The sequence below is a fragment of the Epinephelus lanceolatus genome, chromosome 18, assembly GCF_041903045.1.
Source record: "Epinephelus lanceolatus isolate andai-2023 chromosome 18, ASM4190304v1, whole genome shotgun sequence".
NCBI classification, from domain to species: Eukaryota; Metazoa; Chordata; class Actinopteri; order Perciformes; family Serranidae; genus Epinephelus; species Epinephelus lanceolatus.
In genome coordinates this window covers 20,356,441-20,425,826 of record NC_135751.1, presented here as the reverse complement: position 1 = coordinate 20,425,826, position 69,386 = coordinate 20,356,441, and the positions used below count along the sequence as shown (strand labels likewise).

Below are 69,386 nucleotides of genomic sequence, written 5' to 3'. Positions count from 1 at the left end.
TGTTCTCCTCTCCTGCATTTCCTTCTCTTGTTCTCTCCCTGTGTAAACACATGAGCTTATAATGTGAATTGATGTGCTTGTTGGCTGGCTGTGTCAGAGATGCAGCGATGGAAGAAATATTCAGGTCCTTTAGTAACACCACAGTATGAAAAATACTTTATTAAAAGTAAAAGTCCTGCATCTAAACTATACTTTTGTAAAAGTACAGAAATATTATGAGCTAAATCAAAAGTAAAAGTACTCATTGTAGATACACAAAGGGCCCTTTCAGACTGTTTTAACATACTACTGGGTTATTATCACCTATATATTAAAATAAACGGCATTTTAATGTTACTGCTGGAAAAAGTGGAGCAGATTATAACTACTTAATATGATGATCATGCCATGCTTTGCACTGTAAAATAAAAGTTTGTAGGTTAAAGTCACAAAAAGTAATGCATCAGAAATTGTATATAACCCACATAACCATGAGCCAGAAAGTTGCGCAAAACCCACAAAATTGGTAAGGCTGTGATCAAGTGACCAATGCGCTGATGAGAGTAAAGAAGGAAGTAGTGTTAAGAGTAAAAGTCCGAGTAACAAGGCAGTTTGAGGTGGTGGATGGGTCAAACAAACACAGGACTTTCCCCAGTGGACCAGTGTTTGTGTCCCATGTGAAACCAGGTCAACTTTTGAGTTTTTTTAAGGGTACAACCTCACCATGTTTCTTTTTCCTAAACCCAACCTATGTAACTTTACTTGTCTAAACCTAACCTACCTAACTTTGTGTTGAGTATAATGTTGAAATGTTGAAAACCCCATCTTACTCTTACTGACAGCATTCTCCACTAATATGTAGAAAATGCACCACTGACGCTGTGTGTCCACTGAGAATGTATCTATATGTCTTTGTTTTACTAATATATGCCTTCAAAAAGTAGACCAACAAGTGTGTGCATAGGTAAGTGTTACTTGCTCACTTTTCAACCCTGAAAACCACACGGGAAGAGAGCTAGGAGATATCTCCTCAAAGATCTCCTCCTCTAAGTATAAAGACTGAGAATGCCCAGGGAGTTTGACTCAACCTCATCAGCACTGGCAGATCATTGCATCTCTGATTGAAGACAGACGACATCTCCTGCAGTGTTGAACTCTGTAACAATCTGTTTTGCTTTGTTTTACAGAGACACAGAGATCGGCAAGGCCTATATGAAATCAATATTATTTGGATAGTCAAATGTTTAAATGTTCTCCTGCAACGTTCGAGAGAGTTACAGAGCCAGAGTGTTGCACAGGAATGATGCCAGAGTCTTTGAGTAGATAGAAGGAGCTCACTGTGTGAGCCAGAGAACTTGGGCATTAACAAAGGAAGGCACTCCTGCTTCTTTCCTCCCACCCCCCACAGTCTCTGAGTCTACCATGGCTGTCACCCAGCATCAGGGAGCCTAATGGCTGAAGCTTTTTGTGTACAGCATCCTGGACTGATCGAGTGAATCGAAGAATGAGTGTACCCATCTCATGTCACAGGCCCAAGGAGAAAAAAGGAGGGACGTGGGCCAGAGCTCTTTCTCCACAGGAAGCCATGAGAATCAGATCAGCGAGGCTAATCTGGAGAGCGGAAGTCGTCCTGGAGAAAGTGGTGCTCTAAAGATACACTTTTTCTTCGTGAGGCAGATTTTACCTTCAATACTGGTCCCTGTCTCTCTAGCTACCCCTGCAATGGTATATTCATCTTTGATCGCCTGGTTGGCTAATCCTCGAGCCTCAGAGCCACCTGGACCTGCAGGACTAATCCATATCTGAGCTCTGTGAAATTCAAAAGCAAAGCGGAGTTCACTTTTATTATATTGCTTTCATAAGAGTTGCCCACCTGCCCTGTCCAAATGAGCTCTGACCCAAATTCCTCTTATGAGCGCTCAGCGCTGTAGTTCCTCAGGTTTCTGTGTGCTGCTGAGAGAGGGATATGAAGGAGCTGATAACATGGTGTTGGGAACAGCTTGAAGGCATCAAGAGCTAATTCAGCATGGACTTGAGCATGTCACTGTGCTCAGGCCTTGGCAACATCTAATCTCTCCTGCCATCCTTTACATAGCTTGCAATAGATAGAACACAAGGAACATGGGGACTGCCCTTTGTTCTAAACCCTTTCTGTCCGAAAAATGTTCCACTGGACCACAAGCCCATTTCAAATGCCTGTTGCTCTGAAGTCCTGTTTCTCTGAAAATACACACTTCCTGCAGTTAGATAACCCAACAATGCTGTGGTGAATGTGTGGCTAGGTTTAGGCACAAAACAAACAAACAAAACAAAACTCATGTTTCAGAAAAACATCATATTTTGGCATAAAACACCCAGGTTTGGTGACACAAAATTCACTGGTAAAACAGGGACGGGTCAGTGAAAAACACCTGGGTTTAGTAGTTCAAACGCTGCTGGGAAATGCCGTGAAGGATAGGTAAAAACACCCTAGATTGGTGGCTCAAATGCAGCTGAGAAACGCTGCAAACGCCCGAACGCCGGCTTGAAATGCTGCAAAGGATTGGAAAAAACATACACAGGAGTGGTGGATCTAACGTCATTGGGAAATGCAGCGAAGGGTTGGTAGAAACCCCTAGGATCGGTTGCTCCAACGTTGCTAGGAAACGTAGCGAAGGGTTGATAGAAACACATGGGATGGGTGGCTCAAACACAGTGAAAGGTCAGTAAAACACCCAGGGTTGGTGCCTCAAATGTTGCTTGGAAATGCTGCGAAGGGTGGTAAAAACACCTGGGATCGGTGGCTCAAACGCTGCTAAAACTAACTGCAGGGAATGTGTATTTTTGGAGAAATGGGACTTTGGAGCAATGGGCATTTGTTTTTGGAATAACAGCCTGTTGAAGATATAAGCGTTTGGTCCAATGGGACATTTTTTGGACTAGTGAGGGTTCGGAATTTTGGACACCGGTACCATGGCTTGGCACCAGGAACACAACCGTGACATTTTTGGGGCTTTCTCCCCTTTGGCCTCCTTATTTCAGTGTGTCTTTTTTTTTTCCTTCCCACAAGCACATACACATTCAGTAAGCAATATATCACCATTAGGGCTCAAACAAAAGACAGGCTTTGTCTTCCCATGGCTTGCAAAAACTTCAGGGAATTTTGAGTGAGATGCGCCAGTTGCTGCATACTTCAAATATATCACTTCCTCCCACATATTTTCACACTGACTGGATGTATGGACTTTACTACCAGCAGTACAGCCACTGACCATGCTGCTGATTGAGACACTGGGGGCTGCAGAGCTGGAATGTCCACTATGTTCATCGCCATGATGTTTAAGCAAGACTGACAAAGTCATGCAAGGTGTTGGAGGAGATACAAACGCCATGTCTGTCTTCAGATACGACAGGCACTTCATAATGACAGGGTTCTTGTTTACTAAGAGAGAAATACCCGTGCAGGTTGAAGCTCAGCTGCATTTCTGACAGTCTGGAAAGGAGCCAGAGAGGGATGATGACAGGCAGACGGCCTCTTGATGATATCAGTATGTGCCTTTGCATACCACAAGATATCGGACATGCTTGTGTGACTGCAGTTTACAGTTTATCTACCCAAGATAGCGGACTTAAAGAAACAGGTTGAGACTAGCTTTGGAGAAGAGCAGCAGTGTAGGTATTCTCAGAGCAGGAGTTTTAACACGAGGGCAAGCTCTCAGTCCTAAACTGTCTTTTAAAACCAGTGCAAACAATGGGTTTGTTCACTGTCCACTGTTTTACATAACACAGTTCTCTCAACAAGGGTTTGTGTAATCATGACAAGCCTGGTTTCTTGTTATCCCACAGTGGAACAATCAAAGAAAAAACAGAGTAGTTAAGGAAAGAGGGGACAGTGAAGACAAACACGCAGACACATAAAAATCACATCCTGTCAGCAGCCTAATCTACTTTATGACTGCTTTTTCACCTGGAGGCGAGCTCCAGGCATAAAAGTGAGTCACACTCAGCGAGAGTTTGGGACAACAGGCCTGACAAAGAAAACAATCCTGCCCTTCCCCCTCAAACTCCTGCCGCCTCCCCCTCCTTGACTCCCTAAACTCCTCTATCCCAGGCTACATAACACATATTTACCACCTAATCCCCTAATTCAAACTGCTCCTCTGTTGAACGTCATGGTTCCTCTGCCAAGTTTCAACCTACAACCAAAGCACACCGTGTGATTAACTGCCTGTTTCTCGGTCTCCTGCTATCTGTCAACAATTTGTCTTTTTCCCATCGCTGTGCCCCACGTTCCACTCCTACCACCAGTGAAACTTCTGACAGGTGGAGGGTGAGAGCTAAACCTGCGTCCTTTGAGCTGCAGTGTGAGAGGACAGCAAGCGATCAAGCAACTGGAAAAACAAGAAGAGGGCAGAAACACCCTCTTCTTAGAAGAGATTAATGTAGGAACCTAATAGAGATTAAGTCCTAGTTGTGTAATATATAGTCATTATAACCAGGCTTTGAGCAGGGCTGCAATTAGATGTTATTTCCATGTTAGTCTTATCTGTTTGTTATATGTGTCGGTTAATCATTTAGTCTATAAAGTGTCAGAAAAATGCTCAAGGTTTTTAAATGGCTTGTTTTGTCTGGCCGACACCTCAAAAATCAAAATATTCCCTTTACAATGTTCTGAAACAGAGACTCTAGTAACTCTGGATTCAACAATTAGTTAACTTTACAATATTTAGGACACAGTGATTTGAATAAGGGTTTCATAGCAATGACTGTATCTAACGATGGACAGCGCACCTCCACTGTACAAAACTGTCTTGTGCTGGTGACTTCATTTGGAGCCAGAGTCTGTGCGGTAATCTCCATGACATCGAGTTCTTGTCGTCTGACCCATCGTTAGCAGCGCCACGGATTGGGAGCATTTCTGATGTCACACTCCCATTTTATAGCATCAAATAACTTCAAACCAAAAAACACTTGTGTAACCGGTGGACTTGTCTGCATTGTGTTGATATGAAGAGGCCCAGACAGTGGATATCTTTGGAGGCCATCTCCGTTTATTCCTGACAACTCTGACAGCAAGAGGTTACAACAAATTCCTCCGTCAGTTACAACCATATAACTCGAGCCCCTCTCCCATAGAGTACAACAGCAAAAGGGGTGGCCATGTTACATTCAATTCACTACAATAAAACACAGAAAAATACCCGACAGCAAGAGGTAAAAACAAAATCCTCCTTCAGGTATGACCATATAACTCGAGCCCCTCTCCCATAGAGTTCAACAGCAAAGGGGCGCCCATGTTACATTCAATTTACTACAATAAAACACAGAAAAATACCCGACAGCAAGAGGTAAAAACAAAATCCTCCGTTATTTACGACAATATAACTCGAGCCCCTACACAAATTAGGTGGCACAGGAATATGTTAGCATGTTATACAATAAGTTTAGGCTGAAAAATGACCTTATAAACAGCTTAACAGCACTTAAGTACGGACTAAAGTACTACGAGAGCAATGTGGCTTACCTCTCCCATTGAGTGCAACAGCAAAAGGGGAGAGGTAAGGTGGGAGACACCCCTTTATAGTTGAGGTACCCCCAAAGGTGAACGTAGGGGTACAGAAACTGAGTATCAGCTGTTCCATGTATTGACAATGGAGGCCTAAGTGTGTCAGGTAATAACTTTGTTACACATATAACTGCTGTATAATTGACCCTGTTACACTTGGACATACATCAGCATGATGAGAACTACCTAAAATTAAAGAAGCCATCATTTGTAAAAATTGATATGACATGTAGCCTACTTGTAAGTCTGGCCTTTGTCCCATACTAAAATGGAGTGGGCGGGGTTTACAACCTACACTGCAACCAGCCAGTGGGTTGTTTTGGTTTCACTTCTTGAGAACTGTCATGTCGTTTGTCTTTACATATTGCGGTGCCACAGACACCTTTATACAACTTTTGCCCTCTAATTAAGAGTTCCCTTATAATTACGAATACAACAAGGTAGCTGTGTAACTCACAGACATAATGGAGAAAATCTTACAGGTGTAGCTTAGGTGTAACACTGCAGGTGTCATTGTTAAGGCTCCTCAGACACCGTGTTGAGACACGCCTGTTACCTTATCGGGGTGTAACTGCCAGCCAGCCCGCAACACTACAAGGGCTGCACAGAAACCAGACTTCTAATACCCTGACTAGATTGCACAAACAATACCAAAAAGTTGCTCAATGTGATGTCTGGGAGACAGCTGAGATTTTCAGCAATTTTATTAGAGAGGGAGAATCATATTAGAAATATACTTGCACATGCATCTGAGGTTTGTGGGGCTCCTTGGTGGCATGTGGCCCAGGTTAGGACATGTACCCTACATATCAGGTCAGTGAGACTGACATGTCAATCACCAAGCAGCCACAACCAATTTGGGGTCCTAAGAAATCAGAGAGGAAAAGTAGCAGTTAGAAACGGCTCTGGTTTTCCTTGTCAGACAGGTTTCTTGCCCAAGCCAAACACCATCCGCACATAAAATATCTTGTTTCGTAAGGAAACGTATGGCCCAGGATCCACAGCTTGAGTGATGAGTAGTTTATGTTTACAGATGCACACGGTGGTTAACGGATCTTGCCACTCTGCAAGTCCCTGCAGCTTTTGTTGCACTTGAAAACAGAGCTGAACTATAAAGCTCCGGAGTGTGGTTGGGACTTGTGTGTCATTAAGTTACAGATCAAATGTCAAAGGATTAATAGTGATTATTATTTTCATTGGATGTTCTGAAATGACTCTTTGACCTGAGAGCTGTCTGGTATGCATGATGTGGTTTTCCTGGCATGTGGTTTTCTGATTCATACATTTAAATCCCGGAGCCACTGTGACATTATTCAGATTTCAGGCATAGAAGCACCATTATTTCACCTAAAACAACATGGGAAGTTTATTTTACCAGTACTTAGGACTTTCATTCATTTATTCCTTGATGTGGCAAATATTTGCAGATGTTTGCGGGGCCAGATGACCAGAGCACGAAACCATGATTTTCAATTTCAGCTGGTTCTTCTTTCCAGCCGAGAAATCCTCTGGACATAAATAAAACAGCAAATATGCTCCAAGATGGTGAGTAAACTTTCCACAGTGTCTGTGGACCCTTTCACCCCATGTTTCTCACACATCATTTAAACATAACAAATACCTGAATCACCAACTAACCAAATCTGTGGTGGTCATTAGGGTAACTGCTAATATACTGTTAATAACACACCATAGTTCCCACACATTGTTACCAATGAATTTTCAACACTTTCCCATAACTTTTCCACAATATTTTACCCAATTTCCATGACTAGGTAGGCCAATATAGCAATCATAGGACGCTGTAGTAAGGCTCTTACTCCAGTGTGCTATCCCCCATGAAAGGCATTGCTGCAAAAATGCATGGAATATAGTATGCCTTTGTGTCTACACATACAAGAGATACTAAGTGATAACGTTATCTGGCCTGGCTATGGCAGGCGTGAAATATATGCCTACACTAGCAATATGTTGAGCAACCTTTTGGTAGTCTTGATGCTTTTTCCCTTCAGTATTGCTGACATGAGCTGTTTCCTCCATGTTGCCATGTCAAGTGTTTGGTGCAGAGCCTACATCCTGTGCAGTTAGCTTCAGCCTTTGTCAAGCTACGTTTTAGACTTGATGTTTGAAATCCATACATCATTAAACATGCACTTCCCAAGCGTTTGCAGGTAGGCAAACTGCTAGCGCTTGCCAATTATAATCGCTTGTTAGACATTCCCACTGCCGACTAGCTGCACACCCCATTTCAATCCTCACACAGCACAGCACTATATTTTTAAATTATTACATCTTTCGAATTTCGCATAACGTGCATGTTTGGGATTTTCATGAACATATTTTAAACATATCCAAAACATTCTGTTGGAAATGTAGTCAAACTGAGCAGTAATACAGTTGGGTTGCTGTAAGGCTGCAGTTAAACTAAACATGACTTTATTCTGGTGGCAGTTTATGACAATTTTAATCAGATCTTGCTTAATTTGCTTGCTGCTTAATAGGAAGCTTGCTGTTGTAATGATAGCTACTTAATTCAATCCATGTACCAAAAATAAACTGCTTTTGGCAAGTTTTGTTTGCAGATGCATCACACAGTTTCCATGTTATTTGCTCCCATGTAGCCTGACTTAACTAATGACTTCAGGAAAGACTGACTGGGTAAAAATGTTCTTGGTTGAGAGTGGAGGGAGGCTCAGAGGAATCCCAGAAGGTCAATCTAATATGGCCAGTATTTATGAGGGAATAATGCTACTAATTTCAAATGTAAAAGTGACATTTTTCAGTTTCCATTAGAGTAGAAAAGGTGAACATGGCCTGTTGTTACCCTTCGCAAACAAAACTCTTGACTTGTATGCTTACTTCACGTGCCGTCGGAACTTTCCACACTTGTTATCGGCTTGAATTATCTCAACGCGTTTAAATGAAGCATTAAATAAATAAATAAATAATGGAAAGGTGGGAATTTTCTATCAGGATTTAATTACTCAATTACTTCAGTGGAATCATATTAGCCTATATCTGTTCTCACATTTTTATATTTTTGGTTGTTATAAAATAATTAGTCTACACGCTGTTCATAAAAAAAAGAGCTTTGTTTTCTTGTGATGATGTAATCACAAAATAACTATTCTTCTGGTATAAAAATGAGAAAAAAAGACAATATACAAATGCCACTGTTGGTATATAAATAACTGTCACGGTTACAAAGGCAAAACAAACAAACAAACAAACAAAATCAACCACAAAAACAAATCTCTACCCATGTACTCTGTTGATAATTACTGATCTGTTAGGCATCTTTTGTGTCTAATCTCATGCATGTTACATATATGTATTTTGAATAAATTCATTATAAATAATAAAATAATTTTTTACTTGATGGCTTAAGGCTCAAATTGACAAAATCAAAAAAGACTTACAACTCCACTTGGACTTTAATGCCAATGACTCGTAACTTGAAAATGAAAAGTGTTTTAAAAAGTGTGGCATGACACAATTAATTTCTCTTCATTTCCTGAATCTACTCACGTAACCACAGTCCTCTCCCAGCAAGTGGACAATTAATTCTCCAGAACCATGTTGTTTGAACCAGCAGCAGCCAATGAAACTGCAGGACAGAACCATGAAGAAGTTTTGTTATAGTACCAAACCCCAGTAAGTAAAAATAATACCAAAGATAATTTAGTTTGTAGCCTACATAAACTAGGTAGGGGCCAGCGGAAATCTGTATCAGTATCAGTAAATCAATCATTGCAGTATTCGAAAAGTGTGGGCCAAAAATGACAGACAGAGATGCAACAACTACCAAATTTGTTCAAGATTTGAAGTTGCAAAGAACGGTTAGTCAAGGCTAATAATGCATAGTTACCAAGCTAAAGTTTAGCTAACATTATTACTGTTAAACTTCAATTAGTAACCCGGGCTATTATTTGCTTAAATCAGTGAAATCAACAGGCCTATATTTGGGACAGGCCTTTATTTTCTTTCACACAAAACTGTCGCTCAGCAAAGATCAGGAAATACAATCAAATTGTGTATTTAAACCAGTATGAATATTACTTGTGGAAAAATGAAGCTTCAGATAATTTATCAATTATAGATTAATCATTTAATCTAGCGCCAACAGACAGCGCATCAGAGAGAGAGAGAGAGAGAGTTATGGCACTTGAGGATTACGGCACCCGGAATTCCGACACAACACCACTTTATCCTGTTAAATCAATATCCATAACTTGGATTCATTTTTATAAAAAACCCTTTTGATTTTGTTGATCTGAGAAATCCTATGGACTAAAGAAATATGAATAACTTACAGAATATTTAAGGAATGGACACATAATTTGAGGTAGCCAACAACCCGCTTTTATACATCCGAACAACTTCTATTAAAAAAACAAACAAAACAAAACAATTTGGCAACCAGACCAGGCCTCTAATTGAGACAGGCTTTTATTCATAAAAATGTGTAGCCACACCGGGCCAGTAAATGGGACTGGCTGTTTAATCGGGACTAGGCTTTTCATTGAAGTTTTACGGTACTTTGTTGTTAAAATGGACTTACATTTGGTGAAGAGTGCGTCATGATTTGTTTTTGTTGATTAGTCTTGACTTGGGACTTGATTGCAAAGACTTGTGACTTACTTGTGACTAGAGAAACAATGACTTGCTCCCACCTCTGGCTAAAAGCAATTTAACACTGCACAAGTACGTTTTCACACTATGAAGCTCTGGGGTCGGAGCCTCGGCTGAGCACGTGAACGCACCATACGTGATAAACTGCTGTGGATGGGGTGTGACGTGGAGAGCAACCAGGGCTGCGGGTACACAGTCGGACCTGAACTCACTCCACAGTTTTAACGGAGGGCAGCCAGTCGGCACCGGGACCGGGCGCGACGGAGTTTGAACAGGCGCCTTTTATTAAACTGAACCTCCCGAGAAGCAGAGGAGAGACCCCGGGGAGCAGCACGGAGCGGACCGGGGGCACATGGAAACGCTATGTCGCTGGGAAAACGGCGGCGGACTTCTTCATAGTTTCACTCGAGAGGAGGCGAAGTGAGCTGCGAGATAAACATGCTCACCCCGATGCTGGCCTCCCTGCTGCTGCCTCTGACCCTCCTCTGTCGGATCTCTTTCTGCCAGTATTCAAGCGACCAGTGCAGCTGGAAGGGCAGGTGAGCTTCACGGTCCTGTTTAATACCAGGTTAAATCATAATAATAATAATAATAATAATAATAATAATAAAGTTTAAAGTGAGCTGCAGCGCCCTGAGGTGACTGAGACCGAAACTCAGACTTGGGCTGCGGTGATGTGAATCAGCCTGCAGGGGTAAATGAAATAGAGACATAAATTAAGACAGAAAAATATGCCCTTACTTTATTAAGAAGTATAATATTTTTGTGATATACAAGCAAGTAAAAAGTGCAACAGTCTAAAAGACACGTGAGATTTGCTCTGGGGGGTGCTGGATTTATGAATGACTAATTGACAATGTTATCACAATAAGATTTGACTCACTATCTCATGTTATTACATTTATATTCACTATTATGAACTTGGGAGTGTAACAATAAAGCAACATGACACACTGACTTATTATCCTGTTGTTGCTAACTTAGTTTAAGGGTTAAAATCCCCCACTAAAAATACTTAAGTATTGTCAGGATTACATGCACAGATTCCCAAGAGCTTTTAAGTATTTTTGGTTTTTCAGATTCTCAAACCTCAGGCAGCATATACTGGAAAATTTCACCTCCCATCAAACATCTGCTGAAATCTGTTTTGCACTTGAGAGGCTGTGCCTCAAATAGTGCGGTTTTGTTTTTCATCCTCCAGTCAGGAGGGGTAGGCGAAATTCAGCACTTTGAGCCCTCAACCAATAATCTGTTGTTCATTAGGGAGACTCTTGACTAATCTCCTTTAATTGCATGCAGAAGTGATGAAGTTCGAAAGGACTTAATTAGAGGCATGCTGAGGAGAGCCTGGTTATGGGGCTTCAGCTGCATATGCTCAGCATGTGCCATGGGTTACTTTAGATCTATGGCAAATTTGAATTTCAGCATCTCATTTTCAGGAAACTGGGCGTTTCTCCCCCAGAGTCAAACCGCTAGCTTGGCATACGCATGCTGGTGGACTGCTGATGGCTTCCTGCCTCTGGCTTTGCCACAGAATGACTGACAGACTGGAGTTTTCAAACCCTGACCAGGCATTAAGTTCTGGAGGGAGTCATTTGGTCATGCTGGCGCCAGAGTCCGAAGTGCTGCCCGGACAAGTCTCTTCCAGTCTCTTTGGTGGCTTGAAAGCAAGGGGAGGTTCGGTGCGTGACCTGCATTTGCACTTGCATGCAGCAGGCCCGGCTACTGTTGCTGCCGTTGTCTGCCCAGAAGCCCCTGTGTCCCTCCATTCATCCATTTCTGCCTCCAAACTCTTCCCAAAGGCAGCCTGCCAGCCGTGCATTTTGCCAAAGCTCTGTGAGGAACAATGTGGTATGGGGAGAGTGTGTGTTGGAGCTGAGGTCATTTTGGCTGCTCCGGCTCGTGACTGGTCATGCAGCCAGTCTTGCGCACAGACGGCCATTAATGCTGCAGGAGGAATGTGGTCTAATGTCCTTACAGTCTGCCAGAGGTCTTCACCTCGGTCGGTTAACTCAGGCTATAAATGACCAGAAATCATTTTAAGATTACAGAATAATCCCTTTCTGCGGAATTAAATAGAAACAGCTCGAAAAACACACAAAGAAAGCTTTCACATTCTTGGGTTTCTGTAATTGTACACTTTTTCAGACATTCTTGACAATGCCTGCCTGTTTGAGTTTCAAGTGGTCGATATCCGCTGACGTCTTTCCCTTTCCTTTCCTCCAGCGGTCTCACTCACGAAGGCCACGCCAGGGACGTGGAGCAGGTGTACCTACGTTGCTCTCAAGGCTCTCTGGAGTGGCTGTACCCCACGGGGGCCATCATCGTCAACCTACGACCCAACACGGTCTCCCCCGCTGCCGCCCGCCTCTCCGTCTGCATCAAACCCTACACGGACTCCAGCGGCACCAACATCTACCTGGATCGTAATGGCAAGCTGCGGTTGCTGCTGCGCGAGCAGGACCAAGGTCAGGGCAAGGTGCAGTGCTTTAATATCCAGGAGGGGGCGCTTTTCATCGAGGCCGTCCCGCACATGGACATCAGCCGGCGGATCACGGCGTTCCAGTACGAGCTGGTCAACGACAGGCTGGGACCAGAGGTGCACTCACTGGGCGGTAAGATGCTTCTTTGTTATGATGCTTTTACGGCACAATATTAGCAGCAAACCTGAAATTTTATGACATTTTTGATAAATAATCATCAGTAAAGTGAGTATGAATGACTAAGTGAGTAAAAGTAACAGTCTGGTAAGTTTAGAAAATTACATTATTTTACTGTAATTCAGCCTTTAAAACCAGGAAAAAACACACATCCGATACCCAAACTCCAAGACGATATCTAGTCCCATGACGACATTGATGTAATCTCAATATATTGCCCAGGCCTTATGATAAAGGTCTGCAGACTTGATTGATTCCCTCTAGGTCTGGTTTCCTTTGTGCTTTGTCCCTGTGGTGTGTGCTGTGCACTAAATGCAGCCATCTACTGGTGGAAACTTTTATTAAGTTGGACTCTAATAGCTGGAAACTCAACATTTGCTTCCAGGACTCTGCTAATTCTGAAGCCAAAATCCATTTCTCTGGTAGCATTGTCTGTACATTTTGGTTTTGGGGGGAATATATTTCTTGTCAAAATCAAACTCTCGCTGCGAGTATCAAGACATCAAAATTTAAAGCCTTTAAGTCTTTATGGAGCTTTTTTAAGGATAAAATGTTCAGCTCATTTCACAAGCATTCACGCTTGATTTGACTTTGGCTCTAAACTGTTATTGTTTTTTTTTATTAGTGTGTGTGTGTGTGTAGAGGCGCAGCCAAACAGGGGGCCTCCACTGAAAAACAGCCGCCTGTTTTCACGCCATGTACCTGCCAAACCTGCACAGTTTCAAGCTGCGCAACTGTGCGAGCAACCGTGTTGTTGTTTTTTCTGCCTAAAGCAAAATATGAGCGATATCAGGCCCACATCTGTTTTTACAGCTCTCTGTGTTCACATGTCCACATCCTGCGTCATTATCTGGCACGGCGGAGGGAGAGGGAGAGGGTTAAAGGCAGAGAGCACCGAGCGTGGAGTTGTTTTGGCCACATTCGTGTTCTGCGCTGGGCTCTGCAGTGTAATCTGCTCGTGTGATGTGGCCTGAGATAGCACTGGGATGATTCACAAAGACAGTGGTCTCGTGTCATCTGAAGCCCGGACGGGTGGATTGATTACTGCTTCACTTCTTCTCATCTTCTTCTTCTTTTTTTTTTTCCTCTGCCTCTTGCCTTCTTTCCTCTTCTCTCTGACCCGCTGTGCTGGGATTGAGTTGCTCACCGTCAGGCTGGAATGTATCTCCAACCAGATGTTGGGAGGACCTTCTCGGAGCATATAGGCTTATTCCCCCCCACTCCTCCTTTTCTTGCTGTCACTCCCTTTCAGCTCACTTAAATTATTCCCTTTCCCTCTATTTCCTACCTCCTTAATTTCTTTCTTGTCTATTTATCATTCTAGTATTTTCCTTCTTCATTCCTCTCCCCTTCATATATCTTCTCTCTCTCTTCCCAGCCGTTTGAAGTGGTTTTCGTCTGTGCCGAGTGGTATTAGCGAGTTGTGCTCCATTACAGTGGAATGCGTCGGGGCCCAGATGTTGCAGGGACACCATATTGTGCCCCTCCACCCCTCCTTCACCACTCGTCCCATCCCTCATCCCTCTCTGCTCCTGTGAAGTGGTTCGGATCAGAGTGGCGCTGCATGTGCACAGGCCAGAGAGAGATGCTGACTCGGCTCTTAGCCCATTCCTGTGGTTCTGTTTCATGTCTGACATGTGAGCCCTGCTCGGCTCTGCTTTGGAGGAAAGAGAGAAAAAAAACACGCCTGGGTTTCGGCCTCGGCTCTGGGCTGCTCCATCTGATGCTATGGCAGCACGCAGGCTAACTTCAAAGGGCCTTTGCACTCTGCTCTGGGCGAGGTCGGTCGCTCTGAAGTCTTCCCGGCTCTCCAGCTGTTCTTCAGCCGTCCGAGCTTGTGGCTGTTTGACCTCTGATCCCGCTGGTGATGCGGCAGCGCCTCATGTTGCTACACACGCTGACCTAAGACATGCTCACCCTTCACCCCTATACTCTCAACTTCTGACACGCCAGCTAAAAATAAGCTCTTAAAGATGACACACACACATCTCTGGTTTAGAACTTAATTCGGGGTAAAGGTCTGTGTATTCTCCTCCAGAATGCATCACTCCTGAAACCAGATTTTTCAGATTTATGACCAGTCTGTGGCTGTGTTTCCATTGCGCTAAATCCACCTGAGTTAACTGTTTTAATCATTCTGTCTCTAATTTAATGGATGAACACCCACTGCCACCCCACCCTCAGCCCGCTGCTGACTCAACACCCCTCCCTGTGCCCCCCACTCCTCCTCTCCCCACCTGCCCTTGTGTGCCACTCTGCCGCAATGGCAAACCACAGCAGATCTAGGGCTAATAAAGGCGTTCTGGTCAGGCCAGCCCTCAGGACCACCTGAGTCAACTAATCACTGACTTGACTGCTCTTATTTAGGGCCCTTTCTCCTGCTATAAAACACTCTGAAGGCGGGCTGGCTGAGTTGCTGCTCTACAGCCATCAGTCAGAGGTGAACTGTAGCCTGGGGCGGGCTTTTAAAGCGCTGGTTATTTCACTGTTTTAGACCCAATTATTTGCCCTCCAGTTATGAGAGCATGCCCGCTCATGGCTTTCCTTTATTGGTCAAGAAAAGATATGGTGATGTGAGGGGTTTGTCCTTCTTATCTGCCTCCCTTCTGAGGTGATTTCTACTTCTAAGGCTGTTAAAAACTCTATTTGATGTTACAGTCGAGCTAGAATCGCTGTGCTCACTGTTTCAGTCCCAGCAGGCCTGCTGAAGTGCTAACAGAGCTCAGGTCAGAGAGTTGGCCTCTCCTCATGCCTGCGCGCTCCTTATCCTTTTCATCTGGTCCTTGTTTGTCATGGGGTGTCAAGGGGTTCCTCTCGTGGCGGGAAGCAAACAGAACAGCCCCCACGAGTATTAAACTCTCAGCAGCATTTTTATTGATCACATTTTTTTTTACCATCGGCAGCATTCCCAGCTCTGTTTGGTGTAAAAACAAGGAGCTCATGACAGCTGAATCCTGCTCTGCCGTCTTTGTAAATAAATAATCATCCATCAACTGTGTGTGCGTGCATGTGTGTGTGTGAGGAACACGCAGTCCTACGTGGCTGGCCCAACCGCAGTTGTGTGTTTGTGTAAGAGGTACTTAACTGGGAAATTTGTGGACCCGTTAGAGATTTTTATCACGCTGCAAGACCAGTAGTGCCAAAGAAATCTTGAATTTTTCCTGTTTCTGTTGCTCCGCCAAACTCATCCACCTTCTCTCTTTATTTCCATTCAGCACCCTGTCAGCCCTGCAGTGACGCTGAGATGCTTCTAGCAGTCTGCACCAATGACTTTGGTGAGTTAAAAACGCAGTTTGGGAGAATTATAGCCTTCCCGCTGCTGTATGGTGTGCAGAAAGGTCCAACGAAAACACCATTATGTGTAGCATGAAATATAGCCATTACCAGTATCTAAATCTTGTCTTCCTGCTTTGTGTTTTCAGTGGCACGAGGCAGTATTAAAAAAGTGGAGCAGGAGGAGGAGCACTCGTCTGTCAGCGTGGAGATCAGCCGCCTCTACAGACAGAAGACCCAGGTTTTCGTATCTGGGGGTGTGAGGGTACGGAGGTGGACTGGTCACATTAAGATGCCCCTTCAGTGCGGGGTGAGGTCTGGAGAGGGCGAGTTCCTCTTCACCGGGACAGTGAGGTTTGGGGAGGCCTGGATGGGTTGTGCCCCACGCTACAAAGACTTCTTGCGGCTTTATCACGAGGCGCAGCAGCAGGGGACCAACCCCTGTCACGTGGACACTGACTGAGTGTGTTGACTGCCCATGCTTGGAATTATGACAAGTCCTCACTGGGTGGGGAGGAGAGCTGAACCAAGAGTTCATGCTCAGGAGAGACAGAGGCTGACAGACTGGCCCAGAGCCTCTCTCCTCTCCTGCTGTCTCGTGACTCTTTGGAGACAAAGACTGGAGCTCCTGAATGTTGCCAAGCAGCATGCTGGATCGACTCGACGCTCAAAGTCAAACGTGATGAAACGTGGAATGTGTTCGGACTGCCTTTCTCGCAGACGGGGAACTCCCAGATTTTAAATGTAGCAAAACCCCCATTTGGTTTTTATGTGTATAAAATGTGAATGAACATTGTATATTTTGAAGCTCTGCCTGCTTTGTAAAAACAAACAAAAAAGTTTGATGTACAGTTTTGAAGTTATTTCTTACGACAGAAATGTATAAAGTGAAAGCCTCTTATTTTTATTTTGTTAAAAAATGATTTGCAATTTTAATGCCTGGATTCATGTGTTCTTTTCAGGCTGTACAATTGTTTAAAAAAAAAAAAACAAGCCAAAAAATTTGAGAATAAAAGCTTTTTGTCCCTGGATAAGCGTTAATGTTTGTGGTGTTTACATGTCTAATAAATAATTGACGAAATCTACAGTGGGCACAGTCTAACTTTATCAGACTGTTGACTTGTGATGCAGTGTGCTGCAACAATCAATTGATTAGCTGTTATCTATTAAATGAATTGCCAACTTACCTGACAATCCATTAATCAGTTTAAGTCATTTTAATGAAAAAAAAAAGTCAAATTCTTTGATTCTAGCTTCTTTAATGTGAATATTTTCCAGTTTCTGCACTTTTCTGTGACACTAAGCTGAATGTTGGGTTGTTGACAAGACAAGACATTGGAGGGCGTCATCTCAGGCTTTGGGAAACATTGTCATTTTTCACCATTTTCTGACATCTTAAAGACCAAATAACTAATCGCTTAATCGAAAAAATAATCAACAGATTTATCTACGGTAAAAATAATCGTTAGCCGCATCCAAATAGACAAGGGATTTTATCTGGAATGATGAGTCTATCAATTGATCAATGGAAAATTAATTAATAATTAAGCCTAAAAGTACTTTTTTCTGTTTTATATCAATGCAAACTAAATAGTTTTTGGTTTGGGACTGCTGGCCGGACATAACCACACTTAAATACATCTCCTTGGGGCTGTGGGAAACTGATGGATGTTTCCTACAATTTTTTTTGACATTTTACTCCAAATAATCAGTTAATTTACAATCTAATCAGCAAATTAACCAATACTTAAAATAGTTTAATTGCAGCCTTACTAATATTGAAGCTAATTTATTTTGATTTTAATTTACACTATTAACCTGTATTAACTTGTTTTAAATTTGGCTGTCGATGGATACTGTGGGTAATTTCAGATCAGATATAATATTCTTAGTGGTGCTAACAGGTAATCTTATTTTCCGCATTCCCCGTTGGAATGAGAACACACTCATATGATGTGCATTAGCCTCCTCTCCGAGGTTCATCTCAGCCTTGAGCCCGGACCGTCTGCCAGGGGTACAGAGAGATTGATATCAGAGAGTTGGAGTGGATTCCTCTGCGTTGGTTCCTGTGGTGATGGGGGTGGCCGTGTGTCAAGGTCAATGTGAAAGGCCTCTTTGTTCCAGCGCAGCAGCCTGGTATGAGAGAGAGGACTGAAGACAGACCTGAATACAGCCCTGTGACTGGGCATGCAGCAGAAAGCAGCACTCTCCAACCACACTCCAAATTTTGATTGGCATGTACAGTCCTGCTCAGGCTCCCTGTTTTAAATGAAGGCTTTTCATTTTCATCACCTCAAATCAAACTCAAGGAACCAATAAGGTTATTGGTGCCACACCAGTGGATGGAACCTGTGAGCCAGGCCTGTCAGGATGGCGTTCAGTTCATGGTCAAGGCTCCTTTTGTCCGCCCTTTCACTTAAAACGGAAACGCACCTAGAATGTCTTTCAATAAGTTGCCCCACATGGACAATTGTGCATTGAATTGAATGTCTGAATTCCAGCTGAAAGCCAGCCGTCCCTGAATTGCTCACTGGGAAATGCAAACAGAGTTTCTATGGTAACGATGCCTTACTGTGAACCTTCTCGCTCTGGCTTTAAGACCAGGAGCCTTGGAGGAGGAGGAGGAAGAGGAAGAGGAGGGTCAGTGGGTACTTGGCTGCTGGGTCTTTTGCTGGTCCAGCTGTCCTGGTTGTCAGACCTCCCTTTCTCCTTCCTCTTTGGACAGGAAGACTTGCTTTGCTCGTACCATGTGTCCACCGGCAGCTGCTGGTGACAGATGCACAAAGTCTTTAGGTGATTCCTGCAACATCATCAGTATCTGCATCACTGCCCAAAGTGTTGACGGTGTGTCCATCTTATCCTGTGCATATCAACTCTTTCCAACCCTGAGCTGTACACAACAGAGGCAGCATGTGTCGTCCAGCTCTCATAAGGATTTATTTTCACTAGACTTCAGCAACATCAATCAACGGGCAAATATTTTGGTAATCAATTAATTATTTTCAGTTACTTTCAAGCAGGAATGTGGAACATTTGTTCCAGCTTCTCAAATGGAACAGTTTGCACAACATTTGATAACATCTCCTTGAGCTTTAGAAAACCATGATGCACATTTTTCGCTGTCTTCTGATGTGAATTAGCTATTGTCACTAATGCGGCACTGACTCCATCTGCGTTCTTTTCTGTCTTTTTAATGGACGCACTCACTCAGCCATAAGCAGAAAGCAGTGACCTAACTTAGAGCCATGATTATAATCATAATAACTGAAAAGGTTAGGTTGGAATTTTTGAAGTAGGGTTATACACAGTACTTATTCATAGTCAGTGTACAGTAGTTGTCTGTCGGCAAACCCCCAGTTTGGGGCGGGGCGTCGGTGGCTTAGTGGTAGAGCAGGCACCCTATGTACAATGCTGTTGCCACAGCGGCCCGGGTTCAGCTCCAGCCTGTGGCCCTTTGCTGCATGTCACTCCCTCTCTCTCTACCCCCTTCACGCTCATCTGTCCTATCAATTAAAGGCTTAAAATGCCCAAAAAAATATCTTAAAAAAAAAAAGCAGACTGGAGTACCAGCACAAAAACAAAGCAATATACTGTTGTGGGTGGAGGAGAGCAGCAAATCATATTTTAGCCTTCTAAAAAAAAGGCCCACCAAAAGAAAAAAAACTGTTTAAGTTTAAGTGTATGCTATATTTAGTATATTTTCTCTACTTTACTTTGCTGTCAGACAGCCCTTCCCAATGGGAAGCTATCACAAATGGGTCTGGACACGGACTGTACATTTCCTCTATTCCCGAGGGGCGGTATCAACGGCTGTCACTCAAAGTGCTCCTTCACGCAATTGGAAAGACGGAAAACCAATCAGAGTAAACAAAACTTGTGACGTGGGCTAGCACAACGCCACTGTAAACAGACCAGCAAGCAAGTGTAGCGTGCAGCGGAGATGAGCTGTGATGATATCTAGGAAAGAGTGTTGCCGTCTTTGCCAAAAAATTATGTCACTAAAAGGTGTTATTACAAACAGTGCTCTAATATTTGACAAAAGAGGGAAGGACAAATCCATTTTCGACCAACTTGTTGACATAGGAGTGACTTTGAAAGAAAGTCCCGAAAAATCTACACGAACATGTCGTTTTTTTCCCGATCAACGGAGCCAGTTGGTAAATTAAACTTTTACCAAACCCTGTAGGAAGGATGGCAAACACTTCAATAATAAGCTTTCAGTGCAGCCGTTTGTTCTGCTTTTAAAGAAAATGTACATTCCAGTTCGTTCAGCACATTTACCATCGCAGTTTCAAAATCAGTAGCCATGTTGGTTGTTTACGAAATGCATTCACTCCGCTCCTTGTCCCCCCTATAACCCACCCCAAAGTAATAAACAGTTGTGATTGGCCCGGTAAGCCAAAACCAATGCCAGAATTCGCGTTTATGATTCCATGGCCAGACTGATCTGCGGAGCGAAATGGAAGATGAGCTCGCAAGATCAGGATGGTTTCACCAGGCTACCACACTCCTCTGACAAAAACACTCATTTTACCACTGCTGCTACCTTGATTGGTTACTTTATTTGTATTTTTGTGTCACTTTTGGATCCAAATTAAGGTGGTGTCCACAGCAGTACATTGCTTAACCTCCTGCTGGTTAGAGGGCTAAACACACAATTCTCAAATAAGGCTTGGCTCTGTCAAGAAGATGCACCTTAGGCGGGCTAGGGGGTTTATGTGTAGTGACATCATTGTGCAAAAACCTACTTCAGTGACTCTAAAACATTTGTACTTAGACCAAAATCTGAATGTTCAGGTTTGAATACAGAAGGAGCACTCTTTGGAAGCTACAGAATGTTATCAAAATCTAAAAAAAGAAACCTGACCTTTAACTTGCTTTATAAGTAGGAAAAAAGATCCAAAATAAAATAAAATCTAATTTTAGAGAATGCTTATAAATCACATTTCATTAGCTCTGCTTCTAAAAGATTTAATGTCACTGGGTGGAGCTCATTCAAATAATCTGACTAATCTGTTTTATATGCACATGCAGTCTGTTGCAACTTTATGGGTAGGGTCAGATTTCATTGTAATACCAGTTTTAAAGGACCAGTTGAAACCAGACATGAATATGTGGAGCCTTTGTGCTGTCAGTGTGATTCAGCCAGAAGTCACTGCATGGTCATCTCGTGGGTGGAATTAAACAAGAGAAAGAAAAAAAGTACTGTTGAAAACTACAGTGACATCGCAGAAAGAAGGGCAGCGGCGTTAAAGAGCAGGAGGTCCCCAGCAGTGTGAGGAGGCCTGCGAGCTCAGTGCAGTGGCTAATATTTTATGCCTCTTTGGGAAGTGCTGGAATGTAGGGAATGTGTTGACTTCACACACACGCGTGCACAGCTTCCCCCAGCGCTGCTGCCTTGATTAGCTGGAATCAATAGCGTCTCTGTGGTTTTTCTGTGTGTGTGTGCATGTGTGTGTGTTAGGGTGTGTGCCTGCACTGTGCGCGTGGCCCTAACCCCAGCACACATAAACACACCGCCTCAGCAGTGAGATAGCCGCCACCCACACTCAGCCACAACTGCAGCTGCAGTCCTAACACCTCCGATCTGACACAATGCTGCCCTGACACTTCTGTGAAGCAGCCCTGGTTTAAAATCTGACCTTTTCCACCTTAATAATCTCGTGGAATAGGCCTAATGCCCTTTTTTTCTTATAATTTTATTTATTCTATTTAACAACAACCCACTTCAACTTAGGATATCAGGCTTCTCTCCACTGGTGCAATTTCGCTAAATAGAAATGGTTTCGTCAAATCGCACTACTAGGGAGACTAGGTCATAAAATTATACAGTAATTTCTAATTACTTGAATTCTCACTGGTTAAATAAGTCCAGTTACACAGCATAGATGTATAAAGAGACCTGGATACAGCATTGGAAGGGGGACCCCAATCATTCCTATGAAAGTTGCTCAGTGGCACATGAAGCCAAAAGGTTTGACTTCCTGGATATAAAATTACCCAGATCTTTTGGATCCATGGGTCCATAGAGCACTCAAGACTTTGCTTGTCCAGTTGCTAACTTTTGCTGTCTGAGTGGCTCACATCCGGTTTAGCATTCCGCTAACTTGAGTGGAGATACAATTATTTAATGTGGATTTATGAAATATTATTGGACCAAATGTATCAAATCCCCATAGTGATGCAAGTCCTCAGCAGGGGGGTTAAGATGCTATGATGATTTATAGACATCTCTCACAATGTGAGTCTTTTTGGGGCGATTGGCGCCACATGATGGACCTGAAGTCAAATTTCACGGTTTGGTGACTATGTCAAATTGGCTTCAAAGCCCGGCTTATTACACACAGGCAGAAAGAGGTACTTTATCAACCAAAAAAAAACACACTAAGCTAAGAATCTGCAGCCATGTTAGCAGCTCTGTGTAGCTGTACTTAGGCAAAGCAACACTTTGAGCTAATGTTAACATGCTCACAGGGACAGCGCTAACATGCTGATGTTTGCAGGTCATATTTACAATGTTCACTGTTTTAATTTAGCCTGTTAGCAGCTAATGTTTGGTAATTGTTACCAAACACAAAGGGGTTGAAGGGAACATCAGTTAAGTATCTGATAATTGACCAAAGCATTGGCCAAATTCGCATTTTGACTTGATAGTGGGGCACCAAAGTCATTAAAATGTATCCCTTAGAGATGTTAAAGAGGAACACCACCTACAGTATGTTATTTCCATGGCCTAGGAAAGTTCAGTCAATGTTAATGAACATGAGCTACTCTCTCTTAAAGCCAGAAACCAAAGAGTATGTCTCAAACTTGTGATATCATAGAGTATAAAGTCTGGAGCTACCCCATAGACAATAAATGGGAGACTGATTTTGTGGACCCACAGAATGTTTGTTTTCTTTTTTATACCCAAATTAGATTTATTCTATTGTAGTGTTCTCAGCTCAAATTAAACGCCATTCTGTCTAATGGTTTTTGAGATATTTTAGTCAGTATCAAAGTGGTGCAGTGAGTGACTGACTCACTGACTGAGATTTCCATATCTTAGTGTGGCTAAAAATCCATAGCTTTGCCTAAAACAGTATTGTATTTGATTGAACATTAAATGCCACAATCCCATGTATGTGATTCCCACATAGCGCTGAACACATCAGAGCGCGAGGGTCGACAAGCCAATAAGGCCCCTCACAGAATGCTCATTAATCCCCAGTGGGTCATGAGTTTCCCAGTCTTGAAATGCCTCGCAGCCGCCTCCAGCACCCTGCCTCTTCCACTGCAGCAGTATGGCAGGATTAAGGACTCGGGTGTTGGGTGTCTCCAGCAAAAAGTGATTGCGGGGTCACAGCATGGGCTTGCATGTCTAAATATCAGGTATCAAAGGGGATCTGGGAATTGTGTGCTCCGACTGAGTAAATGTGTAGTGTGCATGAAGCAGACCAGGCGCTGTCTTCATCGGGTGGTTTGGAGATCAGGGTTGCTTAATTTTGGCAGAGACCAGTGGGATCACATCCAGTCAAAAACCTACAGTAGCAACAGCCAAAGTGTTGATGAAACTGCCAGCCATGCATGTGATAGAGAGCTCCACACTGCTAAGCTTTATCATGTAAATTCCTCTCTCTTGGCTGATGTCTGTATTATAACTAATTATTTCTGTTGGTGAATGGTGATTTGCTGCTCAAGTCTGCTCCTACAAGACTGTCTCCTTCTCCCTTTTGTCCCTCATCGTCCTCTTTTCTTCATGGGTGAATGTGCGCGGCTGCTGTCAGCTCACATGGCTCCCAGAGGCCGTGTCGGGGTGCCCTGTTCGTTCAGCAAACATGCCAATGTCCTCCAGAGTGGGGGGTCCTGCCGCACAGAGCCGCTGGGAGCCCCCCGATGCTCAGCAGCCCAATAACGGAGCAGAATTTGGCTCGGTGGACGTCAAGCAAACACACTGCAAATGGCACTTTTATTTACTTGCCTTCACGTCCCCGCCCCCAACAGCCTTCATTTACTGGGATCCACAGTGCCATTTCCAGGAGCCCCATGGCAACAGTCGGCCTTGTCAACGGGGGGACAACTTTCTCATGATGTCACCACGTCATGGTGATCGGCGGTCTGCTGCAAAGAGATGGAGCTCGCTCTGAGATGACAGAATTTCAATGGACCTGATATTTCTTTATACTAACACACAAAATTTTGATCTCAACAATAAAGCTCGACCTTGATCTGTGATAGTAAAGTCACATTTCTTTCAGAAGGATCAGGTTTAGTATGTTGTAATCTCATGACTGTGTTTGCTCCCTTGTTGTCTAGTTTTTCTCACTATCACAATAGTAAAGGCACCAGTATACTCCATCAGAATGACTTGTTAGACCATTGAATAGCTTCAGTACAACCCCTCCCCCCAGACCTTCCGATGTTGGATTTAAGGGAGGGCGTTGTCCAGCAATCCATAACTTTCTGAAAATGACAAAAATCTCAAAGATGCGTGCAGTAATCCCCACAGATATCCCAATAAACTATTATCCTGTCTCTTAAGGATGACTATGTCTTCACCCCACCTTCAAGTCTGGCAGCTATAAACACTTTTGTAAACATGTTGTTTGAACTTATTTTCTAGCACGACCCAACCCAAAGTGATTCAATGCATTGTGGATCGACCATCACGAAAACTTCCACTGTTCACAATAACAAAAGCTTGTTCCATCACCGGAGTTCTCTTGACTTAATCTTGGCTTTGCATGAGCATGTTGTTGTGTGCTCCATACAACTTTTCACTCATCAACCTTTGTTTCTTGTCTGGTTGTGATAATGCGATCTGCTCCAGCTCCTCTGCTCTCAGGCCTGTCAGACTCAGCAGATCTGCTGTTTGCACAGTCCAATGAGCACCGGTGGCTTTGCCCCGTCAGTGGACTCCTCCTTGGCAACCAGGCCAACCCCCTCTGACCTTCGGCCTGGGTTTGGCCTTTGGATGAGGAGAGAAAAAAAAAGGTTCCTGTCTAAATTCAGCCATTAGAATCTGGAGGAGACGGGGGCGTGCCCTCTAGCCTCTAAAGGAAACACACATCTTGGGGCATTGTGGGGTGACAAAGATCATCAGCCAATGGAGGGGCAAGTGCAGAGCGTGATGAATTGTGTAATGGAACATGTGACGTTTGATGGATGTCTAAATGAGGAGCATAATAGCTTGTGTGATGGATAGGTAGGAAGCGAACACTTAGATTTTCACACAGGAGCGGATGTGAGCTGTTAGTCTTTGGGACGGAGGATGATGGATCGATTCCTGAGGGAGGAGGACTCGGCAAACGAGGAAATAAATGCATCATACTGCTGTTTCGTTTTTAGATTATTTCTGATTTTATTTACAACTGGATGGTTTCATGAATAACACAGTTTGAGCCACGAGCCCATCACGACCCAAAACAAATATTCAAAACGTGTGTTACACTGTTACTGTCAATGATGTAGACACTGGTTAAACACCGCAAGCATACAACACACATTATAATCTCTCTTTATGTGTAAATTTGACTAATAATCACACACTCAAGTCCTCATTCCAACTTGTGAAATACTGCTGCTTTGTCAGTGGACCTACTCAGTTTTGGACGTACAGGGAAGGCGTATCAATTTACACTCATTACATGCATTGTCTCCTTTTAAAATACATGTCTATTTTTAAAGCAAATGTATAGTTTCTGCTTATTAAATTCTAAATAAATTTACAGTGCAGGTTAAACACTTTGTTTTTAGGTTTACTTCCCGAAAATAAAATGCGGTTGTTACTAATGTCATGTAACCTCACATGACATACATCTTGTTACTAAAGAAACTCAACAGACTCCTGGTTTCACACGAGAAATGAATGGCAGGGACCCAGGTGAAAGTTTGACATTTATTCAATCCACCCACCCTATGCAGACTTTCTTGCTCTCTATATTATGGTAGTTGCCCGTGGTGTCAAAGCAGCTGACACCTGGTCTGTGGGTCGATGTCTGCTGCCGAGATCCTGTGACAAAGCGGTGGTATTTGATGAACTGGGAGTGAGAAATATTTTTTCACTTGTGCCATACTTTTGCACTAGTGAAAGACTATGTTGAAGTGGATAATTGAAATTTCTGACACTGACATTTTTTCACCCTGCATCAAATGAGAAGCATGTAATTAAATCAGCCCTAGTATGATTTTGCAATTTAAAATAAATTAAATTACATATAGTATGATCGATGTGAATTCCTGTTTTAAAAATCCAACATTTTGTGGGTGATCTTTGCCCAAAAAAATCCATCATCCAAGATCAAATAAAGCTGTAAAATTATTCGAGCGTGCTTCTTCAACATTGTGAGCACATGTTAAATGAAAACCCAACCCAACAACAACACTGCCTAATTCAGGATAGCATCGGAGGAATTTAGGGCCTGTCACACACAACACAGCTCAGCACACACTCCAGTGTCAAACTCTTATAAAACAGACTTTTTTTTACTGCTGCAAATGTTTGCTTGGATTACAAACACTTTAAATTTCCCTCTGTACAACCCTCAAAATAAGATATTACGTTGAATGATAGAGTCTGGGTTCCATGTCACAGAGGGGTTTCATTAAAATCATTACTGGTTGTAAACCAGCGTGCTGAGCTCTGAGTTACAGCAACAGTTATCAAGCGGAAAAGTGTTGGCAACAGCTGAACAGTCAGCTGGGAAAAGAATGGCTGAGCCCAGGGAAAGTAGAGCTGTAGGGGGTTACACACACACACACACACACACACACACACACACACACACACATGCAAACATAGTTGTGTGCACATGCATGAAGTCGTTTCATGTAGAAGCTTGGCACAGGTGAGTCAGTGACCCTTAATCAGAGTTCAGGACCCTGTTACGTTGCTAGGGACCTGCAGGAACTCCCAAAGGTCAAAGGTCAACCTGATTGATTAGCACTGAACATATAATCCAACACTTGGCAATGGCAGGACAGAAAGAGAACAAAAAGAAGCCAGTTTTGCATGAGAAATCACTTAAATTCACGTGCAGTTTATTAATCTCACTCTCGTCTTGAGGAAGCTGCTGCAGAGCTGCGTGCTCATGTTACACCACAGTCAAGTTTATCCAGTTGCAAACCAAAGACACAAGCTCTAGCTGGCATGACATAATGTGTCGATTTTGGGGGGATTATCACCGCTTTACTGTGGAATGCATAACATGTCTGAGTAGGGAAATCAGGGCGCAGGAGCCTCACCATGTGCTGACAGTTAAAATTTTGCATCTAAAAAACTGTGAGACTGCTGAAAGAAATATTGTACACTCCTCCACTGCTATGACTGTGGAAACCGTTGTATTATGTCTCCTGTGGTTCTGGAGGACCTTTGCAATGTCTGAAGAAATATCCGTGATGATGCCACCAGAGTCATCGAGGTTTAGGCCCGGAGGGCTGCAAATTATTTTGTTATAAACTGGGAACGTACAGATTTAAAGACATGAGCAATCAGCGGCAGAGGAGGGTCTAATGAAATGCACTGTCAAGTTGCATTATGAAAACTGTGAGATCCAGTGTTTCTTGGAGCTTGAACCGGGATATCTCAACATCTGCTGCTTTGATTTCAACCACTATTTATTTTTTAAAGATGTCTCTAGCAAATCGCCAAACTTTGTGGAAGTGCAGTGCTAGTGTACCAGTTTCATCCAAGATTGGAATAAGTAAAACATGAGAAACCACAGCCTTTTTTTTTTCTCAAATACTGTCGATTGAATTTCACACACATATGTGCATCAGTTGTCGAGTCCCATTTTATTGTTTTCCTTCAGTATTTTGGAAATAGAGTTGGGTTATTTTGTTTTTATAATCCAGTCATTGTCTTAAATGTTAGACTGCATTATAGGAATCTAAAGTTTTGCAAGTTTGAAAAAGAAAACATTTAAAGTAACAATATATACGTTATTTTTCTTCATCCTTTATCCATCTGAAACTAATATGTGCTGCAAATATAAAACATGACCATTTCTGGCTAATTTCCCCTTAAAAATAAAGTGAACACTTACATTTTCACACAGTCTGCTCAGAAAGACACTGTCCTTAATAAATGGATTATTAAAAATGACTTGATGGCAGTGACATTTGGTTAACACCCCATGCAGGCTGGATACACACAGGTCACACATCCTTCTCAATAGGTCAGATGCTGCCCCCTAGAGGAAGACAGTCTCTTGCCACTGCTGTATCCTGGGACAATGACAACGTTGAGGCCAGAGCACATCCCTCCACTTCATCATCATCATGTCTGCACCGATGTACGGAGTTATGTACAGTATTAGCCCACAAACCGAACCCATAATAACAGTGTAATAAGAGCACAGAAAGTAGGCTTTATGTTTAAAGTCTCTCTCCAATCCCAGAGAGACAGCTCGTATTACTAGCCGTGGTGAAATGTAGATTTATGCTGTAGTCATAACAAAGCTCGTACAAGACTGACACTGCATAATAAAAGGGCTGCAGCGATGATCATTTGTACTGCAGACAAGCCGTCCACACGCTGATGGATGGCTTGATTCTGTCTAAAGTAACCCAGGATGTGTCCAACGCAATGAGACTGTGCCTACCTGCAGACATGAGTAAATATACAAAGAAAAGAGTGCTGCTGCCCTGCTGATGCAGAAAACTGACAACTACAAGTCACTGTCCCAAAGACAACAGTGACCCCACTGGGGAAGGAAACCGTACTCTGCTTTCAGCTGAGAGTGATTTGGCCGAGTGTGTACTTAAAAAGTCATCAGTGTATCCACAAGGGTTGGATTTTCAGTGAGTGTTGGAAGATATTTCATACCAAATTTAGAAAGAAAACAAAGTCCAACAGATCAAGTTCAGTTCATGACGCCTGGGAAGAAATTCAGTAATAAAATAATAGTTGTTTGCCTGCGAGGGGTCTGTGGGGTTGTTTATAATGGGCCTGTGAACACTGAAGACCTTTTATTGAATTTGTTTAAGTGATCACGAAAAGCAAGAAAGTTGTACTATAGTTTCATAATTTACTTCCAGGAATCATTTAAAGTCATCAATTACTTGGAGTAATTTGTTTCATTTATGTTTTTTCCCCACTCATAAAGGTCTTACAGCAGAAAAAAGGAACATTTCAGTCCTTTTTTTTTTTTTTACTTCTGAAAGAATGAAGCAAGACTTTTATACACATACTGAACAGATTTTCCTCAGTGGAAGATACATTATATATAGAATATGGTTGGGGGGTTACATTTGTCTAACTTTGTCTCTGAAAAAGTGTTGTTCAAGTCTTTGGTGGTCATCTCGTCGAAGGAATCCATGTTCCTGAGTTTGTCCAGCTGGGGAAGGAAGAGCACAGGAAGTTTCCATGGTGTTTTTTTGTTTGTTTGCTTGTGATGTCTGCTTTCATCTCACCAAGTTGGCTTGTAGTTTGTTCATTCAGTTCTGTAACAGCTTATCCTCTTGGGGGTCGCCAGACTATCACAGCTCTGACACATAGAGACAGACAGCCATTCACACTCAAATTCAACTGACATAAGGGCTGGGGAGATTGTCCCTCTGGGGGCCTCAGGAGAGCTGATGATCAGAGGCAGCTGTGTGATGCATGGATACTGGGACGATCCTGAGAAGACCAGAGAGGTTATCTCCCAAGACCGCTGGTACAGGACTGGGTAAGAGCTGCTGAAGGACGCATAAAGGACATGATCATCCGAGGAGGGGAGAACATCTACCCTGCTGAGATGGAACAGTTTCTCTATACACATCCCAAGTACAGGAGGTGCAGGTGAGACTTGGAACCACTAGATGGCAGCAAAGATCAGATACATTGCTTCCAGTCACAGCAAATATACACCTTGCTGCACTACATTAAATCTACATTCTAGTCATTTTCTCTGTTTCCCAGGTGGTTGGAGTGAAAGATGAGAGGCTGGGTGAGCAGGTGTGTGCCTGCATCAGGCTGAAGGAGGGCCAGACCTCCAGTGCAGAGGAGATAAAAGCATTCTGCAAAGGCCAGGTGAGAGTAGGTTATGTTAAAAATAAAATATCTCGACATTCTCATAATCAAAGCACATGAATGCAGTTTGTGTTGTTTAATATGGCACAAGGCCTGTGTCTAGTTGACATGGGTTAGTCATTATGTTGCTCAACGCTTAGGCATTTTGTGTCCACTTGTCAGACATATGATTAAGATGTTTCAATAAAGCAAGTGTAATGCCAGTTTGTCTCTCTCCTGGTGGCTCACGTTTTTTTAAAGCAGCTCCTTGTCTTTTGCTTTTCTGGGGCAGACAGTCTACAAATCTTTTGAAATGGTCGACTTTTTGCCAGTGAGAATGACTCAAAGTTAACAATTACACATGAGAGGTCAATTTTGACCTGTGTCAACATAGGCAGGTAAGAATCAGATTATTTGTTGTTTGGACCCAGTATCTTCTCACCAGACAGTGTTTAGATCCAGTTGTAACAGACTGTGTGACACTAAATAATGTCAGCACTGTTAAGATCCTGTGCTCACAGTCTCAGATCTGTGGATGGACTCAAACACAGCAAAGCTTGGAAATTACCCAGCACAGGTCTGCTCCAGTGGTGTCGGTGAGTTCAGTGTTTTTTTAAGGGGTGTCCCTTTGCATGATGTAATTGAGCCAAATGGGACATGCTCCTGGATCAACATTCCACATTGTGTTCCTGGACCAGCATTGCAATGAACCAATCACAGCCCTCTGACATCATCACTGCACTGCTCCTTTGTATTTCTTCTGAGCTGAACCAAGTTTTCCAAGATTACATTTGTTCAATTGAAAAATAAATCCCCAGTAACATTGAACAAACACCTTATAAGCTACTGCAGGGTTAGTGAGTTAGCTTGCTAACTAGGTAGGCTATGCTAACGAGTTAGCTTGCCAATAGGTTAGAATTTTTTCACTAACATTAGGACTAAAGATAATATCATTTTGTGGTTGCAAAGAGTTGCAGTGGACATATTATTTATTTTATTTTGATATTTCAATAAATATACTGATGTGTAGTGCCAGCCTCTTTCTGTCCTGGTGGCTAATGTTTGTTATCAGCTCCTTGTCTTTGGCTTTTTAAGTGTGAACAGTATAAATCTTTTTATATTGACAACTGGCTTGTAGCCAGTGAGAATGAGTGGAAGTTAAAGATTACACATGGGTGGTAAATTTCAACTCAAGATAGGCAGGTAAGACTGAGCTTATTAGTTATTAGGACCAAGTATCTTCTCACCAGAGAGTGTTTAGATCCAGCTGTAACAGGCTGTTTGATACCTAGGAGCAATGTCAGCACTGTTAAGATCCTGTGCTCACAGTCTCAGATCTGTGGATGGACTCAAACACAGCAAGGCTTGGAAATTATGCAGCACAGGTCTGCTCCAGTGGGGTCGGTGAGTTCAATGCTTTTTATGTTCAGTGGTCAAATGGCAACATGGTTTTACTCAAATACTTATTGAAGATGCTTTGAAATCAAGTGACAAAGATCTAAATGTAGAATTGGTTATCAGTCAATAATTTAAAAAACATAACAACAGTATTACAGACAATACTAATCTCACTGGGTCCATCACTTTTAGCCAGGAGGAGGTCAAATTGAACAGCTGGTTGTCATTTAACATTTTAACATTCAGTGTGCCCCTGACTGTATTTCTCATTTGCTGACTGTTGACATGTTGATATTAACATATTATAAGCACAAATTTGTGTTAAGACCATCTTCCACAACCAAGTATTTTGAACTGGCTTTGCACAGAGACAATGCACTTTAATTAATGGCCAGGGAATTGAACAATTGTGTTCTATAACACTGTCTGTCTTTATGCCTCCGTGTTGGCGACAGCTGTTGCCAGAGGCATTATGTCATTTTTTATCTAAAAGGTCATAATGTTCTGCAGAAACACTTTTCTGGCCATTATTCAGCACCATAACTCAAGAACAGAAGGAGAGACATCCACGTGTTAAAAGGTTTTAGCTCCTTCACAGCAACATCCATATTTATATGAGTCTGGACAGACATGGACGCAAACTGTAACTGTAACCTGACTGGTTAGCGGAGGCGTACAACCACAAAGCTGTAGCCTAATTCTAGGGTTTTCCCTTTTGTTTTGTTTTTACAAAAACAGCACAGCAGAACCAGAGATACCAATATCTTCCTTTTTACTCTAAGCATTCTTCTTCCATGTCAAAACCTGGTGTCGACCCATTTCGCATCTCCTCACCTTCTGGATTTACTTCTGGGTTTGCAGCCCGCTAATCATGCACTGTAGTTTGCTGCAATATCGGTATAAAAAGTGTGTCCAGATTAGGCCAGAGACTGTCACTGAAACCTGCCTCTGGTTCTTTTAGGTTTAAGGGTCATTATCAGTGCACTGAAAAAATGGCTCCTCAAAGTTGTGTCTTTTTGCATTAATCCACTGATGTTTTGATGTTCCTTAGCCATGAAGACTAAGCCTGATGTTCTTGATGTGAAACACCTGTGCTTTCCTAATTCTATGTATGCCAGGTCCCTCCATGTGGACACTCCTCCCAACAAACCCTCTCTGACTACCAGCTATGTCCATGGCACCTCCACCATCCCTCTGCTCCCCCTGACTGTAGGCCAGTGCCTGGACTCCACAGTGCAGTGCTGGCCTGACCGTGAAGCTGTGGCCTTCCTGCAGGACGGCATCCGGAAAACCTTTGCACAATTTCAGCAAGATGTGAGTTTTAGACTTTGTGCCTTTATGCATGTTTCAACACTTAAAACAGCTATTAATGATGTACCAATGAGTCTCTGCAACAACTATTGAGATATTTGTACATTTTATTGCAGTTTCAACATGATAGAATAGCCATTTGAACTTTAGTACGCCTAATAAAATCACGTGTGGCCATCCTGATGCACAGAATGTGCCTTCTTAAAACTATTAAGCCTGTTTTGTCAATGACTCTATGTGAAGTAGCACCCATTGGTTTGATGGTGTGCATTGGTGCTCTTCCTTTGGGGAAATCATCACCAAACTTCTGTAAATTACAAAAAACTTAGAAAGCTAACGAACTAACTAACTGTTGGTGAAGAATTATCTACTATTGTTGTGACGCTTGTTGGTGCAGGTTGACAAGGCGGCTGCAGGTCTGCTTGCTTTGGGCCTGAAGAGAGGCGACAGACTGGGAGGTTGGGGACCTAACACGTATGAATGGATCCTTTTCCAGTTTGCTTCAGCCAAAGCTGGAATTATACTGGTCAGTCTGGGAATTGTTTGCAGCTTTAACAAGTGTCAAGTGTCATTGAGTAGGACATTAACCCCTTTCAGGGGCCCTGGAGAGCTATTCTGTTGTTGTACCATAATACTGTAAGTATTCATTTCTTAACACACTATGATATAATATGACATTCAGCCATGCAGTGCAGAATATATTATGTGTACAATATGGTATCTATGATAAAGCCCTCTGGAAAATGTGGGTTGAAGGGCTGGAAATGTACACTTGACAACTGTTGTTATATGTGCAGGTGTCATTGAACCCGGCCTATCAGGTGAAGGAAGTGGAGTTTACTCTAAAGAAGGTAGTAACTAAGTACATTCACTCCAGGTACTCTTGCTGTACCTAAGTATTTAAATTTTTTGGCTACTTACACTTCTACTACATTATAATTCAGAGGCAAATATTGCACTGTTGACTCCACTGCATTTATTTTATACCTTTAGTTTCCAGTTACTTTGCAGGTTCAGATTAATAATACAAAATATAGATATGTATTATGGAAAAAAGATAAGACTTTATTGGTCCCTTGGCAAAATTCGCAAACTATGTGGCAGTATATACAGAGAAAACACAAGCGCCCTTATACCAGTTGCAACATTGAAGTAATGTACAATTATAGTTCACTAATATGATGGGTCACACAATGTAAGAATTTTTACATTTGTAAAATTTATAGATTTTCTACACTTCATTTCACTGTGATATTGCTATTTATACTTAAGGAAAAGATAGGAGTATTTCTGCCACCAGTGAGAACCACATGTATTTCATAGAAAAAATAATTCTTACACACAATTATGTAAATACAGAAATGCAACAGACTTGATTTGTCACATGCAGGTCCAGTGTAAAGCTGTGGTGTGCCCGACCCGCTTTAAAACCCAAAATTTCTGTGAGATGCTGAGGGAGCTCTGCCCAGAGATCGACACAGCTCCAACAGGCACGATCAAAAGCTCCAGGTTTGACAGACCCAATGAGAAATGTCACATCTAACACATGTTCTTCCTCTGTTGTCATTTCGGTAGCAAGAGACTGTAAATACTTTTAAATTACAATATGTGAGTAATAGTTTTGTGGATGTGACCTAAGAATCCTGTTTTGGGTCTGCCAGGTTGCCAGACTTGCGTATGGTGATTGTGACAGATAGCAGACAGCCAGGGATGCTCAACGTAGAGGATGTGATGCAAGCAGGAGAGAGTCGACACCACAAAGAGCTGATGGATCTGCAGAGTAAACTGTCCTTCGATGAGCCCATCAACATCCAGTTCACATCAGTAACCTTCAGCATCTTTCACACTATCACACATGTACTGTATAACTTGGGCTGACATTATGATCTTACAGTGATTCAAAACAAATCATGTTGCTTGTTTATTTGTTCCAGGGGTCTACAGGGAGTCCAAAGGGAGCATGTCTTTCCCACCACAACATTGTAAACAATGCTTATTTTTTGGGTCTTCGACTTGGTTATGGATGCAGAGTAAGTCTATACTTGTCTCTTCTTATTTTAGGAAAACGCAGGTAGTGAAAGTGTAATTAATCTTAAAGGCCATATTTCTATCAGCCTCAGGTGCGAGTGTGTGTGCCTGTACCCATGTACCACTGCTTTGGCTCTGTGGCTGGAGGGATTTGTATGGCAGTACATGGCATCACACTGGTCTTCCCTTCCCCTGGCTACAACAGCCGAGCCAACCTAGAGGCCATTCAGAGTGAAAAGTATGGCATGCTGCTCATCACCTAAATGACTATCAAATAAACAACATTATGCAACTTAATTGATTCTTACTTTTCTCACTGAAGGTGCAATTTTGTCTATGGCACTCCCACAATGTACACTGACATGCTCAGCCAACCAGATTTACACAAGTACGATTTGTCATCAGTTGAAGCTGGTGAGTGATTTGAAGACTGTGTTGTATTTAGATTGGTGTTTAGCAAGCTTTTCAATAAGTGCTGCTGTGTTTTAGGTCTCATGGGAGGTTCTCCATGCCCTCCTCAGATTGTGAGAAGACTGAGAACAGACATGAACATGAAAGAAATAACGGTGAGAGGTTACATGTCCAATATAAAACTTATACGAGTATATTTTCTCATATGAGAACATGTGTGCATCATGTTTTAATAGTTAGCTTATGGAACCACTGAGAACAGCCCCGTTACATTTCTGGGATTCCCACAAGACAACGAGGACCTGAAGATAAATACTGTTGGATGTATCATGCACCACACTGAGGTATGACCCATTTTTTGGACAAACCTTTATCTACCCATCACCATAACTATACCGTGATTTAGTGTGCTGGTGTGTCTTCATTATAGGCCAAAGTGGTGGACCCTACTACTGGGGAGATTGTCCCTCTGGGGGCCTCAGGAGAGCTGATGATCAGAGGCAGCTGTGTGATGCATGGATACTGGGACGATCCGGAGAAGACCAGAGAGGTTATCTCCCAAGACCGCTGGTACAGGACTGGGTAAGATCCTACATGTACCATGTGCGCTGATGGGTATTAAAAAAGTAAATACAAGGATTCATGCTCAGGTGGGAAATATTGTATGTTACATGTGACAGAGTGTGAAATTTAGAAATTCAGTTACAATTATCTGATACAGTACAGGCCAAAAGTTTGGACACACCTTCTCATTCAATGCGTTTTCTTTATTTTCATGACTATTTACATTGTAGATTCTCACTGAAGGCATCAAAACTATGAATGAACACATGTGGAGTTATGTACTTAACAAAAAAAGGTGAAATAACTGAAAACATGTTTTATATTCTAGTTTCTTCAAAATAGCCACCCTTTGCTCTGATTACTGCTTTGCACACTCTTGGCATTCTCTCCATGAGCTTCAAGAGGTAGTCACCTGAAATGGTTTCCACTTCACAGGTGTGCCTTATCAGGGTTAATTAGTGGAATTTCTTGCTTTATCAATGGGGTTGGGACCATCAGTTGTGTTGTGCAGAAGTCAGGTTAATACACAGCCGACAGCCCTATTGGACAACTGTTAAAATTCATATTATGGCAAGAACCAATCAGCTAACTAAAGAAAAACGAGTGGCCATCATTACTTTAAGAAATGAAGGTCAGTCAGTCCGGAAAATTGCAAAAACTTTAAATGTGTCCCCAAGTGGAGTCGCAAAAACCATCAAGCGCTACAACGAAACTGGCACACATGAGGACCGACCCAGGAAAGGAAGACCAAGAGTCACCTCTGCTTCTGAGGATAAGTTCATCCGAGTCACCAGCCTCAGAAATGGCAAGTTAACAGCAGCTCAGATCAGAGACCAGATGAATGCCACACAGAGTTCTAGCAGCAGACCCATCTCTAGAACAACTGTTAAGAGGAGACTGCGCCAATCAGGCCTTCATGGTCAAATAGCTGCTAGGAAACCACTGCTAAGGAGAGGCAACAAGCAGAAGAGATTTGTTTGGGCCAAGAAACACAAGGAATGGACATTAGACCAGTGGAAATCTGTGCTTTGGTCTGATGAGTCCAAATTTGAGATCTTTGGTTCCAACCGCCGTGTCTTTGTGAGACGCAGAAAAGGTGAACGGATGGATTCCACATGCCTGGTTCCCACTGTGAAGCATGGAGGAGGAGGTGTGATGGTGTGGGGGTGTTTTGCTGGTGACACTGTTGGGGATTTATTCAAAATTGAAGGCACACTGAACCAGCATGGCTACCACAGCATCCTGCAGCGACATGCCATCCCATCCGGTTTGCGTTTAGTTGGACCATCATTTATTTTTCAACAGGACAATGACCCCAAACACACCTCCAGGCTGTGTAAAGGCTATTTGACCAAGAAGGAGAGTGATGGAGTGCTGCGGCAGATGACCTGGCCTCCACAGTCACCGGACCTGAACCCAATCGAGATGGTTTGGGGTGAGCTGGACCGCAGAGTGAAGGCAAAGGGGCCAACAAGTGCTGAACACCTCTGGGAACTCCTTCAAGACTGTTGGAAAACCATTTCAGGTGACTACCTCTTGAAGCTCATGGAGAGAATGCCAAGAGTGTGCAAAGCAGTAATCAGAGCAAAGGGTGGCTATTTTGAAGAAACTAGAATATAAAACATGTTTTCAGTTATTTCACCTTTTTTTGTTAAGTACATAACTCCACATGTGTTCATTCATAGTTTTGATGCCTTCAGTGAGAATCTACAATGTAAATAGTCATGAAAATAAAGAAAACGCACTGAATGAGAAGGTGTGTCCAAACTTTTGGCCTGTACTGTATATTTCTAATCTTAAGCTCACTCATCTCACATTTAGCTGATTTTTCCTGATTCAACTTTCCTTGGCCATGGAAATAACATACTGGAATTCATTCTTTGGGTGGTGTTCCCCTTGAAGATTTCACATTTAGAATTACATTTAATATTTAGATTTGTCAATTATTTTTTTTTTACATAAACACATTGTTAACAGTTAATGTAACCTACTTTTTTCATTCAGCACTCCATTATACGTTGTGTTTTGTTTTTTTTCTTCTTCTACACAGTGACACGGCCAGTCTGAACAGTCTGGGATACTGCCGCATTGAAGGACGCATAAAGGACACGATCATCCGAGGAGGGGAGAACATCTACCCTGCTGAGATAGAGCAGTTCCTTGCTACACATCCCAAAGTTCAGGAGGTGCAGGTGAGACCTAATAGCACTAGAGGGCAGCAAAGATATACATGGCCTCCACACAGCTGACAGCAAAGATACACCTTGAAGTCATAATCGCTTTTGCTTAATGTGAATACAGTTGTAGATGTTCTTTTTATTGTTCATTTCATCATTTAATGAGAATAAATTCGATGTTTTACAATGAGCCGAGACGCTAATTCTACACTCTAGTCATTTTCCCTGCTTCCCAGGTGGTTGGAGTGAAAGATGAGAGGCTGGGTGAGCAGGTGTGTGCCTGCATCAGGCTGAAGGAGGGCCAGACCTCCAGTGCAGAGGAGATAAAAGCATTCTGCAAAGGCCAGGTGAGAGTAGGTTATGTTAAAAATAAAATATCTCAACATACTTATAATCAAAGCACAGCTGTTCAGTTTGTGTTGTTTCTTCCTAGATTTCTCACTTCAAGATCCCACACTATGTGATGTTCGTAGACAGCTACCCTCTGACAGCTATAGGAAAGGTACAATCAGAGTGCTACAATTCTTCTACTGTACGATCAAGATGGCAGTGCAGATTATGGTTGACTGAAAAGACTGCTGCTTTTTGTTTTTACAGATCAAGAAGAACATATTAAGGGAAGAAATGGACAAGAAGTTATTCCATCAGTTTTATTAAGTGAAGGACTGTTAATAATATTAATAAGGGGTGTCTTTTTGCATGATGTAAGTGAGCCAAGTAGGACATGCTCCTGGATCAACATTATGTTCCTGGACCAGCATTGCAATGAACCAATCACAGCCCTCTAACATCATCACTGCACTGCTCCTTTGTATTTCTTCTGAGCTAAATCAAGTTTTCCAAGATTACATTTGTTCAATTGAAAAATAAATCCCCAGTATCATTGAACAAACACCCTATAAGCTACTGCAAGGTTAGTGAGTTAGCTTGCTAACTAGGTAGGCTATGCTAACGAGTTAGCTTGCCAATAAGCTAGACGATTTTTCACTAACATTAGGACTAAAGATAATATCATTTTGTGGTTGCAAAGAGTCGCAGTGGACATATTTTATTATTTATTTTATTTCGTTTCAATAAATATACTGATGATGTGTAGTGCCAGCCAGGGCTGGACTGGGACAAAAATTTGGCCCTGGACTTTTTGGTCCAGACTGGTCCACCACTACAATCCGCATTCAGATACTGTGCCAACTCGCCCCCCGTTGAAGTACATAAACAGACAAGCCCTTAATAACACTAGGCTACTATACTGAACAATATCCCTTTATATTCTGGAGCCTTGAATAAAATAAATCATGACTACACAGTATGTTGCTCACTTGGTCTTAAGAAGGATACTGGAGAAAGGATTTAAGATTCAAGAGTGTTTATTTATCACTCACTCATAGGCGGTGAAACTGTCATGGCATTGGCAGGCTGGCAGCAAGGTACTGTAGGTCACTCACAATCACACAAATAGAGAGCCCTGTGAAAGACAGACAACAAAAGATGTATACATTATTTAAGTGATAACTGAACAATATCCATGCAAGTTATCAAGTCTTGACTAAAATACATGTATAATAGATAGCCAAGAAAAGAGGAAAGTAATTGTATTGCTCTTACAAGGAGGATGCTGGCTAAAGCACATCAGGACACTGGCAACAAGGAAGACAACTGTAAGTCCCTCACAAAGCACACACTGGAACAAATATAAAGCCCTCCTCAGCCCTGTGAAAGACAGATAACATTATTAAAGTGATTACAAATTGTAAAAAAGACGTTCATTGCATGAACGTCTTGGTCCAAGGCTAAACCTTTATATGAATGAGTGTTTATCCACACCATGCTGGCACACACCTACTATCACCACCACCACCAATCTCCTCCTGCTCCTGTACCACCTCCATGGCAGCGGCAACCTCACTTCCACTTTTCACTGTCCGACACCGACACCACCTGCTGCTGAGAGGGACCCGCAGGCGCAGCTGAAGCCAGGCCGGCCCCCGCTAACATATCTGAAACTTTTCTGCTCTTAGCAGCACCAGTCGCGAGAGCTTTTTTTTTCCGCCCCTGGTGCCAGTGTCTTTCTGTCCTGGTGGCTCATATTTGTTATCAGCTCCTTGTCTTTGGTATTTTATGTGCAGACCATATAAATCTTTTTATTGCCAACAGGCTTTTAGCCAGTGAGAATGAGTGGAAGTTAAAGATTAACGTTACACATGGATGATAAATTTCAACTTAGGTCAAGAAAGGCAGGTAAAACTGAGCATATTTGTTGTTAGGACCCAGTATCTGCTCACCAGAGAGTGTTTAGATCCAGCTGTAACAGACTGTTTGATACTTAGGAGCAATGTCAGCACTGTTAAGATCCTGTGCTCACAGTCTGAGATCCGTGGATGGACTCAAACACAGCAAGGCTTGGAAATTATGCAGCACAGGTCTGCTCCAGTGGGGTCGGTGAGTTCAATGCATTTTATGTTTAGTGGTCAAATGGCAACATGGTTGTACTCAAGTATTTATTGAAGATGCTTTGAAACCAAGTGACAAGGATCATTGTGAGATATCTAAATAGCCTATAGGATTGGTTGTTCATCGATTTAAAAAAGCACAAATTCAACTATCTATCTGATTCAGAATGGACAGGTTTTAGGCCTCTGCTCCGATGACAGGTGTGGCTATATGTTTTTGTCTGTCCCATTGCTGTGAACACAATATCTCAACAACACCTTGCGGGAATTTCCTCAACTTTGGCACAAACGTCCACTTGAACTTGATGAACTGATCAGATTTCCTTGGTTTAAGGTCACATTGCAATATCTCAAAAATCTCAAGAATGCCTTTCTTCAGTTTTGGCACCAACCTCAACTTGGACTCAAAGAAAAACTGATCAGATTTTGGTAGTTAAAGGTCAAGGGTCAAAGGTCACTGTGTCACTGTAAATTACCCATAATGCATCTCAACCAACTACAGTTTAATCAGAAGATATTTGGGTTTGTTATTCTAGTACCGGCTAATGTAGTCTTGCTAGCCTAAAGCAGAAGAGGACTGAGCTTACGGAGGGCTGGGAGATCACTTGCCAAGTTGTAGCCCATGGATGTATTACTAGATCTGAAAACCCGAGCCCAAGATGGTGCCTATTCAGTCCAGTGAGAAATGCTCACCAAAAAAGTTAAAAGCTTCTGGGTTACCTTCAGGGTATGCTACTCACTGAACATGCGCAGTAGTTGACTGCAGTATTGATATGAGCATTGTGGCCAATTTGGTCCAAGGACTGTCACTGGAAGATGCCTTTTGTTTTGGTAGGCTACACTTAAAAAGAGGAACATGAAAATTACTTGTTACTTAAACTGACTGCTGTGCTTTTCCTCATTCTTTGTTTGCCAGGTCCCTCCATGTGGACACTCCTCCCAACAAACCCTCTCTGACTACCAGCTATGTCCATGGCACCTCCACCATCCCTCTGCTCCCCCTGACTGTAGGCCAGAGCCTGGACTCCACAGTTCAGCGCTGGCCTGACCGTGAAGCTGTGGTCTTCCTGCAGGATGGCATCCGGAAAACCTTTGCACAGTTTCAACAAGATGTGATTCATTTCAATGTTTACTCAATAAAATAGCTGTTAGAACTTTTTACACCTGACAAAATCACATGTGTTAATCCTAAAGCACAGAATGTGCCTTTTTAAAATGACTGTCTGGTGTGTCAGTGACTTAAAATGATGCAGCAACCATGAAATTTAGTTTCACAATGTGAATTTGTTCTTTTCTTCTTAAGGAAATCATCACATCCTCTGAATTACAGGAATACCTTCATTGCATGCAGTAAAAAAAAAAATCATTAAACGCTAACAAAGGCAGGAAAGCTAAATTGTAAAATGTCAGAATTCTACTGTCAGTGGTGACAACATACCTGCTATTGTTGTGACATTTGTTGGTGCAGGTTGACAAGGCGGCTGCAGGTCTGCTTGCTTTGGGCCTGAAGAGAGGCGACAGACTGGGAGTTTGGGGACCTAACACGTATGAATGGATCCTTTTCCAGTTTGCTTCAGCCAAAGCTGGAATTATACTGGTCAGTATGGGAGGTGTTTACAGATTTACAGTTTAATCTTGTGGTTAAAGAGTGTGCTCTGTGTTCCCAAACACCCTGCTGTAAAGTGTCAGTGAGCAGGACATTGACCCCTATCAGAGGCCCTGGAGAGCTACTCTGTTGTTGTAAAAGAAATAAGTATTTATATCTATATACAGTATGACACTAAAGGAACTCTTAAATCACACATCAGATATTGATCAATACATTATTTAAGTTGAAAATCTTTACTGATGTGCATTGTATGATTTGTTGAGAACAAAATGGCATAACACCAGTCATTGAAAACCAAAATCATTAACCAACTGATGGCTGGATTCAAAATCCCACTAAAAGTAGAAAGTACACTTTGAAATCACAGGCTGATCCTTTATGCAACCTGATCTCACAGAAATACGTGAAATGAGCACGACCTCTTAACACCGCATTCTGTGGTGGCAGCACGTAATGGGTTGAAATTACGTGCTGCCACCACGGAAACAATGCCAATGTAAAGTCAATTAGGATCCTTTTTCGTGGTGTCCACACGGATTCCCTGATTCAACAACGTCCTGTATACACAAAACATGAAAGTGTTCTTGATATTAAAATGGCAAATATATTCCTCTGTTATAATTTCCCACCAATAATAATAATAATAATAATACTACAGTTTAATCATGTAGTGCAGAATATATCATGTGTAAGGTATGGCATGTACTATAACGTCCTTTGAAAAATGTGTTGAGGGGTTGTATACATAGACTTGACGTGAAACTGTGAAAAATGTATGTTGAAGGGTTGCATGTACTGTAAATTTGCCGTGAAACTGTTGTTATATGTGCAGGTAACATTGAACCAGGCCTATCAGGTGAAGGAAGTGGAGTTTACTCTAAAGAAGGTAGTAACTAAGTACAGTCTAGTCTGGGATACTGCCGCATTGACGGACGCATAAAGGACATGATCATCAGAGGAGGGGAGAACATCTACCCTGCTGAGATAGAGCAGTTTCTCTATACACATCCCAAAGTACAGGACGTGCAGGTGAGACTTGGAACCACTAGAGTGCAGCAAAGATCAGAGACATTGTCTCTGAACAGCTGACAGCAAAGATACACCTAGAAGCCAAACTTTCGATTGTAGACGTTCTTTTCATCGTTAATTTCACAAGAATATAATCATTGTTTTACTAAAGAGCTGAGACATTAAATCTACATTTTAGTTGTTGTATTTCTCTGTCTGTTTCCCAGGTGGTTGGAGTGAAAGATGAGAGGCTGGGTGAGCAGGTGTGTGCCTGCATCAGGCTGAAGGAAGGCCAGACCTCCAGTGCAGAGGAGATAAGAGCATTCTGCAAAGGCCAGGTGAGAGCAGATGATATAATACATAAAATATCCCAGCATACACATAATCAAAGTACAGCTGTTCAGTTTGTGTTGTTTCTTCCTAGATTTCTCACTTCAAGATCCCACACTATGTGATGTTCGTAGACAGTTACCCTCTGACAGCTATAAGAAAGGTACACACTTTTGATTTGACACCAACAACCTAACTATTAAGATGGCAGCGGTAAGATATGGTTGATTACTACAGTGAGACTGAAATGGCTGCTGCTTTTTGTCTTCTTAGGTCAAGAAGAACATACTGAAGGAAGAAATGGAAAATAAATTATTCCATTGATGTTGTTTTAGTGGAAAAACTGTTAATTATATTAACAAGGGGTGTCCTTTTGCATGATGTGATTGAACCAAGTAGGACATGCTCCTAGATCAACATCTCACAGTGCGTTCCTGGACCAACACTGCAACTACCCATAAACAGCCCTCTGACATCATTACTGTGCTGCTCCGAGCTCAACCAAGTTTTCCAAGATTAAGTTTGTCCAATTGAACAAAATTCTCAGTAACACCGGACAAAAACCTCATAAACTACTGCAGGATTAGCAAGTTAGCTTGCTAACTAGGTAGGCTATGCTAACGACTAAGCTTAAAACAATATTCTAGCTTATTGGGAAGCTTACTTGTTAGCATAGCCTCCCTTGTTAGCAAGCTAACTCATCTAGCTAATCCTCATAAGGATTTTTTTCATTTGTCCTAACTTCTACTTTGTTAACGTAGCTTAGCTCTGAAGAAGCTCAAAGAATTTTAAAAGAAGCACGGGCGCAGCACACTGATGATTTTAGAGGGCCGTGACTGGTTGATAGCAATGTTGGTCCTGGATTGCACTGTGGGATGCTTGATCCATGTCCTACTTGGCATGGATCTGCGTGTTCACAGGAAAAAGTATCCCATGGCCTGTAGGTGGCACTGCAGGCTCCATCATGTGAAGCTGTAATCATTCAAACCAACATTTTGTTCAGTTTGTGATTATCAACCTTTTGAATAAAAAAATGTCATCACTTTATCATTTTATCCTGTCAGACATTTGTAGCATAACACAACATGTTTTAGCCATATCTCAAGAATGTATATGTAATTATGACAAAATGTCACACATATGTCTAATAGCATAAAATAATGAAGTGATGACATTCTATATCCAAAGGTCAAAGGTCAGCTTCACTGTGGCATCATAATGTAACTTTTCTGGCCATTATTTAGCACCATAACTCAGGAACAGATGCAATGTGCAATACAATTTCTGTGCTACCAAGTCAAGTTGACAAGGGTTAGGCATTATATTGTTCATCTCTGAAATATTTCTGTGTCAATTTGTTAGACAAAATGATAAAGATGTTTCAATAAATTTCCACTTTGTATTTACGCTTTACGCTGCTGCAACTCTTTTAGAATCTTACTGGATTTTATGATTTATAGTTTTACAAATCTATGATTTTATGAATCAGTCAATCCATGTTTTAAACTGTTTTTAAATGTCCTTTAATATTAAATTGCCTTGTCTGTTTTATGTCCACTATGTCTATTTTCATGTGAAGCACTCAGTGCTTATAATGCACTCATTGTAGAGAACTCTGTGCTGCATTTATTGTATGTAAGGTGCATATCAGTTTATTATTATTATTATTGTTATTATTAAATATACTGATGTGTAGTGCCAGCCTCTTTCTGTCCTGGTGGCTCATGTTTGTTATCAGCTCCTTGTCTTTGGCTTTTTTAGTGCAGACAGTATACATCTTTCTAAATTGACAACTGGCTTGTAGCCAGTGAGAATGAGTGGAAGTTAAAGATTACACATGAGAGGTAAATTTCAACTCAAGAAAGGCAGGAAAAAAAGAGCATATTTGTTGTTAGGACCAAGTATCTTCTCACCAGAGAGTGTTTAGATCCAGCTGTAACAGACTGTTTGATACTTAGGAGCAATGTCAGCACTGTTAAGATCCTGTGCTCACAGTCTCAGATCTGTGGATGGACTCAAACACAGCAAAGCTTGGAAATTATGCAGCACAGGTCTGCTCCAGTGGTGTCGGTGAGTTCAAAGCTTTTTATGTTTAGTGGTCAAATGGCAACATGGTTTTACTCAAATACTTATTGAAGATGCATTGAAACCAAGTGACAAAGATCAGAACATAGAATTGGTTGTCGGTCAGTGATTTTAAAAACAGTATTACAGACACTGGAAGATGCTTCTTGTTCTGGTGGGCTACAGTTCAAAAAAGGAACATGAAAATTACTCATTTCTTAGAAAAACATATTCTTTTACTCGTATGCTGTACTTGTAGGTTATGCCACCTCTGCTACGAATTCAACTGAATATTTCTGAGTTCACGGTGACCCAACGTACTGGAAAGTTTGGAGAATAATTTTGTTTTACAAAAGAGAAAACTCAATGGTCATGACTATAATAAGCACAGACTGATTTTCTATATAATGTATTGTCAGCTTTAAGGGTTATTATCAGTGCACTGAAACAGTGGCTCCTACTTGGTGTGATACACTTGTGCTTTCCTAATTCTTTGTATGCCAGGTCCCTCCATGTGGACACTCCTCCCAACAAACCCTCTCTGACTACCAGCTATGTCCATGGCACCTCCACCATCCCTCTGCTCCCCCTGACTGTAGGCCAGTGCCTGGACTCCACAGTGCAGCGCTGGCCTGACCGTGAATCTGTGGTCTTCCTGCAGGACGGCATCCGGAAAACCTTTGCACAGTTTCAACAAGATGTCTGTTTGATATTTTGTGACTTTATGCATGTATTAACCCCTAAAAACTATCCATGATTTAAAGAATGATTACTGTGGTGACAAAATATCTGCTGTTGTGATGCAGGTTGACAAAGCAGCTGCAGGTCTGCTTGCTTTGGGCCTGAAGAGAGGCGACAGACTGGGAGTTTGGGGACCTAACACGTATGAATGGATCCTTTTCCAGTTTGCTTCAGCCAAAGCTGGAATTATACTGGTCAGTATGGGAGGTGTTTACAGATTTACAGTTTAATCTCTTGGTTAAAGTTTGTGCTCTGTGTTCCCAAACACCCTGCTGTCAAGTGTCAGTGAGCAAGACATTGACCCCTATCAGAGGCCCTGGAGAGCTACTCTGTTGTTGTAAAAGAATTAAGTATTTATATCTATGTACAGTATGACACTAAGGGAACTCTTAAATCACACATCAGATGAATCTTGATGAATGTATTATTTAAGTTGAAAATCTTTACTGATGTGCATTGTATGATTTGTTGAGAACAAAATTACACAACAACAGTCAGTGAAAACCAAAATCATTAACCACCTGATGGCTGGATTCAAAATCCCACTAAAAGTAGAAAGTACACTTTGAAATCACAGGCTGATCCTTTATGCAACCTGATCTCACAGAAATACGTGAAATGAGCACGACCTCTTAACACTGCATTCCGTGGTGGCAGCACGTAATGGGTTGAAATTACGTGCTGCCACCACGGAAACAATGCCAATGTAAAGTCAATTAGGATCCTTTTTCGTGGTGTCCACACGGATTCCCTGATTCAACAACGTCCTGTATACACAAAACATGAAAGTGTTCTTGATATTAAAATGGCAAATATATTCCTCTGTTATAATTTCCCACCAATAATAATAATAATAATACTACAGTTTAATCATGTAGTGCAGAATATATCATGTGTAAGGTATGGCATGTACTATAACATCCTTTGAAAAATGTGTTGAGGGGTTGTATACATAGACTTGACGTGAAACTGTGAAAAATGTATGTTGAAGGGTTGCATGTACCGTAAATTTGCCGTGAAACTGTTGTTATATGTGCAGGTGCCATTGAACCAGGCCTATCAGGTGAAGGAAGTGGAGTTTACTCTAAAGAAGGTAGTAACTAAGTACATTCATTTGAGGAACTTGTACCGTCCTGTATTTCAGTTTTTTGCTACTTTACACTTACTCCACTACATTTATTTTATACCTGCAGTTTCAAGTTATTTTTCAGGTTCATATTAATAATACAAAATATAAATAGACAATACATGTTTCTCTGAAATGAGTCATACAGCATCTAAGTTTTTGCTTTAGTATTTTGAATGAAATACTATTGTGTAGTATTTCTACACTGCGGTATTGCTACATTTACTACATTTTACTTAAGTAAAAGACCTGAGACTTCCACCACATGAGAGAACTACATGTATTTTCATAGAAAAAAACTATACTTATATATAACTCTGCAAGAATATAAATTCAACAGACTTGATTTGTCACATGCAGGTCCAGTGTAAAGCTGTGGTCTGCCCAACTCACTTTAAAACCCAAAGTTTCTGTGAGATGCTGAGGGAGCTCTGCCCAGAGATCGACACAGCTCCAACAGGCGCAATCAAAAGCTCCAGGTTTGACTGAGCCAATGAGAAATGTCACATGTAACGCATATTCTTCCTGTATTCTCGTTTTGGGAGCAAGAATCTGTAAATATTTAACACACAATCTACAGTTAATGGTACAGTGGATATCCTGTTTTGGGTCTGCCAGGTTGCCAGACTTGCGTATGGTGATTGTGACAGATAGCAGACAGCCAGGGATGCTCCACGTAGAGGATGTGATGCAAGCAGGAGAGAGTCGACACCACAAAGAGCTGATGGATCTGCAGAGTAAACTGTCCTTCGATGAGCCCATCAACATCCAGTTCACATCAGTAACCTTCAGCATCTTTCACACTGTTACACATGCACTGTATACCTTGTATAACTTGACTGGAAAATGATGCTTGTTTATTTGTTCCAGGGGACTACAGGGAGTCCAAAGGCAGCATGTCTTTCCCACCACAACATTGTAAACAATGCTTATTTTTTGGGCCTTCGAATGGGTTATGACTGGAGAGTAAGACCATATTTGTCTTTTGACTTAAAGAAAACGCAGGTAGTGAAAGTGTAATTAATCTTAAAGGCCATATTTCTATCAGCCTCAGGTGCGAGTGTGTGTGCCTGTACCCATGTACCACTGCTTTGGCTCTGTGGCTGGAGGGATGAGTATGGCAGTACATGGCATCACACTGGTCTTCCCTTCCCCTGGCTACAACAGCCGAGCCAACCTAGAGGCCATTCAGAGTGAAAAGTATGGCATGCTGCTCATCACCTAAATGACTATCAAATAAACAACATTATGCAACTTAATTGATTCTTACTTTTCTCACTGAAGGTGCAATTTTGTCTATGGCACTCCCACAATGTACACTGACATGCTCAGCCAACCAGATTTACACAAGTACGATTTGTCATCAGTTGAAGCTGGTGAGTGATTTGAAGACTGTGTTGTATTTAGATTGGTGTTTAGCAAGCTTTTCAATAAGTGCTGCTGTGTTTTAGGTCTCATGGGAGGTTCTCCATGCCCTCCTCAGATTGTGAGAAGACTGAGAACAGACATGAACATGAAAGAAATAACGGTGAGAGGTTTTATGTCCCATATAAAACTTATACGAGTATATCTTCTCATATGAGAACATGTGTGCATCATGTTTTAACAGTTAGGTTATGGAACCACTGAGAACGGTCCCTTAACATTTCTGGGATTCCCAGTAAGTGGTTGTACGTCCTGTATTAAACTAATGTCAGTATAGCTTTTCCAGCATGTGTGAACATGTGTGCATCATGTTTTAATAGTGTATTTATGGAACCACTGAGAACAGCCCCGTTACATTTCTGGGATTCCCACAAGACAACGAGGACCTGAAGATAAATACTGTTGGATGCATCATGAACCACACTGAGGTACACCCCATTTTATGAGCTATTATCTACACGTCACCATAACACATCACTGTGACTCATACCTGTGTGTCTTCACTACAGGCCAAAGTGGTGGACCCTACTACTGGGGAGATTGTCCCTCTGGGGGCCTCAGGAGAGCTGATGATCAGAGGCAGCTGTGTGATGCATGGATACTGGGACGATCCTGAGAGGACCAGAGAGGTTATCTCCCAAGACCGCTGGTACAGGACTGGGTAAGATCCTATACAGTGATCAGCTACAATGGAACCAGTGACAGGTGAAGGGTCTGCATTGGTGTTTGTGAGGGTGGTGCTTTGTCAAGTGGCATCCACATTAATGTCAAGACCCAGGGCTTTGCCAGCAGAACACTGCATTATAACATGATAATCAATGTTATTCAATTCACCTGTCACCTGATTGATGTACATACCATGTACACTGAATGTCTCAGAGAGAAAATACAGAGTCATGTTAAAGGAACAGGGGTTGATGCTGACATGTTATATCTGTGATTTTTCTTTTACACAGTGACACGGCCAGTCTGAACAGTCTGGGATACTGCCGCATTGAAGGACGCATAAAGGACATGATCATCAGAGGAGGGGAGAACATCTACCCTGCTGAGATAGAGCAGTTTCTCTATACACATCCCAAAGTACAGGACGTGCAGGTGAGACTTGGAACCACTAGAGGGCAGCAAAGATCAGAGACATTGTCTCTGAACAGCTGACAGCAAAGATACACCTAGAAGCCAAACTTTCAATTGTAGACGTTCTTTTCATTGTTAATTTCACAAGAATATAATCATTGTTTTACTAAAGAGCTACATTCTAGTTGTTGTATTTCTCTGTCTGTTTCCCAGGTGGTTGGAGTGAAAGATGAGAGGCTGGGTGAGCAGGTGTGTGCCTGCATCAGGCTGAAGGAGGGCCAGACCTCCAGTGCAGAGGAGATAAGAGCATTCTGCAAAGGCCAGGTGAGAGCAGATGATATAATACACAAAATATCCCAGCATACACATAATCAAAGTACAGCTGTTCAGTTTGTGTTGTTTCTTCCTAGATTTCTCACTTCAAGATCCCACACTATGTGATGTTCGTAGACAGCTACCCTCTGACAGCTTTAAGAAAGGTACGACACTTTTGATTTGACACCAGCAACCTAACTATTAAGATGGCAGCGCTGAAATGTGGTTGATTACTACAGTGAGACTGAAATGGCTGCTGCTTTTTGTTTTAACAGGTGAAGAAGAATGTATTAAAGGAGGAAATTGAGAAGAAATTAAGCCTTTAATTTTGTCTGAGTAACTCCTTGCCTGTAGGTGGCACTGCAGGCTCCATCATGTCAAGCTGTAATAATTCAAACCAACTATTTGTTCAGTATGTAAATATTTGCGCATTTTATCATGATGTTTTTATTAAAATTGTTAAAATCAGTTTGACTTCAAACAGAATTTCTACAAGCAAGATTTAAACAGAGTCACACAGTATTTTAAAATACTACAGCAAATTTTCTGCCTCTGCATTTAAACATAAATGAGTATTATGGGATATTTCTGCTATTTTCTCCCTAGCCTATAAATTTGGGACAATGTTTCCGTACTACTGTCCAAGACGGTGTTAACAGGTTAAGTGTGAGTGTGATGGTTTAATAAATATAAGCATATGTTTGTATAAACGGAGTGTAATGCCTGCTTTTTTTCTTTCTTAGTGGCTCAGGTTTGTTGACAGCTCTTTGTCTCTTGCTTTTTGAGTGCAGACATTATAAATCTCTTGCTGCTCACGCTACTAGTGTGTCAGGAGGATGAATGGTGTGAAACCTTGTTGGAGCCCTTTCTGTCTGTCCTTCTCAGTACTGGTTAATGATTGATATGGGTTATTTATAGTTAACGCTTTCTTAGAGTGTGCGGAAATGTGTTTGACATGGCCAATTGGCTTTCAGCCAATGAGGATGAGTGAAAGTTAACAGTAACATGTGCTTTAGATAGGCAGGTAAGGCCAGTATAACCAGTGTTTAGGTCCAGTTGAAACAGACTGTCAGAGCAATGTCAGCACTGCTAAGATCCTGTGCTCACAGTCTCAGACGCGTGGATGGACTCAAACATGGCAAGGCTTGGAAATTATGCAGCACAAGTTTGCTCCAGTGGTGTCGGTGAGTTTATGTTCCTCAGTGGTCAAATGGCAACATGGTGTCACTTTACAATGTTTGTGTTCCATGTAAGTCTATAATAGTTAAAGCATAAAGATCATGGTGAGATATACATCAATCTGGTTTTCAGTTAATGACTGAAAGACAAACAGTAGGGTGTTAGACACAGTCTGTGCCTTATTGAGTTCTTCACATTTAGCCTGAAGGATCAAATTAAACAGCTGGTTACCTAAGACTTTAACCCTGTAACCTTCAGTGTGCCCTTGTCTGCCTGTATTTCTCATTTGCTGACTGTTGGTATGTTAATATTCATATCTTATACATAAGAATTTCTCAATTCAAGAGCAAAGGCCTTTGACTTTTTTTCTAATAGAGACAATCCATATTAGTAAAGGAGCTGTATAGACATTCAGAGCATTGATATTGCAGCAAACCACTGTTTGCCATAGTGGAGTATGCAGAGTAGAGAATGTAGTCACGCTCCCTCTCTGTGTTTTAATCTGAGCTTCTCTTATAATTTTTGTGGAAGATGGTCCAGCTGCACATGCATGTTAGCATTTGTATGTTTGTAAGTGCATATGAGTCCCTGTGTTTGTGTCCCGCTGGCTAGCTAATCAGTGCCACTCCTCATTGTGCTCATACAGTGGTTACAAGCGGTTAGCGCTGACAAAAGCAACAGCAGCATTGCAAAAGCATAGCAACCACTCTCCAGTGTTGTTACCATTGTTAGCACTGTATCACTCATCACGTTATCCTTACTGATGAGCTTCATGTCGTAGAGGAAGGTGGAAAATGCTGCCTCTACTGGTTCGTTTTTAGACACATAAAAAAGGCCCACTTAAAAAATGAAATATCAGTTTAAATGTATGCTATAATAAGAATTTTTAAACCGCCTTACCTTGCTGTCTGTCAGTCTGTTCTGAAGGGGAAGCCGTTATCTTGGAGCCTTCAGACTCCATTGACAAAAACAGTAATTTTACTTAGCAGAACACTGGAGTTGCTGTTCTCCTACAGCATCTAAGGTAAAGCAGAGAAAATATTCAAATAAAGCATACACTTATTTTCATATTGGTTTTTTCAGGTGGCTAAAATATGTTTCACTGCGGCAGTACATTGCTAAGCTTCCGAGTCAACAGCGATGAAATACATAAAATAAACACAGCAGAAACCAGAGTTTTTTTTATGCATTATTTTTCCTTGTCATGACGCGGTGCCGACATTACCCATAATGCAATAAGACTGGTGTTGTGTCAAGTCCTACATGCCTGCAAATATTTGCATGCACCGCGCAGAAAGGTGCACAGTGTAAAAGAGAAACTACCATATGTTGTAATTATTTTTACAGCAAAGTACTGTTTAAAAATGATGTAATCGTCATTGTGGAGTTCATCAGTGATGATAAATGAGCAGAAATTATGAGTGTATAGTGTCATCAGCATTTTGGTTCTGGTCTGAAATTTTCAAGGTCTCCATGATCTCTCAATATTTCTGAGGGTGAACTATCAAAATATCAACTAGCAACACTGTTTAATCTCAAAGTGTCTGAAAATGAATTTTAGAGCTTGATTATTGATATTAATTGTGATGCTCAGATTAAAGTCCATGCACGATAATAGACTGCTGTTCTTTTCCTAATTCTTTGTTTGCCAGGTCCCTCCACGTGGACAGTCTTCCTCATAAACCCTCTCTGACTACCAGCTATGTCCACGGCACCTCCACCATCCCTCTGCTCCCCCTGACTGTAGGCCAGAGCCTGGGCTCCACAGTTCAGCGCTGGCCTGACCGTGAAGCAGTGGTCTTCCTGCAGGATGGCATCCGGAAAACCTTTGCACAGTTTCAACAAGACGTGAGTTTTAGATTTTGTGCCTTTAGCTTCTTGCTTCCAAGGGCCTACATGTATCTCCCTATAGACAGTACTCATTTTATACTGGTGACTGTCTAATAAATCACAAAAGATTATCAAGTGCAAACAGAGGTATAATATACCTCTGTTTGCACTTCATCTGCTATTGATGTCACTTTTATTGGTGCAGGTTGACAAGGCGGCTGCAGGTCTGCTTGCTTTGGGCCTGAAGAGAGGCGACAGACTGGGAGTTTGGGGACCCAACACATATGAATGGATCCTTTTCCAGTTTGCTTCAGCCAAAGTTGGAATTATACTGGTCAGTTACCCATTTTGAATCTTATTACTTTATTGTTATTTACACCTTTAAAATTACACTTGTGCTACTCATGGTTAAACAGACAGTGTGCTCTGTGTTACCAAACACTCTGCTGTCAAGTGTCAATGAGCCGGACATTGACCCCGTTCAGGGGCCCTGGGATCTATTCTGTCATTTTTGATGTAAACAGGTATTAATGTCTAAATATAGTATGTCGTAATGTAGTATCCAGTCATGTAGTACAGAATACATCATGTGTAAGATATGGTTTGTACTATAAAGCCCTCTGGCAGATGTGTGTTTAGGGGCTGTATACATACGCATGATGTTGAACTGTTGTTATATGTGCAGGTGTCATTGAACCCGGCCTATCAGGTGAAGGAAGTGGAGTTTACTCTAAAGAAGGTAGGATGAGTTGTGTAACAGCATACTTACATAACCATCAGTGGTGCTGTCAACCTTGGTGAACTTCAAAAGCTACATGGCAGTATATGCAGTTAAACAGAAGCTCCACCTGAAGTATATTATCCATGAATACTTAGAATTCACTAATATCTTTAACACTGTTCTGAAATGGACCATTCAGCATGAGAACTTTAACTTTTTACTTTAAGTACATTTAGATTCTACTGCTTGTGCTTAAGTAAGAGATTGAATTCAGGATTGGGCTTGTATTTCTACACTGTGGCACTGCTATTCCCACTTAAGTTAATGATCTGAGTGCTTCTTTCACCACTGATAATCACATACTTACTGTGCTGCTGGACCAAAGTCAGATACAAAAATATGACATCTGACAATTTACTCTTTTCACAGTGAAAATAATGCTTTAACTTTGTGAGAACATGCATTCAAAAGACCTGATTTGTCACATGCAGGTCCAGTGTAAAGCTGTGGTCTGCCCAACCCGTTTTAAAACACAAAATTTCTGTGATATGCTGAAGGAGCTCTGCCCAGAGATCGACACAGCGCCAACAGGCACGATCAGAAGCTCCAGGTTTGACTGAGAAATGTCACATCTAACACATGTTCTTCCTCTGTTGTCATTATTGGAGTATACAACGGTAAATACTTCACGTTATATAAGTAATAGTTTTGTGGCTGTAATATAAAAATCCTGTTTTGGGTCTGCCAGGTTGCCAGACTTGCGTATGGTGATTGTGACAGATAGCAGACAGCCAGGGATGCTCAACGTAGAGGATGTGATGCAAGCAGGAGAGAGTCGACACCACAAAGAGCTGATGGATCTGCAGAGTAAACTGTCCTTCGATGAGCCCATCAACATCCAGTTCACATCAGTAACCTTCAGCATCTTTCACACTATCACACATGTACTGTATAACTTGGGCTGACATTATGATCTTACAGTGATTCAAAACAAATCATGTTGCTTGTTTATTTGTTCCAGGGGACTACAGGGAGTCCAAAGGGAGCATGTCTTTCCCACTACAATATTGTAAACAATGCCTACTTTATGGGTCTACGAATGGGTTATGGATGGAGAGTAAGTCCGTACTTGTCTCTTAATTTGCCAAAACAACGTGAAATGTAACTAATCTTATATTTCTATCAGCCTCAGGTGCGAGTGTGTGTGCCTGTACCCATGTACCACTGCTTTGGCTCCGTAGTGGGAGGGATGAATATGGCAGTACATGGCATCACACTGGTCTTCCCCTCTACTGGCTACAACAGCCGAGCCAACCTAGAGGCCATTCAGAGTGAAAAGTATGGCATGCTGCTCATCACTTAAATGACTTTTAATCTACAGTAACAGGCACCTTTATCGATTCTTGTTGTTTTTTTTCACTCAAGGTGCAATGTCGTCTATGGCACTCCCACAATGTTCACCGACATGCTCAGCCAAAGTGATTTACACAAATATGATTTGTCATCAGTTGAAGCTGGTGAGTGATTTGAAGACTGAAAAAAAATTACTATGTATTTGAGGCCTTTGAGGCGTCTTTATGTATGTGCTGCTGTGTTAAAGGCATCATGGCAGGTTCTCCATGCCCTCCTGAGATTGTGAGAAGACTGAGAACAGACATGAACATGAAAGAAATAACGGTGAGCGGCTACATGCCCTTTACCTTTTTAAATAATGCTGTGTTATACTTATACGAGTATAGCACATATAAGAACATGTGTCCATCATGTGTTAACAGTTAGGTTATGGAACCACTGAGAACAGTCCCATTACATTTCTGGGATTCCCACAAGACAACGAGGACCTGAAGATAAATACTGTTGGATGCATCATGAACCACACTGAGGTATGTCTTATTTTGTGGACAAACTTTTATCTACACATCACTGTAACAACACTGTGACTCATACCTGTGTGTCTTCACTACAGGCCAAAGTGGTGGACCCTACTACTGGGGAGATTGTCCCTCTGGGGGCCTCAGGAGAGCTGATGATCAGAGGCAGCTGTGTGATGCATGGATACTGGGACGATCCGGAGAAGACCAGAGAGGTTATCTCCCAAGACCGCTGGTACAGGACTGGGTAAGAGCCTATACACCAATCAGTCACCACATTAAAACCAGTGACAGGTGAAGTGATTAACATTGATTATTTTGTTGCAATACAATGTTTTACTGGGAGACCTTGAGTCTTGGCATCAATATTGACGCCCTTTGACATATAACACCCATCGAAACACCATTGCAGATCAAGTACATCCCCTAAAAAGCACTCCCCGATAGCCGTGCCCTCCCCCAAGCAGGACAATGTGCCCTGCCACACCACAAAAACATGCTCAGAAATGGCCAAAGGAACGTGACAAAGACTTCAAGGTGTCGACCTGGCCTCCAAATTTCCCAGATCCCAACCCGATCAAGCATCCGTGAGATGTTCCAGAACCCCAGAGCTCCTATGTCCATGCCTCAACGGATCAGAATCAAGTCTGAGCCACGGTGGGGCCTCACTGAGTGTCTTGCAGTGTCTGACACCGTGGTATTGGCAGTAGGTTTTTTGTGGGTTGTGAGGTGGGGCCTCTATGGATTGCACTGGTTCTGGCACATTCCACAGATGCTCAAACAGATTAGGATCTGTGGAATTTAGAGGTCAGGTAGACACCTTGAGCTCTTTGACATTTCTTCGGCCATTCCTGAGCAGTTTTTCAGATTACAACATGGTGCATTGTGCTGTTGGGGCAGTGGAGCTGCTATCAGGGAGTGGTGTTGCCATGAAGGAATGTAATTGGTCTGCAATTGTGTGGGTGGTGTGTGTCAAGTGACAAGTGGATGTCAGGACCCTGGGTTTTACCAGCAGAACATTGTATATATATTATTAAGGACTTCACCTGTCACCTGATCGATGTATGTAGAACGTAAACTGAATGTCTCATAGAGAAAATATAGAAGCATGTTAGAGGAGCAAGGGTTGACGCTGACATGTTACATCTGTGATTTTTCTTCTACACAGTGACACGGCCAGTCTGAACAGTCTGGGATACTGCCGCATTGAAGGACGCATAAAGGACATGATCATCAGAGGAGGGGAGAACATCTACCCTGCTGAAATAGAGCAGTTCCTCTTTACACATCCCAAAGTACAGGAGGTGCAGGTGAGACTTGAAACCACTAGAGGGCAGCAAAGATCAACTACATTGCTTCCAAACAGTCACAGCAAACATACACTTTGTTGCACTACATTAAACCTACATTCTAGGTGTTGTATTTCTCTGTCTGTTTCCCAGGTGGTTGGAGTGAAAGATGAGAGGCTGGGTGAGCAGGTGTGTGCCTGCATCAGGCTGAAGGAGGGCCAGACCTCCAGTGCAGAGGAGATAAAAGCATTCTGCAAAGGCCAGGTGAGAGTGGGCGACATGCTAAATAAAAATGCTCAAAATACTCAAAAACAGAGCAGAGCAGTACAGTTTGTGTTGTTCCTTCCTAGATTTCTCACTTCAAGATTCCACACTATGTGATGTTTGTAGACAGCTACCCTCTGACAGCCTCTGGAAAGGTACAATTCTCCGACTGTAACAGCAACATCAAGAAGGCAGTGCAGAATTATGGTTGATTTCAATGAGACTAACATGGCTGCCACTTTTTTTTCTAGATCAAGAAGAACATACTAAAGGAGGACATGGAGAAGAAATTATGCATTTAAATGTGTGGACCCTATGGACTGTATTTGAGTGCATCAGCTGGATAAAAGTCAGAAACCGAGCAGTGTTGGATTAATTGAGAGCTCAACTGGGACCATTTAACGTCTCCTGGATCGCCATTACTTGAACTTCTTTTACTTTTACCTCATATTCACTCCTCATTAATTTCTTGTTTTAATGTTTATTTAATAGTAGAGAGCTTACATCATCTTTGAGCTTGAAGTGTTATTATTGACCTTGAACACAGTTTAAAGTGTGTACAGTTCAGTGTGTAGGATTTAGTGGCATCTTGTGGTGAGGTTGCAGATTGCAACCAACTGAAACTTCTCTCATGTGAGCCCTCAGCATTTTTAAAATGGGATTATTGTTGGTGTTGCTGTTGCAAAGATAGCTGGATTGCTTTCCTTTTTCCTCACAGCCTAGCAACTACTGCATTTTCCAGTTAAGTCTGTTGTTTCACCGTCAAGCATTTCCACTACTGGGATAGTATCTGCAAAGAACTTATGTTGATACTATTTCATAACTACTACTGATAGCTGCTGGGGAAACAAAAGTGCTATCCTCTTCCTGTTTCGGTTGCGTAATTGTTGACGCACTTCCTTTGTGCTCGCAATCAAGACTTAATTTTCCTGGGAGATCTTACCCAGTGACATACAGAACTGCGTGGTGAAATTGTGGCTTGTAGGGAACCAGTCTAAATGCTGATGGTGTCATTATTCTACAACCATTAAATCATAATGCGTCTATTTTCATTTTACCCCCCCAAAAAAAGAAAAAGTTTTAACACTGTACAATAGAAATGACAACAAAACAAACTCCATCCACTAATGAAGGCCACAAGATGTGACTACGAGGTTTGGAAAATGTCCATTAAATCAACCTTGTGTTAGTCCATGACCCAAACTACACAACATATATATTTATCATTTCAATCTTTATTTACTTAAACAATTTTGACAAACAATTTTATATCATAATACAATGGCTTAAACCATTCATTAGCTCAACATGCCATACAGAATCTGAAATAAATAAGACCTTAATGTCGAATGTCAGTATGTACAAATGTGGTATGCAAAATTACCATCCTTACAAGCTATATACACACACTGACTGTAGAACACACTGTAGTGACAGGCTCATAGAGTGCCCAAAATGACATCTCATATAGTATTATCAAATAAAAATTAATACTAAAGGCTTGAAATAATGCTTTAAAATGGTGGCAAAAAAAATCTGTGAAAGGGGGAGATGTGGCAAAATGGATTTAGACACAGGCATGTAAAATGAATACAGTGCCAATATCCAGCCAGCTAAAAATCCAAGACACACACAACATAACACAGAAGCAGCAAAATATGCTGCATGACACAAAGGCCCCGATGGACCATGAGTTCATACACCAGCCAAAGTTAACAGACAGTCTCAAAAAGGATCCTTATCTCAGTTTCATTTCACTTTAGAGCATCCTTTTGTGTGCGTTTTATAAAGCCGAATTCACCTACTTATATTATGAATCCACTGCAGATAACTGTCATTACATCAGAATGAGGTAAATGAGCCTGTCACATGATTTTAAAAAAAACCTATACATTAAACATTTACACACACACACAAAAAAAGGCAAAACTGTTTCCTCGAAATGTCACAGAGGAATATCGACTGCAGCAAAACCTGTGAGGAGCAGTTTGTTTAAGTGCAGGTTTAACCCAGCGGACAGAACCAGCTGATATTTCCAAGCTGTAACATGGAGACTGTTTCCAAATTAATAACAGCAAGTAGCCAGTGACAAAGAGGAACGACTGCACTATGGCTACATGGCTTTGAACGATCAACATTCACTTCAGTCATCAACATGGGGTCCAACTACACCTCTCCAACCCCACATTACATACGCACACATGCAAGAAAATAGCAGAAATATTGCATTTTAAAGCGTACTGTGAGATAAATTAATAATAATGAACACATCCCTTTTTAAATATCATACATTCTAAATGGAAATTAGCTTAACTGTGCAATTAAAGTGAAAATACAGAAGGAAACAAAGGTTAAGAGGAAGCTGTGGTCTGCCAAAGACCTTTTGTCGGAGATAGGAGTTTTCAGTGGAACTAAGAATATAACAGTGCCACTTCAGAGTTGACATCTAGAGAGCAACGCATTTGACATTCATACAAGCACGGTACAGCTTCAGGCACATGCAAATATGTGGTAGGGACATATGTGCACCTACTCACAGATGCATTTAGAGCTGCAAAACTGGAGGCGAGTTCACTGTATAGTCGAGCCTCTCTTCCACACGTCACGTTCAAAAAATGCACAATCCCGAACACACACACATCACTCTTCCTTTCAAACTCTTTCTCTCTCACACACACACACACACACACATACACACACACACCTGGCACACAATGTAATGGTCTTTCAAGTGTCCTCTCCGTTCCCACATTGTGTTGGGTGATTTCAGTAGAGGTTTATGTGGTGTGAGGAACCCTCACACGCTCAGAGGCAGCATGCCTGGTGGAGACACGGCTCTGGATGTTGCAATGGAGGTCAAGGAGCTCGGGTCCAGTCCATTTACAGTCCTGCAGTTGCCACATGGACATTTACATTAGCAAACACTGACGCACGTACGGGGTGGAAACAAATACGCATATACTGTATACACTACGCACAGGAAGAAGAGCGAAACAGACTCACGTTTTGTCGAAGTAAGTAGTATGTAGAGAGTGAGAGAACTTTGTGGCGTTGCTGTTGATGAGTTTGCCGTTGTCTGTGCAGTAGTTTTTCCTTGCTGCCTGGTCTTTGGCAAAGTTCCTGCATGCAGCGATTTTAGACTCCAAAGCCTGGTCAGAAAGCAGGAAATACAATCTGTATTTAGCCTGATCATAAACATTTTTAATTTTCTCCTGTGGCTCAGGAGGATGCACTCCGCCTCCATTAATGTAAGTATGTGTTAAATAGATAGGGCTTAATATTTACCCCAACTTTCCTCAGGAGATCGCCAACAATATTAAGAGCTGAGATTCTAGCAGAAGGAGTGAGGGATGAGTTGCCACAGCCGTTGGTCAATGCTGCACGAGGACAGGAGCCGACGTTAGAATACATATCAGTGAATCTCCCATTTGGCATGTGTAATAAAGAGTGAGATGAATTCATCCTGACCTTTTGGGTTGATGAAGGCGTGCTCTATGTTCTTTCCCACAGGCGTGGCTGGGAGGGATAAAGAGGCCTGTACTGCTGAATCCATCTTGTCGATGTCTAAGGTGGGGGAGCTGGGGGCTGACATCCTGTCTGTGGTCCGCTCCCGTACTGCCAGCTCCTGTCTCAGATCTGCAGAAGACAAAAAGTCGTGAAAAACTCCTCCTCTGACTGTTACACAGATGACATATTGCCTGCAAAAAGGCAGAATGGATTCCTGTCTTTACCTCGGGCTTCGTCTTTCAGCCGCTGCACAGACACAAGAAGAGATTCCTTCTCATCCAGCTCACTTTCCAGGAAGGCGTTTCTCTCAATGGCCTGGTTCAAACGGCCCTCAAAGTCCTCCAGAGACACTATTGTGGCCCTGCATATATGTAGAGGTTGAAGAGCACGATTGTTAAAACAACCCCGTTAGAATTTAGCATCACCTCAGCGCCCTCCAAAATAATTCATATATTGACCTCTTGGCTCTCTCCAGGTCATCGTTGGCCTGCTCAAGCTCTCGGACATATTTGTGGAGCTGCTCCTTTATGCTGCGTGTCTGGCCCAGGTCGTCCTCCAACATGGAAATCTGTTTATAACTCTGGGCATACTGATGCTCCAGCTTCTCCTGACAGAGTGAAGAAGAGAAAAGAGCTTGCGAGTGAGTGTGTGGAGAAACAAGGACATAAACCAGATCTGTTGTTTCAGGTAGGGCTGGGTATTGTTTAAAAAAAAATGACAATACCAGTACCAAAACCAGTGTCCTTAAGTGACACAGATACCAGCAGAGTACTTCATTTGATACCTGTCTTTGTTCTGCTTTATTCAATAGCCATCATGTGAATGGAAGCATTCAGTCATGTAAAATGCCACCAGACACCACGGGCACGTAGCATAGCCGTACTTTCAAATGTTTTGGTTGTATATCTGCACACTGAACTGCCAACACTGTCAAATACACAGCACTCAGCTTCACCACACCACAGACTCTACGGCTTGTAGCTGCTGTGGTTGTGGGCAAATCATGTCACATTAAACTGAACAATGCTTGTGGTAACTGGCTGCAAACAAAACCATACAAGTAGTCATTTTATTTTAGGGGGTCGACTGCAGGTATCGTTTCACTGGAGAACTTCTGATGGTATTTGTACTTGGTTATTCCGGTCAATACCCTAAATACCCAGGTCTAGTTCCAGGAAAAAGAAACATCCCATTTAATTTGACAACAGTACCACTATTGTTGTTACAACCCGGTGAATCATAAGACAGTCAAGATCATCTTTTACACATTACTTCGCTTTCAAAGAGCCTCTTTTTCCCCTCCAGGGAGGCGCTGTGGTGCTTCACAGTACAGTTAGCACGCCTGTATCGTGGTCCCAGATGCACCAAGACAGGAGAGCATGACTCATGACCTCTCTTGTTCATGCACACAGTTTGTTTTTAGCTGCAATCACATGTTGGGCCGTATGAAATACTTTTCTGCTCTGTGTACAGTGGTAATTAATATCATGGTTAACGGTGCGCGCAGTAATTTGTTCAGCTACACACACGAAAGCACACTGAATGAATCTGACTCCTGTTCACGCCTGCAGTGATTAAAAACTAAATCTGTCCCGGCAGTTTTCTATTTTCTTCCAATCCAATTAAAGAGTGCTGGAGGATTACCTAACAGCATGCCTTAATAACACCTAACATAAAAATAAGACATTGGACCTTGTCCTCAGGATCCAACAGAGATCAGATAACCTCTTAAGTAACCACAAATGACTTTATTGATGTCCTGACCCATAGACCGCACAAGCAAGCCAAATCCTAAAGTAAGCAACACGGCAATTCACCAGGCCCAGTTACCTTGAGGTTTGACACCTCGTTCTTCAGTCTCTCGTTTTCAACTTGGAGGTCTCTGAGGCGGTGTTCGGCCTGGCCGAGCTGTGCCTCCAGCTCAGCTTCTAGCTCTCGGCTCCCTTCCTGGAACTCCTGCAGCTCTTCCTGGGCATCGTAGCAACTGGATGACACACACAGACACAGAGGGGAAACACATTAACAATCACTGTCAATTACCAGCAACCCTGTTCATCATCCACCATTCAGCTCTGTATAGCTGACTGGCTGAATGACCGTGCACATGAGCTCTGGAAAAATGACTGGCTTTTGTCCTGTAAGATGAGCCAGGCTCAGGCATGTTCTAGCTTTATCTCCAACAGCCAGGAATAACCCTGCATAAAAAGCCCAGTCAGATATTTGTGGATTTTTAACCTTCAGTCCTGCCACTGCCAAACAGGAAACGGTGCAAGGCTCAGCATTGTTGAGTTAAGCATTCTAAATATACATCTCTAAGGAGACAGCTGAACTGTGACAGTAGGTGGTTGAGAAGTAGCTCAGGAAAACAGGTCTGCTGTCATGAGTCCTCGGCTGTGGGAGAGGTTAAAGGTCAGAGGTGAGGAGAAAATGAGAGGGCACAGAAAAACAGGATGGGGACATGTGCTAAGCAACAGGATGTGTGTACACGCTGGTCAGGGATGACCCCGTGCAGAAAACCTTAAAACACACATAGTAACTCATAATGTAGGTCTGACATGCAATCAATTTAACATGGAACAGGATGGAAAAATAAATTTGATGGCAATCTCTAAGTTTATTAAGGGCCCTGATTTTTTGCTGGCAAGAGTGAGCACACACAGAATGACACCGTGGTTAACACTGCTCTGAGATCAGCTGACTTGTGCTGGGATAATCACAGTGGCTCTGCAGAGCGTGGAATCCATGAATCAGTTGTTGTGGCGGGGCTGTTCCACACATACCAATACCTCAGTGGCTGCTTCATCAGCACGCTGGGCCCTGTAACTATACTGTGTGACAGTCAGGCTCTCACCCTTTATATAGTTTAAAACGACCAACAGCACTCTGTATGTACATTAAAGTATGCACTTTAAACTGCTGCTGTCACTTATTTATTAATATTTAAGACAAACTTTATATTGGTATACATGCTTAGAGTTACTTGTCACTGTTTTATTTTATCATTATGTGTGGTTTTACCTTGTTCTCATCTTGTTTTAATGTTTTAAATGTAGCTTTAATGTTTTTATTTCACTTGTGTGCAGCTCTCAGGAAACGCAAAACCATTTCACATCTTTAAAGTGATATTCATGAAATGTTTTATGTCCAAGCAGAAAAAAATTAAGTTTAAAAAGGAGATAACTTTTCAATAGGTCCCTTTCCCACTGGACAAAAACAAACAATCTATCTGGCTTTTGTTTTTAGTTGGAAAGGTTTCAATCAGCATTCATTCCCGGTACAAATGACTCTGCAGTATTAACAGGTTATTTATCAGCTGTAGCTCTGAATGTCTCCAAACGGCAGTGGTGGAAGTACGATGCCCTGGTGAACACACTAACTTTCGCCCCTTTTGTGGTATGATGCAACAATGTGCTGCCACAAATTCTGTTGATCTTTGTCTAAGCAGTGCTCAAACATCGCTCCAAATTAGTTGGTACTGAAGACAAACTGAATAAGTAAGAGATATAAAAAAGAAGTAACCACTGTAACATTATCATTGGCCTCCATGCTGATATCTACTGCTTACTAACCTGTTTTTCCGGCACATTCGTAACGCTGAACATGACATACTTGTATACTGTAGAGCAGCTGTGGCAGCTCTGGTCTATCAGCAATGTCAATTGCATAGTATGACATCATCGGTCAAAGGGCAGGGTCTGGGCTGAAGACTAAAGGGGACAGAGCTTTTGTAATCAGGCCCCAGAGGCTGTCTGGGTCATCCAAGTTTCTTCTAAAAACGTACTTTCATCAAAGAGCATGTCCTGATTTTATCTGACCTTGCTGTTTATTTTATTGGCATCTTATTGGTTTTTAATTTCTTGATTATCAACTTGATTTTTAATTTTTGCCCTTCTTGTATTTTATCTTTTATCCTGGTGTTTTATTCTCCTTAGTGTTTCAAATGCATTTGGTTTGACTCTAAAGCACTTCGCCTATTTTGGCGTATTTTCTCATGTTTAAAAAAACCTCCATATCTGCGCCAATTCTGGTGGAAAGGGCCACACTACACGCTGCCACTGTAAGCGGTTTACCGTAAGAGTAGTCCTGAGAAAAAGCACGCTCCAAAACATGTGTGAGACAAGCCACTATATACTTGGAGTTACTTTTTCCATGGGTTGAAGTTTTTCCCCTATGTACCCACAGCAGGAATTTCTTAGAAAACCACCAGGACTTTAACCCTCTGTGTGCAGGTCTACACTTCCTTTGAGAGCATAACAGGGGCCCTTCTCCACAAATAGAAAAGACAGACAGACAAAGTTCAACAAAGATTTAAACAACACTCACAAGCACCACTGCCAGAGCACAGACACAGACTGTGATTTCTGTTTAAGAAGTCAAAGATGTAGTCATTTCCTCCTGTGTAAGCCGCAGCTGTGGGCACTAATTTCAAAACGCTTGTCTGGTCATTTGCCTTATATGGCTAGACATGGGTTTCTATGCTGCAACTTTATAGAGAAATACCACAAATTAAAAAGAAAATGGTGATAGATGATGAAAAAAGCATTGTGTAATCATGTCTTTCATAACTACAGAGAAAACTACACAGTCAGCTTATTACTATTATGTAAGAGTGAGTGACTACAGCTCCTTAATAAACAAATTAGGCTTCCCTCTGTGTGGAGTGTTTATGTTTTCCGAGTGTGCTTATTTCTTATGGGAGATTGCTGCCATCTGCTATTTGGTTCAACGTTTTTGCAAGACAGATCACAAAATAAAACGTGACACGTTGTTACATAACTCAATTTGTAAGAATAAACTTAGCAGACAACCGGTAACACTCTCCATGCACAGCAAAACATCTATCCTATAGCCGAACAGTATGTCATAACTGTTCTTAACAAGATGTTAAATATGGATGAAGAGATTATGCACATATATATATAGACATTCAGACACTTCTCATATGAGAGGTAAATCACACTGCCTACCTTTTCTTGTATTTGAGGGCTTGGGACTTCCAGTAGTCAACTTCCTCATCCTTTGACGAAAATTTGGGAATCATCTCTGTGTCCATGTCAGGGCACCCTGAGGATTAAAGAGACATTTATTAGCCTCACAACAGTTAGCCAGGTGCTTAAACCACATGTGAAAATGATGCAACACCAGTGCTCGTGAGGTTAAAAGTAGAACAGGCATTGGAAAATAAACTAGCAGGTGGCTCAAACACAGTACAAGACTTGTGCTATTTGCATCCTCTGGCATGCAGAATCATGCACCGTGCATTCTCATCTTATCTCAGAGCTAAGCAAACGGGCACATCAAGATTAAAAAAATGTCTCTCATTCCTGACTGGAGAAGATAACAGAACAGATCTCTCTTTACTTAAAAAATGCTGAACAGCGCAAGATTGGCCTGGTCTTGTTACCCTGCCGCTCTGAGATCGTGTCATTATTAGTTACTCATTAATCACAGACTATTGCCTCATTTTTTGGCAAGCTTGTCGGTGACTGAACAGCCTCAGTGACATGTGTCCAGTGTCTAACAGAAGTGTGCCTTCTCCTCATTAAATGTATAACCTCGCAGCTCGACTCATGTGATGTCAGCATTACTACAGGAAATCCATGTTAATTAAGCGTGGCTAATGCTGAACAGATCAAAGCTGTGTGCTGTAGCCTAGTTCAGAAGTTTTGACTTAGTGTTAAAAGTTTTCATCTTCTGTCCTGTTTGCGGAAATAACACTTCAGTAAAAATTTGTTCCTGTTTTCTGGTGAGCTAGTAAACTCTGCCTCGCTCTGTGATCTATGTGGCAGGTTTCAAGAAACTATTTAACACATCTGGAAAGAGCTGCTGTGTGTGTTCAGCATGGCGGGAAACACAGCTGCTGCCCCCCTGACAGTCCCATAGCTGTAGCACCAGGAGTATTCATAATCCCAGCAGATATTACAAGGATTTCCTGGATATAGGTCTGACAACCAGGGAATGCCACACAGGAAACCGCTTAGCTGGACTAAAAGGTCAGGTAAACTACACTCAACAGTTTAAGGCAGGTATTATTTTGGCCAGACTAGCCTGTCTTGGGCTTAGGCAAAGAAGAGGGTGTGTTTTTTCCTTTCTAAGATGGTCTAGATTCGGAGGGATGGAGACTCAGAGGCAGAACCGCCCGCTGTTTCCTTTAAACATTCCTCTAAGATGGCGTCATAGACAGTGCACTCCCCACAGGCGCCTCACGTGTCGGTACGCTACTTAGGAAATCACGAAGGAAACTGGAGACCAAAATACCCAAAGGGTGGAGAGAGGGAAAGTGTTGCCAAGCTGTTACTGACATAACATGCTAGTAGTATCATATGAACAAGGTGAGCCTTTAAAAATCCCCCTGATTATAGACACAGACCAGAGGAGCCAGGTAATGTAGCAAACATGGCAGATCTTCTATTTGTTGTGATGCTGAATGGTCAGAGTGGGATCCAGTGCTTTCTATTTGTCCCTACTGCTGGTCTTCAAAAGGCACGAGCAACAGGAAACTGTTTCCATGGTGATTCAGATCAAAGGCCTTATTGGGATAATCACCCCCTCAAAAGACTAGACGATGTATTAGCTCACTGACCGATGACAGGAGCGATAACATATTAAGGACAGACTGGGACACACTCCAAATGAGACGACAAGGTTGAGTTACATCACGCAACAGGTTGAGAGCTGAAACCCTGCCAGAACACATGACAGTTCCTGTTATCTCTCATTTCAGCATCCTTTGGAGCGGCGTCAGCTTGACCCCTGGATCTATTTGTCTGCTGTAACAATACCAGGACAGAGTGCAGGGCTCATAGCCAGCAAAGATGATGGTGGCGGTGGTGGCACTCTTACTGTGGAGCCATCTAGAAACTACAGACAGAGGAAGGTAGCGAAGAGAGAGTTTCCTCTCCCACATTCTTGTCTCTACATCCTCTTTTGTTGCAGATGACTGGGTGCTTACTAAGAGTTAACATGCTGACACTGATGAAGTCAGATTTTTGTAATGGGGCCTGTGAGAGGGGTGGGTCAAAAACCTCTTTGTAGTCTTACTAGTTTGCTCTAATGTGGATGATAATCTGACCTACAGCTTTTCAGGGTGTGGTGGTACAGTAGGGCTCCCCTGACCTGGGCCTATATTTTGGCTCCTTGTGCTATGATTTAGCTGCAGGAGGTCATCCAAATTGGCTAGGAAAATGCTAGAGGTTTCAAATAGCCATGATGTTTATAAAAGCGTCATTAAAAGCTAACAAAAGGAAGCTTAAATATAAAAGTGACAACTGACATGCATTACAATTAACTGTCATTTACAGGCAACACATTTTTAGAGGTAAAAAGCAGTCCTGAAAATGACAGACTGACATTTATCAGACCAAATGTAACGTTATCTGAACGGCGGCATTTTGTCATTTCGGTTAGCTAACCTTAGTAAACGTGTCGTCAGTGTGTGGGTATCTCACACAGCACAGACGCTTAGGTTAAAACCAAACAGTGCGTTTTAAGCTGTTAAAATAAAACGGACAACACCACAGATTAAAAATGAACCGCACATGAAGCAAAAATCAGAGCTAAAACCTCCGGACACTGACGCCGAGCTCGAGCTGTCATCTCGGGAATGACACAGAAGCTGCCGCTGAGCTGAACACGACACCTCGACACACACACATTAAAACACATTAAAACCGGATATTAACACGGTTAAATTCGGTACCTGCTCATGTCAAATCGGTGTCCAGATATCTTCTGTATCAGGGGGTCTACTTCCAGCCGGTGTCACATCCAACACACACACATACACACACCTCCCCTACCCTGGCCTCGGATGATACTGAAGTGACTGAGCTGTGTTTAGGAAATTGCCAACGCGTCTCCCGGAACCGACGTAAATCCTGACATGGACGTGCGTGCTGACGTAATTCAGGTTTACGTCAGAACTGGGCAGGGCTGCTATAGAAATAGATGTACGAGACTCTGCAGCACATTTTATTTTCTTTGGCTGTAGATTTGAAGCAGCATAGTGTCACTACAGTGACCACAAGGTGGCATATGATTGCCAGAAACTACCACACATGGACAGGGAACAACAAAATACCATAATGTTCTTTCTCATCTATTGTGTCTCTGTTATTGTCTCTACTGGGGCCAATATTAGCTGTGAAATGTGCCATTCATTTATTTTTATTGTTTTAAACGACTGCATTTTTTGTCTCCCTTATTAATTTTTTTAATTATTTTTGTCTGTTTTTATGTTACAACTACTGTGGCCTATTATAGGTATTTACCAGGATTAAACTCATTTTAGTTCATGGGCCACATACAGCTCAATCTGATCTCAAGTGGGCCAGACCAGTAAAACCACTGCATAATAACTTATGAATAGCAACCCCTTCAAACGTTTGCTTTTTTAGTGTAAATAAAACTTCTGAAAATGTTCATCCATTTACAAAACAAATGATCCTAAGAAAAATATGTGCAAATTCAACAATATTTCAGTTTCAGCCAGTCTACTTCTTACTTTCATTACATGTGCATTTTTTTCATAATTTTCCACTCCCTCTAAAGTGGAATCTATGAAAGAAGCAGGTAAGCCATCCTCTGCCTTACAAGCCATTTATCTGAAGTTTTGTCAGTGTTCTTTTGTA

General features: G+C 42.1%; 6 protein-coding genes and 1 long non-coding RNA gene across 9 annotated transcripts; 5 read left to right on the top strand and 2 right to left on the bottom strand.

Annotated features, from left to right (window-relative positions):
• The first annotated feature begins 10,322 nt into the window (after positions 1 to 10,322).
• metrnla (meteorin like, glial cell differentiation regulator a) lies at positions 10,323 to 17,120 on the top strand. Its single transcript, XM_033643762.2, has 4 exons — positions 10,323 to 10,695; positions 12,383 to 12,771; positions 16,032 to 16,091; positions 16,239 to 17,120. Exons 1-4 carry the CDS (start codon positions 10,595 to 10,597, stop codon positions 16,550 to 16,552), a joined length of 864 nt encoding a protein of 287 aa, XP_033499653.1. The 5' UTR covers positions 10,323 to 10,594; the 3' UTR covers positions 16,553 to 17,120.
• A 14,184-nt stretch (positions 17,121 to 31,304) lies between these two features.
• LOC117250695 (medium-chain acyl-CoA ligase ACSF2, mitochondrial-like) lies at positions 31,305 to 39,413 on the top strand. Its single transcript, XM_078161759.1, has 16 exons — positions 31,305 to 31,465; positions 32,578 to 32,773; positions 33,168 to 33,296; positions 33,568 to 33,621; positions 34,161 to 34,279; positions 34,432 to 34,594; positions 34,705 to 34,800; positions 34,885 to 35,036; positions 35,121 to 35,212; positions 35,288 to 35,364; positions 35,446 to 35,553; positions 35,640 to 35,791; positions 37,824 to 37,965; positions 38,187 to 38,297; positions 38,384 to 38,452; positions 38,548 to 39,413. Exons 1-16 carry the CDS (start codon positions 31,359 to 31,361, stop codon positions 38,605 to 38,607), a joined length of 1,827 nt encoding a protein of 608 aa, XP_078017885.1. The 5' UTR covers positions 31,305 to 31,358; the 3' UTR covers positions 38,608 to 39,413.
• On the bottom strand, positions 34,404 to 40,025 carry LOC117267892 (uncharacterized). Of its 2 annotated transcripts, none has more exons than XR_013488084.1 (4): positions 39,790 to 40,025; positions 39,556 to 39,660; positions 39,333 to 39,415; positions 34,404 to 34,543 (listed from the first exon to the last, which is right to left on the bottom strand). It is a non-coding gene; the product is annotated as an uncharacterized LOC117267892 (long non-coding RNA). The 2 variants fall into 2 exon arrangements; XR_013488083.1 differs by lacking the exon at positions 34,404 to 34,543 and adding an exon at positions 38,148 to 38,284 and having other exon boundaries at positions 39,790 to 40,024.
• Positions 40,026 to 40,158: 133 nt separating this feature from the next.
• On the top strand, positions 40,159 to 43,996 carry LOC117268324 (medium-chain acyl-CoA ligase ACSF2, mitochondrial-like). 2 transcript variants are annotated; one of them, XR_013488082.1, is made up of 7 exons: positions 40,159 to 40,389; positions 41,317 to 41,512; positions 41,869 to 41,997; positions 42,842 to 43,038; positions 43,245 to 43,355; positions 43,442 to 43,510; positions 43,621 to 43,992. XR_013488082.1 is itself a non-coding variant. In XM_078161761.1 (7 exons), exons 4-7 carry the CDS (start codon positions 42,955 to 42,957, stop codon positions 43,669 to 43,671), a joined length of 315 nt encoding a protein of 104 aa, XP_078017887.1. In that variant the 5' UTR covers positions 40,171 to 40,389; positions 41,317 to 41,512; positions 41,869 to 41,997; positions 42,842 to 42,954; the 3' UTR covers positions 43,672 to 43,996. The 2 variants fall into 2 exon arrangements, 1 of the variants encoding a protein (XP_078017887.1); XM_078161761.1 differs by having other exon boundaries at positions 40,171 to 40,389; positions 43,621 to 43,996.
• Positions 43,997 to 45,204: 1,208 nt separating this feature from the next.
• Positions 45,205 to 50,563, top strand: LOC117268800 (medium-chain acyl-CoA ligase ACSF2, mitochondrial-like). The gene is made up of 16 exons (XM_033645495.2): positions 45,205 to 45,417; positions 45,916 to 46,111; positions 46,218 to 46,346; positions 47,192 to 47,245; positions 47,639 to 47,757; positions 47,897 to 48,059; positions 48,149 to 48,244; positions 48,327 to 48,478; positions 48,563 to 48,654; positions 48,730 to 48,806; positions 49,024 to 49,131; positions 49,213 to 49,364; positions 49,660 to 49,801; positions 49,994 to 50,104; positions 50,191 to 50,259; positions 50,371 to 50,563. Exons 1-16 carry the CDS (start codon positions 45,311 to 45,313, stop codon positions 50,419 to 50,421), a joined length of 1,818 nt encoding a protein of 605 aa, XP_033501386.2. The 5' UTR covers positions 45,205 to 45,310; the 3' UTR covers positions 50,422 to 50,563.
• A 498-nt stretch (positions 50,564 to 51,061) lies between these two features.
• Positions 51,062 to 59,432, top strand: LOC117268547 (medium-chain acyl-CoA ligase ACSF2, mitochondrial-like). The gene is made up of 16 exons (XM_078161760.1): positions 51,062 to 51,279; positions 52,927 to 53,122; positions 53,310 to 53,438; positions 53,790 to 53,843; positions 54,317 to 54,435; positions 54,574 to 54,736; positions 54,847 to 54,942; positions 55,012 to 55,163; positions 55,251 to 55,342; positions 55,426 to 55,502; positions 55,601 to 55,708; positions 55,792 to 55,943; positions 56,865 to 57,006; positions 57,139 to 57,249; positions 57,336 to 57,404; positions 57,501 to 59,432. Exons 1-16 carry the CDS (start codon positions 51,173 to 51,175, stop codon positions 57,549 to 57,551), a joined length of 1,818 nt encoding a protein of 605 aa, XP_078017886.1. The 5' UTR covers positions 51,062 to 51,172; the 3' UTR covers positions 57,552 to 59,432.
• ndel1b (nudE neurodevelopment protein 1-like 1b) lies at positions 58,467 to 68,613 on the bottom strand. Its single transcript, XM_033645101.2, has 9 exons — positions 68,456 to 68,613; positions 65,724 to 65,820; positions 62,587 to 62,740; positions 61,215 to 61,363; positions 60,981 to 61,117; positions 60,718 to 60,885; positions 60,535 to 60,626; positions 60,253 to 60,398; positions 58,467 to 60,137 (listed from the first exon to the last, which is right to left on the bottom strand). Exons 2-9 carry the CDS (start codon positions 65,807 to 65,809, stop codon positions 60,047 to 60,049), a joined length of 1,023 nt encoding a protein of 340 aa, XP_033500992.1. The 5' UTR covers positions 65,810 to 65,820; positions 68,456 to 68,613; the 3' UTR covers positions 58,467 to 60,046.
• Between the last annotated feature and the right edge of the window lie 773 nt (positions 68,614 to 69,386).

Coding starts and splice junctions, on each gene's coding strand:
- metrnla (XM_033643762.2), top strand. CDS start 10,595: ATGCTCACCCCGATGCTGGCCTCCCTGCTGCTGCCTCTGACCCTCCTC. Junction 10,696..12,382: donor CAGTGCAGCTGGAAGGGCAG/GTGAGCTTCACG, acceptor CCTTTCCTCCAG/CGGTCTCACTCACGAAGGCC. Junction 12,772..16,031: donor AGAGGTGCACTCACTGGGCG/GTAAGATGCTTC, acceptor ATTTCCATTCAG/CACCCTGTCAGCCCTGCAGT.
- LOC117250695 (XM_078161759.1), top strand. CDS start 31,359: ATGTCAGCACTGTTAAGATCCTGTGCTCACAGTCTCAGATCTGTGGAT. Junction 35,037..35,120: donor GAGGCCATTCAGAGTGAAAA/GTATGGCATGCT, acceptor TTCTCACTGAAG/GTGCAATTTTGTCTATGGCA. Junction 38,453..38,547: donor CTCTGACAGCTATAGGAAAG/GTACAATCAGAG, acceptor TTGTTTTTACAG/ATCAAGAAGAACATATTAAG.
- LOC117268324 (XM_078161761.1), top strand. CDS start 42,955: ATGATCATCAGAGGAGGGGAGAACATCTACCCTGCTGAGATAGAGCAG. Junction 43,039..43,244: donor CCAAAGTACAGGACGTGCAG/GTGAGACTTGGA, acceptor TCTGTTTCCCAG/GTGGTTGGAGTGAAAGATGA. Junction 43,511..43,620: donor CTCTGACAGCTATAAGAAAG/GTACACACTTTT, acceptor TTGTCTTCTTAG/GTCAAGAAGAACATACTGAA.
- LOC117268800 (XM_033645495.2), top strand. CDS start 45,311: ATGTCAGCACTGTTAAGATCCTGTGCTCACAGTCTCAGATCTGTGGAT. Junction 48,060..48,148: donor TCAACATCCAGTTCACATCA/GTAACCTTCAGC, acceptor TATTTGTTCCAG/GGGACTACAGGGAGTCCAAA. Junction 49,365..49,659: donor GACCGCTGGTACAGGACTGG/GTAAGATCCTAT, acceptor TCTTTTACACAG/TGACACGGCCAGTCTGAACA.
- LOC117268547 (XM_078161760.1), top strand. CDS start 51,173: ATGTCAGCACTGCTAAGATCCTGTGCTCACAGTCTCAGACGCGTGGAT. Junction 51,280..52,926: donor AGTTTGCTCCAGTGGTGTCG/GTGAGTTTATGT, acceptor TTTGTTTGCCAG/GTCCCTCCACGTGGACAGTC. Junction 54,436..54,573: donor GGCACGATCAGAAGCTCCAG/GTTTGACTGAGA, acceptor TGGGTCTGCCAG/GTTGCCAGACTTGCGTATGG.
- ndel1b (XM_033645101.2), bottom strand. CDS start 65,809: ATGGACACAGAGATGATTCCCAAATTTTCGTCAAAGGATGAGGAAGTT. Junction 61,118..61,214: donor GACCTGGAGAGAGCCAAGAG/GTCAATATATGA, acceptor ACATATATGCAG/GGCCACAATAGTGTCTCTGG. Junction 60,399..60,534: donor ATCTCCTGAGGAAAGTTGGG/GTAAATATTAAG, acceptor CTTTCTGACCAG/GCTTTGGAGTCTAAAATCGC.